At 43.9% G+C, this 54,941-nt stretch overlaps 3 protein-coding genes across 6 annotated transcripts in view; 2 read left to right on the forward strand and 1 right to left on the reverse strand.

The window, feature by feature from the left end:
* The window catches only part of prpf39 (PRP39 pre-mRNA processing factor 39 homolog (yeast)), an 8,466-nt gene extending 7,731 nt beyond the window's left edge, over positions 1-735 (reverse strand). For all 3 annotated transcript variants that reach the window (XM_010882243.4, XM_020056239.3, XM_010882242.5), the window contains exon 1: positions 606-735. In XM_010882243.4, the coding sequence (XP_010880545.1) occupies positions 606-618 (13 nt within the window). In that variant the 5' untranslated portion in view covers positions 619-735. The remainder of the gene's footprint in view (positions 1-605) is intronic.
* Positions 736-2,569: 1,834 nt separating this feature from the next.
* On the forward strand, positions 2,570-4,504 carry arf6a (ADP-ribosylation factor 6a). 2 transcript variants are annotated; one of them, XM_010882241.4, is made up of 2 exons: positions 2,570-2,858; positions 2,983-4,504. In XM_010882241.4, exon 2 carries the CDS (start codon positions 3,729-3,731, stop codon positions 4,254-4,256), a length of 528 nt encoding a protein of 175 aa, XP_010880543.1. In that variant the 5' UTR covers positions 2,570-2,858; positions 2,983-3,728; the 3' UTR covers positions 4,257-4,504. The 2 variants fall into 2 exon arrangements, with proteins under 2 accessions (XP_010880543.1, XP_010880542.1); XM_010882240.4 differs by having other exon boundaries at positions 2,570-2,818.
* Positions 4,505-22,958: 18,454 nt separating this feature from the next.
* On the forward strand, positions 22,959-34,935 carry LOC105017545 (E3 ubiquitin-protein ligase pellino homolog 2). Its single transcript, XM_010882239.2, has 7 exons — positions 22,959-23,289; positions 29,469-29,598; positions 29,800-29,901; positions 30,619-30,816; positions 31,066-31,251; positions 31,418-31,623; positions 31,837-34,935. Exons 1-7 carry the CDS (start codon positions 23,213-23,215, stop codon positions 32,234-32,236), a joined length of 1,299 nt encoding a protein of 432 aa, XP_010880541.1. The 5' UTR covers positions 22,959-23,212; the 3' UTR covers positions 32,237-34,935.
* The last annotated feature ends 20,006 nt before the right edge of the window (positions 34,936-54,941 follow it).

A 54,941-nucleotide genomic window follows, 5' to 3' on the forward strand; every position in this document is an offset into this window, starting at 1 on the left:
TCACACTAACCTGGGAGTTGTAAAAGCATGCGTACCAACTTCCTTGATTTACGCAAGCTAGCTTACGTGCTAGTAAGTTCATTATAGGCGCATGCGGGTTAACTAGTCAATGAACAACTTACTTATTAGGTAGTTAATACTTAACTATTGGGATCGTCCATCAATCAATCACGACAATAACTGTTGCGTAAAGTTGTGGCTTACTATCGAACTAGCTGCAGTGCTGCAGCAAGTCGGAAATGTGCTAGCTAACTACGCCGGCTAATGTTAACCATATTAAATCGAAGTGGCCATCTACTGTACCCATTCAGTATATACTCAAAAATAATACGTTCGTTGTTAAGGCTTTGAGTTACTATGTGTAATTGTAATCATTGGTAAAGTCGACAGTTCTATTTTAATCCAATAATTGGCTGAGTCTCAACAGCCTAGCTATTTACGACGACAGCTCTAGCAACCTTGCCTCGCGTTGGGCCTGCTACCTCGCGCTTGCTAAACTGGTCCACCATCTTCAGTTCACATTATTATTGCAAACCGAGGGTTAAGAAGTTCGCGATAAATATTTAGTTATTTATTTTTTAAATAAAGAGTTTAAGACAACTTACCAGTATGTTCCATGAAATTTTCTTCTAACAAATGTGTATTTCCGTTAGTTTAAACGTTGGTAACTAAAATGTAGCCGCGTTTCTACGCATTCTCCAGCAGCTTCGGAAGGGCAGACATAAGATGCGCATGCGTTGTGTTTTAGAAGGGGCGGGTCCACTAAGTATAGAAAAAAATAGTTCTGTTGTGTCTGCCCCTGGTGTATCGGTCTATGGCTCTTCATGTCCTTTGAGATAAGATAGTAGAAGTCAAACAATTTTGCTTTACCGGTCTATATCAATAAATGGGTTTTGTGGTATGGTATCGTTTGTATCGCAAACCAGTGGCCAAGAAAGTCTTAAACATGTTTTACATTTTAGTTTTACTCTTTTAGAACGATCTGCGATGCAAACGATGCCCATGCTAGAACTGTCTGCCTAGTGCAGCCAATGTCCTGCTAAAAAACGCGGCCTATATACCATAGGATATATATCCAGATGGATCCAGTATGCTTGGACTGGACAATTCTAGGTTTAAAGCTGAGTTAGCCAGAAACAAATTGCAGTAAACTTTAATCCGGTGTAAAACACGCCTGCAGCGTGAGCCCGGGCCAGATAATAGAGCTCTCTCATAGCAACCGAGAATCAGGCCAGCTATGTTCCCAAAAGTGGTAACAACGTACATGATACAGTATATCTGGCTACTTTCTAATAAATCTAACTGCAGCTAGATATATAGGCTATAGTCACTGATTTATGTGAAAGGTGAGCATTTTCTTTTATAGCCTACTGATAAATATGATAGTACAATATTCCTACTAGTCATTAGCTTTGGTGACAGTATTTCTATGTTATCATACGTTTATTCAGACAAAACTTTTGACCAAGTCAAACCTTTTGCACCCATTCCCATGTTAATATCTAGTGTTGCTTGTCATCCAATATGTTGGCTAGATAGAAATCCAGTATGTAATTGTATACTGTCTGGACACCTGAATGATAGAGGTAGACTTAGTAAATAAATCCAACTCTCACTGCAAATCAGGCTATTTCAAGAATGAAACCCTACTCTCATTCCTAGTATATTAATTCCCGATGATTTCCTTAACAGGTAACTTGGCTTCTCAACTCCATGATGTATAGGCCTAAATCTCAGTGGATTTGGGGTGATATATGAGGAAACAGGAAACTTTGGTTGTATTTTACAACATTTTTGGATGGATTTCAGTATGGATCGGAATGCATGAATTTTAACAAAGGCCTTCTTTTAAAGAACAAACATAGCTATAGATAAGGATTTAAGTATCAACTGACAGCAACTCAATCTAATCAAAGGTTCAGTCTGACCAACCTTAGATATCCAGCGCATACATTTCACATCAATAGTTCTGTCTATTTGTAGCCTGTGTTATGGCTGGGCTTACTCAGTAGTTGCATGGCGTTAGTATATTAGTGCTTTTGTTGCAGTATTAATGGTGCCATTTGTAAAACAATTTTCCAGGTGGATGTTTTTTTGTAAGTCTGGACATTGCAAATACTTCTCTCAACACATGGTACTGTACTGTTGGTCGTCACTAGCCTCTAGTAACAAAGTCATGGACCCCACCTATTTCTACGTTTGTTTTTATCTAAAACCTAACTCTAACATTAACCTATACTGTTACCAATCACACCTAACCCTAACCTCAAATAGTATCTGAAAGGAAAAAAATTTTACGTTGTGGCTGTGTAATACGAACTTTGGGCTTCAAAATCATTATATTCTTAGGAGCATTATTTGAATTCACTCACATCCAGTGAATAATTTCGACGTCATAGTGAGCCGCCTTATCACTGAAAGTGACGCGAGGTCCTAGATTTGTAGGCTAAAACACTGAACCAGATATTCACAACAAATGTAAAAACATAAGCTAGAGCTTTTCCTAAATAATATATACTATAACTAACCAATTTAGTGTCGACACCGAAAACGTGGAGCCACAATGAGAGCCCAAATGGCGTCCATTTCAACTATCATACGATCGGTTTGCTGTTGAGTCAGTCGGTGCGCGCATGCCAAATGGCGTAGTGCATGAGCAATCGAGAGGAAGTGGCGGGTGATCTGGGTCCGCACCTTTTCCGGTAACAGCACCGCCACCGAAGCTAGTGACGACCCTGTGACTGAACGGCTGTAGAGAGAGGGAGAGGCAAGAGCGGGGAGAATCAACCTGGGGACCAGGGGGTTGCCGCAGTTGCTGGTAGGCTGCCTAATAAATTTTTCAACGCCTCACAGTTTTTGTAAGTGTTTAATATTAAGCGCTATTTTCAGCCTAGAACAGTGTGCTTTAGACTGAAGGGTAGCCGATTAAAGTTGTGCTCTGTCTGACACCCCTCCCTTTTCTGAACCGTTCTTGTGTTACAGGGAGAGAGTAGAGAGAGGAAGAGCTGAAAGTCGGATGAATGAATGAATCATTGACCCTTTGAACATTCTAGACCTGGATGTCCGACCGGAGGTGATCTTATTTGTCTCCGGTACAATGAACTCCCGAATAAAATCGTTTTTTTGAATCTGGCAAATGGAATAAGGGCAAGTGGACAACCGGCAGACAAGGAGGAAGTCGGAACTAGCACGGGCTTTTGAAAGGGCCTAATTTAATTAGTCTATATTTAATATTCCTTACCGCTTTATAGAAAACGCTAAGGTACGCACCGGGAAAAGAAATTGGAATTTAAAGGATATCATTGCGCTAAACGTAGAATAGACCCTACGTTTTAAATCGGAGTGTTGTGGATTTGATTCATATTCCCCACCCTCTTCCGTTCACCTAGACGTCCCATTGTCAAACATTTCAATTTGCCTTTGCATCCCCCTCTGAGAGTGGTATTTTTTCCATTGTTTGGTCGCGATTCTGGCCACAAGTGTATCTGGAAAAAACTTTTGTAACTGCCTCCGTCTTAATTTTTTATATATAGTTGTGTCAACCTACAACTGATCGACTGTCACGTGGACCTGTGCTGTCAGGCAACCTGCCACAGCAGTAGAAACGAAAACCTGAAACTTTATTTTTATACAAAACATTTCTGCTCTATTCGAAATCAAAGGGAAGATACTTTATTTTTTTTTCACCACTCTTCTAAGGAAGTAGATATTTATGCCCAGCCTACAAAATGGGGAAAATGCTTTCAAAGATCTTTGGCAACAAGGAGATGAGGATATTGATGCTTGGACTTGATGCTGCTGGCAAGACCACCATCCTCTACAAACTGAAGCTAGGCCAGTCGGTCACAACAATCCCCACAGTGGGTTTCAATGTGGAGACGGTCACCTACAAAAACGTGAAGTTTAATGTTTGGGATGTCGGGGGCCAGGACAAGATCAGGCCCCTGTGGAGGCATTACTACACCGGCACCCAGGGACTCATCTTCGTGGTAGACTGCGCAGATAGGGATCGGATCGACGAGGCCCGCCAGGAGCTCCACCGGATCATCAACGACCGGGAGATGAGAGACGCCATCATCCTGATCTTCGCCAATAAGCAGGACCTGCCGGACGCCATGAAGCCACACGAGATCCAGGAGAAGCTGGGCCTGACCCGGATCAGAGATAGGAATTGGTACGTTCAGCCGTCCTGCGCTACCACCGGAGATGGACTATACGAGGGCCTGACCTGGCTCACCTCAAATTACAAGTCTTAATGTTCAGGACTTCTTATGCTCATCCTGGACTGTTCACTTTCAGTAACAAGCAAAAAAAAAAAAAGTGAAATGAACAAGAGATGGTGGGGGGAAAAAATGACAAGCTGAGAGAGTAAATGATTAACATGACCTCTCAGATGATTAATGTATACAAATGAGAAGTTTAATTATACTCCCCTCCTTGCTTTTGATAATGATAATGACTTCCCTATAACCCATATTTTCTTTATAAACAAAAATACTATTGTTTTGGCTTGCTTTTTTTTGTTTGCTGTCTCTTCTCATTCTAAAAACTCAATAGGCTACAACTTCACATAGTATTGTCAGATCTCTGATAGATGCAGAATATTTTTTCCTCTTATTACATTTTTTTTCGGGGTGGCAATTTTCAGGGTTAGGGAGTGCTATTTTTAGTCTCTCTGTTATAGATATATTAGGAAGCCTTCTTCTATTCATTTTTCATACAGTATTCTCATGACCCAACTTCCACGCAAAGAATGGGAAAGGCCAATGCCTCCTTTTGAGAATGTTGCCTGTTCATATCATCTGTGGAAAACCGGAAACCAGGGGGCTGCAGTTCTCATGGTCTTAAACTGCCACCATGGTTTTGAAAGATTTAAGAATATGTATGACGTTATGGACCTGCAAGGACCTTATGAAGAAGTACTGTTTTCACTTGATTGATTGTACTCATTGTTGCTGAGATGAGTGAGGAAGATGTATTAATACTTAATTCCTTTAAACAGTGATTGCATCCATGATGTCTGCTAGGGGAGCTATTCTAAAAAGACACTATGAGGACTCTGGACATATGGACTCTGTGACACAGATGAATACAGTTGTATTTTCGTTCTGTTTGTCAGGGTCAGAACTTGTTACCGCTGATCTCTTTAAGCCTCTATACTTCCAAGAGCTTCCATTTTTCCAGTTGAGTATTTGTAGTTCCGGCAGCCTTTTGGGGAAAACTCTGATTTGTAGGTGCCCCAACAGACACTACGGTGGAAAGCACCTTCATATGAGTCAGCACAGGGGGGGATTACCCTGTCCACTTGGGACTCGGTGAGCATAAAACGAGAGGACCTCCTGTGGGGGAAAAAAAGGGCACACTTGACTCTTTTTGACTCACTCTTGGACCCCAGCGAGCATTTGCTTTTCAACCCCCCCCCCCCCCCATACCGCCACTTCCAGGGTGCTTTTCTCTCCAGTAACTGGGGCTTCCCTGCTGGTTTAATCCCTTCACATCAGCCGTACAGTTTGTCATGCCGTTGGACGAGACCATACTTTCTGTTCATCAGTTATAGATGAGAAAATGCTTTTGTTTTGTTATTTTTGTCTATTTGCTATGCTGATGAAACAATAAAAAAAAATATATCCAGATAACTGTGAAAGTGGAGCGTTTTCAATATGAAGCCTACAACACTATCTGAGTAACGTACACGCCTGAACTATTTCAATTTCACGAAAAAGGAAGTGAAATTTGGGCGTTTTGAGAGTTTGCAGTTCACAAGTCAAGTTTTTTTTTCTCCATTCAATGTCTGTTTGGCGTGTTTCCGTTGTGCTCTTGCTGGTGTGAGTCACAGGCTCTGAATAAGTGATGCTATCTCTGGTTGCGTGGTAGTGATTGTCAGGTAGCTTAGACTTTAGTTTCCAGGCCTATTTCAACAGTTCACTACTCGCTTAGTCTATTAAAATACTGTAGTCTGTTGTATTCAACCTAAAGTGCATTTTGACATTTAGTCCCGTGTAAAAAAAAAAAAAGAATATGTATATTGTTGAATTTAAGTTTTTCATCTGTTTCTTCATACTTTTTCAAACTTGACATTGACTTGTACTTCTTAAGTTTGTTTGACTGTTAATTAGCCTCTAATAGCCACAAATTGACTGACAGTGACTGGATTAAACAGACACCTGTCTACTGTAAATAGAGGTTAGATGACTTTGTGGACTGGCTCACTCGAACAAGGCTTTGACCTCCAAAACAGTGTATTTTACCAGGCATGTTGACTTTTAAAAATGTATGGATCCACAGATTTATTTAAATAATACATTTGGTGAATGTGTCAGTCACACTGAATAAACTTTTAGTACCTCAATATAGACCCAACCTTCCATTAGGCACAGTTTTTGGAGTGTGTGAATTCACATTCTTCCCATGTAAGCTGATGAGTGCTTGCTGCATTATTGGCCATTCAGTTGGCCGATGTACAATTATGCGTTTCAGTTCACACCAATAACAACTTGCTTCGTGTTCCGGGCTGGAGAATGATGTCATCCTTTATGCTCGTGTAGGGTGTCAGCTTCACAAAAGCTCCCAGTCAACCAGCCTGGCTGCAGCTCGCCCTGGGTGGACGATGTCCTCGGGCACAGGTCTAGGATCAGTTTACTTTGATCCATTTATTTGGTCAAGTTCACCCTCGGAGAGAGAGAAAGGGATGGTGAATTATTGACGTGTGACATAACCGCCCGAAGTCAGGAGCCTCTGAAGTGAGACACGTCAGTGTAATTGTGCTTTGGGGTGTGGCCCTGGAGTTCCAGAGTCTAAAGCTGTGCTCCTCGGTTTATTCTAACGATGTGCAGGTGTTTTAACCAACTAAACTAGCAAATTGCAGTTCAGGGCGTTAAATATTTGCAGTTTGCACTGTTGTATTACCACACAGCAATCAGGCAGCTAGAACCCAGCAGTTAGTCAATGGGACTGAAGGTCAGCCCTGCTCTCTTCTCTTCCTCCTTTCTTTGTAAAATGGAGGCATGACTGCAGGGCTTCCTAGCGTGATGTTTGTCCTGTGTCAGTTGGTTTGGAGTTTTGTCCTGACTGTCGCTGTGTTTGAAGGATCGAGTTCACCGTGCCTGGGGGCAGGCTGGACAAACGACAGTTCATTTAAATGACCCGTACAAAAACAGATTGCCGTTAAAAACAGCAGTAAAAGTGCAGTAACTGCAATTAACTTGTGTTTTGGACACAGTAATTACAACACGCTGCTGTGATACTGCTGTCCTCAGACTGCATTCTTTTTTTCTTAAGGGGAAGTCCTCACCAGCTAGATGAAGACATCTACTGTCTCCTTCAAAACAAAGGTGCTTTTGCCACTGATACTGTCTGTGAACTAAATTCTAGAGAGACAAAAGTAAAATTCACTCTGCTTTTACGGTAAGTGTTATAAAAGGCAGGACACCCGTTGGTCTGGTATGCAAACAAGAGATTCTAGCGAAGACTGAGTGGAGTGCGACTTATGTCAACGTCTCAATTCACTAAAAGCGGCCTTACACTTTATTTTCGACAAAATTAAGAAGAAACTATGTGGAAACATTGAAACACTGACGACAAAGAAAAGACGCTGTTGTAGACTGAGCAGAATGTACTGTTTGATTGAGAAGCTCAGAAGCACAAGTGTCACAGGACTTTACAGCTGTCATTTCACTCAGGTGGATGGACAAAACAGATTACTATACACCCTGGGCTGTCAATCTCACCTATGAGCATATGTTAACCTCAAAGATGTGTTCAGCAAGGCTTCTGAAAATTATCATGAAAGTCATAAAGTCCTTTTTGTGTTAGTTGACATGTTGTCACTTGCCTGGTAAATGTACTTGTGGAAGCTAAATTCCATGCTATTCTAGTTCTAAAATGTTTACATCAACATTAATTCTATTGAAGTAAAAGTTATTAGGGCAATGCATATAGTGTGAAAGACCAGGAACATCCTGCTTGAGTTTTGTTGGGTGGATATAGCCCCAGTCAAACCATTGTTTGCAGCAGACTAGGGGTGAGTCGATCCATTGTGTTTGTTTTGGAGGGGTGGGCTTGTCGCAAGTTCCATGTATATTTTATACTAAGGCAAACATCTTACTAGTTGGCTCCATGACAGAAGTCCCACTTTGATGATGGATGTTGGGACCCTTCAGGCTGAGGAGCATGTTTTACACCCACAAACCTTTGCTTGAACAACACAAAACAGATATAACAACTACATGGTAAGTTGTCACTTACAGTGACAGCTTCATCTGGAGCCTACATGTGAATCGGCTACATGCACATTTAGACACGCCTAATTAGCCTGACTTACGCAGCAGCTTTTGTGAAATAACTTAATTCACACACTCCATTTCACACAGCAGCAGTTGACACAACTTTGTTAAAACAAAACCATTCATTTTTCAGGTTAACCCCTTTAGGTTGTACCCACGCTGAGTGTCCTGTTTTGGAATGACCTGGGGTCCTCAAGTCAAAGAAAAGTGTTTTCCTTGGAATGTCAAAATTAAGGAATGAAACTCCCATGTACTAAATACAATCTTGCTTCAAACAGCGCAACGAAACAAGATTATACTGCGGTTGGATTAACTCTTGTTAGTGTAGAAACCTGTCTGTACACCCACCTGTTTATGTGTTTGAAGTGGATAATGTAAATATGGACCAGGGCGTATCTCAACGGATGTGGTCTCTCTGCAAATATCTCCAAATATTCCTCTGTAGACAAAAATGATGGGGAAAAATGTCTCAGTCCTATGAATAATAATTATTTCATATGGAAATGAGTAATTGGCTTTACTAAAACCACCACAATTTCTCTACACCCTATGTCTCATTATGTGAAAAACTTTGAACAGCTTTAGAATTGCATAAATCTCTGCCAACAACTGAGGTTTGAACAGTTAGAGGTTGCATTGGTTGTGAGTTTGAGGTTTGTTATTCAGCTAATAAATGACCATATCTATATGGAGAACCTTTGACCTCTATTAAATGTGCATGATGCAATCTTCTCAACCATGCTTGAGTTTCCCTGCTTTAGATTAAATGCAGTTTTGACATTAAAAGAGTAATGCACTCACTGTGGTTAGGAGTTTCTGCTAAACTATTTAGAAGTTAATGTTAGTATCAAAATCACTGGGATGAAAGGCCTATTGTTCAGTAGCAATGAGCACATGTACCAACACTGAGTGATTCTACGTCCATATAGAGACTACTTGCCTGAAAACCCTGGGCGTATCTCAATAGTCAATATGGCTTCCTATCTTCTTTTCATTTTCCTTAGCCTTTGGCGTCAAATAGTACAGTAAAGTCACGAGAAAGGTGAAAGATTTCATTGAAGTGCATTTTCACTTGGCTGCTGACAAAGGAGTTGAGGAGATAATGCCATGTCAGTTTGAAATGCACTGTCTGCTCCACTGTGGATTCTTTACAATGCAATAGGAAAACATAAAACAAGCATTCTGTGATTTAACAGTGTCACTCAGCCTTTAGGCTGCAGCCAGCCTTTTGAAATTGTCACAGATATTCTTTCCCTTCGCCTTTGTCCACATGCTAACAATTAAGCAGGACCTTTAGGGGACAATGCATCTGGTGCCGATGTGTTGTGGGAGTGATGCGTCCTGCGGCCCTTGGAAACAGGATGTGGTGTGAACTGCCAGACCTAAATGAGAGAGGAATCGAAGGTCTGTCTGTTTTTTTTAAACAAATTCATCTATGATTTCTATCTTCCTTGGGGTCAAGGATCACATTTAATAACATGTAAAACCGAGGCTTAATCCAGTCATGTTAGTGATTAGTTCCAGGAAAGGACATATGTGTTTTTGAAGGGTCCCTAATAGAAACAAATGATGTTTTCTGTTACTGTACATGCAGTTTTATAGGAAGTGATCCCCACAGCATTCTGTTTCATACCCCATCCTGACATCTGCGGTTGTTCACATTGTAAAATACAGGAGGCTGTATAGTGCAAAAAGCATTGGACGAAACCTATGCTATAGAAAGAAGGAGCTAAAGAGGACTGTTTTGAAATGAGGCTCTTCTGAGGTCCATAGACAGATGGGCGTACAGTGATAATTATAACCCTTCAACTATGGCAAACAGACATTTTCCAATCAAACTGAGTACAACCGAAAATAAAACAATCAAAGACATTTAGGCATTACTTGATCCAGATCCAAGATATCAATCCAGTTGTGTGTTTGTCAATTAGCCAAGCGACTGCAATTATCTGAATTGGATTTAAGAAGAACATTGCCACATCAGCAGGATTATGTGGAACGGCGTAATCAGCCGACTAAGATCCCCTGCACGTACTCACATAAAAACACGTACAGTCCCACACTGACCATTGGTTGACTAGCCAGTGTTCAGGAGAGAAGGAAAATCTGCTTTTTCAGGTGGAGGATGTGTTCCAAAATTAGTATTTATGGGAGAACACCAGTTGTTTGTGATGTAAATCTTTGTGAGGTAACATCTAAAGTAAGACATTGTTGCGGGTCAGGTTAACTTTGAGTGTGATTTTGTATTTTTGCTCTCCTTGATGAAGTAATACTTTCAAAAGTGTTCTATTCAGCTGAACGTCTGATTCTCTTTTTACCTGACATTACCCTACTGGAAAAACCTGCTCTACCTGCTATATAATCATTCTGCAATGAAGATATGCAATCTTTTGTGAATCATTTTGTAACTTATTTTGTAAATTATTGATGTTTGAACTGAAAAACTGTGGAAATCAAGGAGCTAAATGAACGACTTCTTTCAACAATGCAATTGAGTTCCCAATATTCACCAAAAAGAGCAACAACATTTGCAAACTATCCATCACTTAGGAGTCTTACCTTGTCAGTCATTCAGAATTTTGTGAATAAAAGGTCCAGTTGTTGGATATAGAATGGGGGACAGAAATGGAGGCTTCTATGCCCTGTCAATAAATAATTGACTGTGTGGAACTGAGAGCTCAAAAACAAGTACATTACTAAAATGTTGTTTCCCTATGCTGTACTTTACAAACCAACACACACCTGCTGCAAACACACACTAACATAAAGACTGCACCCTTAAATAGCCTTCTACTACATCTTTCCCAACAGAAAACGTTAGCCTTCAACAAGAGCTCAAACACACCTGCTACGCACACCTGCTGGGCACAAACAAACACATCTTCCATACATTCTCTCTAATGACCTACGCGTGGAACCAGCTGCTCTTTTTGTAGTTCAGTCAACAGGTCCCAGATCAACCATCCATTGTGTTTGTCAGAAGTGGCCAAAATCCTAGCACCCTGGCACTTCAACTAATGCGCCATTTCTTGTAGAAAACTGTTACAATTTGAAAGTGTTTCGGTATCCATATACCATATGTACAATGTCTTTAATTGCAGTGGAAAAAAAATTATCAGAATAATTTACTAAATCTTAAAATGAACCAGACAATATTATTGGAACACTGTACAGTGTTTCACATTTTACACTGTACATAATATTATCAAAATGTTTAAGCTCAGTGCAGCCTGGGCATGGCTGCAAGAGAACTGGATGTGAGATTGCAACAAAGGTACGAGTCCCATTGCTGAGAGACAGATATAAGATCCTGACAGCAATTTGCCAAAACACACATGAACATGACACAATCCTTCAGGGACAATCATGTGGACAGATGAGACCAAATGATTGCTTATGCTATGTTTACAGAAAACAAAATGAAGTTTTCAAAGTAAAGAACATCTTCCTCGCAGTCAAATGCAAAGGAGATTCAGTGATGTTTTTGGGGTTGCTTTGCCATCTCTGGCACTGGGAGCCTGGAATCAAGAGAATACCACGGCATTTTGGAGTGCAATGTCAAACCCGATGTCAGACATTTGGCTCTTTGTGACTTTTATGACAAGCTATCTGATTGGCCTTTTGTTGAATTTTGGAGAGTGGCAGCATTCTCTTCTATTTATTCAGAAAGTGCCCCTTGGGAAACTTCTAGCAGGTCTGACTTCACTTATTACGTTTAGAAAAGCACTAGAACACAGGATTGGATAGTACCAAAAGTAGGCCAAACGTAGCACTAGATACGTTCCACAGAAATGGAATAAGATGCAAAAAGAGCTCATTATCATGTTTTGTCTTTTAGAGAATTTAAAGCATTCCTGAAAGATTTGCATAGCATAGCATAGCATCATCTTCCGCTTATCCGGGGCCGGGTCGCGGGGGCAGCAGTCTAAGCAGGGATGCCCAGACTTCCCTCTCCCCAGAAACTTCCTCCAGCTCTTCCGGGGGGACACCGAGGCGTTCCCAGGCCAGCCGGGAGACATAGTCCCTCCAGCGTGTCCTAGGTCTTCCCCAGGGTCTCTTCCCGGTGGGACGGGACCGGAACACCTTCCCAGGAAACAGATGCCCAAGCCACCTCAGCTGACCCCTCTCGATGTGGAGGAGCAGCGGCTCTACTCTGAGCTCCTCCCGGGTGACCGAGCTTCTCACCCTATCTCTAAGGGATCGCCCAGCCACCCTGCGGAGAAAGCTCATTTCGGCCGCCTGTATCCGGGATCTTGTCCTTTCGGTCATGACCCAAAGCTCATGACCATAGGTGAGAGTAGGAACGTAGATTGACCGGTAAATCGAGAGCTTCGCCTTGCGGCTCAGCTCTTTCTTCACCACGACAGACCGATACATCGACCGCATTACTGCAGAAGCTGCACCGATCCGTCTGTCAATCTCCCGTTCCATCCTTCCCTCACTCGTGAACAGGACCCCTAGATACTTAAACTCCTCCACTTGAGGCAGGCACTCTCCACCAACCTGAAGTGGGCAAGCCACCCTTTTCCGACTGAGGACCATGGCCTCGGATTTGGAGGTACTGATTTTCATCCCCACCGCTTCACACTCGGCTGCAAACCATCCCAGCGCATGCTGAAGGTCCTGGCTTGAAGGGGCCAACACGACAACATCATCCGCAAAGAGCAGAGACGAAATCGTGTGGTCCCCAAACCTGACACCCTCCGGCCCCTGGCTGCGCCTAGAAATTCTGTCCATAAAAATTACGAACAGAACCGGTGACAAAGGGCAGCCCTGCCGGAGTCCAACATGCACAGGGAACAAGTCTGACTTACTGCCGGCAATGCGGACCAAGCTCCTGCTTCGGTCGTACAGGTACCTGACAGCCCTTAGCAAAGGACCCAGGACCCCATATTCCCGAAGCACTCTCCACAGGATGCCGCGAGGGACACAGTCGAATGCCTTCTCCAAATCCACAAAACACATGTGGACTGGTTGGGCAAACTCCCATGAACCCTCCATCACCCTGTAGAGGGTATAGAGCTGGTCCAGTGTTCCACGGCCTGGACGAAAACCACACTGTTCCTCCTGAATCCGAGGTTCTACTATCGGCCGTATTCTCCTCTCCAGAACCCTGGCATAGACTTTCCCGGGGAGGCTGAGAAGTGTGATCCCCCTATAGTTGGAACACACCCTCCGGTCCCCCTTCTTATAAAGAGGGACCACCACCCCGGTCTGCCATCCCAGAGGCACTGTCCCCGACTGCCACGCGATGTTGCACAGGTGTGTCAGCCAAGACAGCCCCACAACATCCAGAGACTTGAGGTACTCAGGGCGGATCTCATCCACCCCCGGTGCCTTGCCACCGAGGAGTTTCTTAACCACCTCGGTGACTTCAGCCCGGGTGATGGGCGAGTCCACCTCTGAGCCCTCATCCTCTGCTTCCTCAATGGAAGACGTGACGGCGGGATTGAGGAGATCCTCGAAGTACTCCTTCCACCGCCCGACGACATCCCCAGTTGAGGTCAACAGCTGCCCACCTCTACTGTAAACAGCGTTGGTAGGGCACTGTTTCCCTCTCCTGAGGCGCCGGATGGTTTGCCAGAATCTCTTCGAGGCCAGCCGATAGTCCTTCTCCATGGCCTGGCCTCCACAACCACCCGGGCTGCAGTCCGCTTGGCCTGTCGGTACCCGTCAGCTGCCTCTGGAGTCCCACAAGCCAACCAGGCCTGATAGGACTCCTTCTTCAGCTTGACAGCATCCCTTACTTCCGGTGTCCACCACCGGGTTCGGGGATTGCCGCCTCGACAGGCACCGGAGACCTTACGGCCACAGCTCCGAGCGGCCGCTTCGACAATGGCGGTGGAGAACATGGTCCACTCGGACTCAATATCTCCAGCCTCCCTCGGGATCCAGTCAAAGCTCTGCCGGAGGTGGGAGTTAAAGATCTCTCTGACAGGAGACTCGGCCAGACGTTCCCAGCAGACCCTTACAGTACGCTTGGGCCTGCTGAGTCTGTCCAGCTTCCTCCCCCGCCATCGGATCCAACTCACAACCAGGTGGTGATCAGTTGACAGCTCCGCCCCTCTCTTCACCCGAGTGTCCAAGACATGTGGCCGCAGGTCAGATGAAACGACAACAAAGTCGATCATCGACCTGCGGCCTAGGGTGTCCTGGTGCCACGTGCACTGATGGACACCCTTATGCTTGAACATGGTGTTCGTAATGGACAAACTGTGACTAGCACAGAAGTCCAATAACTGAACACCGCTCGGGTTCAGATCAGGGGGGCCGTTCCTCCCAATCACGCCCCTCCAGGTGTCACTGTCGTTGCCCACGTGGGCGTTGAAGTCCCCCAGTAGAACGATAGAGTCCCCAGTCGGAGCACTTTCCAGCACCCCTCCCAGAGACTCCAAGAAGGTCGGGTACTCTGCACTGCCGTTCGGCCCGTAGGCACAAACAACAGTGAGAGACCTATCCCCGACCCGTAGGCGCAGGGAAACGACCCTCTCGTTCACCGGGGTAAACTCCAACACATGGCGGCAGAGCTGGGGAGCTATAAGCAAACCCACACCAGCCCGCCGCCTCTCACCATGGGCAACTCCAGAGTGGTATAGAGTCCATCCTCTCTCAAGGAGTGTGGTTCCAGAGCCCAAGCCGTGCGTAGAGGTGATCCCGACTACCTCTAGTCGGAACCTCTCAACCTCACGCACTAACTCAGGCTCCTTCCCCGCCAGCGAGGTGACATTCCACGTCCCTAGAGCTAGTTTCCGTGTCCAGGGATCGGGTTGTCTAGGCCCCCGCCTTCGACTGCCGCCCGATCCTCTCTGCACCGGCCCCTTATGGTCCCTCCTGTGGGTGGTGAGCCCACGGGAGGGCGGCCCCATGTCGCTCGTTCGGGCTGGGCCCGGCCGGGCCCCATGGGGAAAGGCCCGGCCACCAGGCGCTCGCGAACGAGCCCCAACCCCGGGCCTCGCTCCAGGGTGGGGCCCCGGCTGCGCCATGCCGGGCGACGTCACAGAACACATGATTTTTTTCTTCATTAAGGGGTTTTTGAACCGCTCTTAGTCTGACCCGTCGCCTAGGACCTGTTTGCCTTGGGAGACCCTACCAGGGGCATATAGCCCCAGACAACATAGCTCCTAGGGTCACTCGGGTACTCAAACCCCTCCACCACGTTAAGGTGGCAGTTCAAGGAGAGGTGAAAGATTTGCTTGAAAACAAATATTTATGGTTTTGATGTATTGTTGTGTGCTTGCTTGTTAAAAATGCTTTCATGGTCTTACATTCCACATTGCCTGTTTTCCTAGATGGATTGCAAATGGCTGTGATGGTCTTTGTTTTGAGTTAGAGACACATGTTTTCACCACATACATAAGTACAGTACATCAAACAAATAGGTGTTGAGTAAGAAATCCCTTGTAATGTCTTGTTTATGTTATGTGAATCATTTTGTTATGCTGTCTGTGTTTTGAAAACTGATTTTGGAGAGGTTTTTTGCAGAGTCACTTTAACCACAAGGATTTTGGATTTTGGTCTGTCAAATGTATTGGTCCCCATCCCATTGGCAACCCTTGCTTGACAATATATGGTGACATGGAAGACCACTTATTTGTATTTTACAAAAGTGTTTTTTATTTAACACATGTATACAGTATTTATTGACATGCTTTAATGATCAGAGAGATGGCCCATTTCATGTTACAGCTAGTGTAGCAAACTACCTTTCGTTTGTGAAACTGGGGTCAAAGGGTTTGTGACCGTACTGAGCTGTGGAGTGAAACTGCTGCTCTTCCTGTTGACTCTTGTTGTCCTCCCTTCATCCCCCTCTTTTTTCCCTTACTGTATGCCTTCGGTTTCTCTTTTTTTTTTGTCTGAACAGAGGTTAACTGTGTCAAAGTTGAAAATGTTGTGTGTGTCTGCATTTGTCTATAATAATAATTAATGGAATACTAACAACATAACTGTTTGTGTAAAATGACGGGGAGTGTAGAGGAGTTGTGTGTGAGATTCCACAGAGAATTTTGAGCCGTGGAGAATCTGCTTAGCCTTCTGCTGAAGGACCCCTTCTCATGAGAGAATGGCACTTCTCTAAGGCGTATGGCTTGCCATATATCTTCTGCAAAAGGATCAAGAGAGACCCAATGACATTTTGTGTAGGTAAAGCCAACAAGTGCAAAAATAATACTGCAATACTGTCAAAACGATGCAGTGTTTTATAGCCTCCTCACCCAAATAATGTAGATCTGTATATTTATTTAAACATCTATAATACATTATCAGATGAAATGTGAAGGAACACACATCATCACCTTATTTTTCTTTTCACAATGCTGAAAGTTCCTACAGCTTTAGTAGACTAGTCAGCCCTCAGACACAAGAGGCCAAATCACTTACTGCTAAATAACTTTGCTTTGTTTGCACTTGTTTCCGTGGTGACTGCCTGACACCATCTTTATATCATGAGAAAGAAAGAGGGACAAGAGGGGATGTGTTGCCCAGCCAAACTGATTGTTCCACTAAAACTCCCTGCCTATCAGTTTCTTCTCTGCAGTGAGTCTTGGTCTTACTCACTCCCCAACAATTTTTCATAAAATGAGAATGTCCTCTGAAGTACTTACTCTCCAACATTATGAGCACATGTCCTTCTAAATGCATTCTACAAAATTATTATGGTTCTTACCACACTGCTTGCTAAAAACCTAATTTATTTGCTGAAATGTACATGCTAGAGGAGAGCATACCCTTTGGCAATTGAGCTCCTAGGTTCTTGCCCCACCACAAGACGTCGCTATAGAACAAAACGAGGTAACACAACACTACCAACCCCGCTGCCAATGCTGGGTCTCTGGCAGTTAATTAGACAACGGCATCATTCAGAACCCCTTCTTTGACAATTTCTAGACTGCAAACACATTCTAAGCATTCTGATAGGTCAGAGAAACCGCCGGTTTGGGCCTGAGTAAGAACACACACAGTGCAGGTTTTAAAACGTGTCATTGGATTTGATAATCTGATACTCTTGATTAGAGACGATCCAATCGGTGAAGATAGTTTTGTACAGTTTTGCACAACACGCCTCAGACAGAAGTATAACAAACTGTAGGCCAACGGAAGAACACAGTTCAAGTTTTCCGGCAAGAGGATATGGTTACTCTAAACTATAAACGATGTCAGGTAGGTATTTTGTGAAAGAGAAAGGGAAAAAATCTGGGTGTGATTTTGGACTGTTGTTAATTCCACAATGTGCTATATGAAGTCACATTCATCACTCCCTTAGCAGCCGATAGCTGAACCACAACCAGGAAACATCTTGATCCTGCATGTTAAGTATTATCCACATCTAAAATACTCCCCCCTCTCCTGAGCCATGCCATGTGTGTGCATGTGGGTGCACACGTGTTTTAGTGTGTGTGTGTGTGTGTGTGTGTGTGTAAGAGAGCAAAAGACGAAATGTGTCACAGAAACCGGAGGTTGGAATACGACTGGTAGTTCAAAATGTAGAAGTAATTAGTGTGTGCTCTGTGCATGTGCCGCTGCGCGGTCTGTATGAATAAATGCGTTTCCAGAAACCAACTGTGCTGGCTGCTCTCGTTCTAGGACCAAGTCTGAAATCTGCATCCAGTGGCCGTCTGCATAGTGATAGCACGGAGTAATGCATTCCACACCATCACAATTATGAAGCTCACAGACAGATTTGAAATCGGCACCAAATATGGTTTCCGATCCCAGACAGTCTTTCTCCTGTGGCTGTGGTACTGGGGGCTGTCTGCTTGTTCCGCTTATTAAGATTTCAGATTCCACATGCAGATATTGGGGTAACCAGAGAAAGAAGTGTGGAACAGTGGCAATGTTTTGAGATTGTCCGATGGAAGAATCAGTTGACCTTTGTTATGTGGTGCTGGCAGCGGGCAGTGGCATGTCAGTCTCTGCTGAGTCACACTTATTACACTAAAAGGACCCCAGTTTTGTGTACTTGCAGGTTGTGTATGTAGACTGAGTTGTCTGCTTTAGAGAGAGGGGAACAGCAAAGCACAACATCCAGTCTAAAAGCCGTCTTGGTTAGATGATAGTCAAATGAATGCCAGGGCGACAGATTGGTTGCTGGGCTTGCAAACTATTCTTATTTTGCTCTCCTTGTTAGCCATCAGATTTAACACACACATTTTAGGTTTTCTTGTCCTTATTGTGAGGCCAAACTATTATTCCAATTAAAAATCTTGTTTTCCTTTACTCCTAACTCTGAGACTAACCTCAAAGAATGTTAACCCTTAACCCAAACGTAACACATACCCTTAACCCCTAATTATGACCCTACCATTAACCCTAAACATAACCCAAGTTAAAAATAGCCTTTTTTCTCCTGTGAAACTGCAAAACATCCCAACACATTTTCCGTTTTCACTGTCCTTGATGGGATTTTTGGTCTTTATAGTAAATTAAGGAGACATAAACAAACACAGACTGACACATGGAGAAAGCGAGTGACAGATCACACTAAGCCATAAACCACACTGTCAAGTGCATGCCACATCTGGTTCATCCACTTATTACTCATGTGAAAGACATGCTGTTATGGTTTTTCCTCTCTATAATCTATATAGATCTGTGTTGAAATACTATTTTACATATCTTAAATACTTTTCACATACATCTCAAAACATGTTTTGGGATAGTTTTTATTTAAAAAGACCATCAAGTCATCAAATGTCAGGAGCCTCTTCAAGTATGGTGACTGCAGCCATTCACAAACTGGAGCAGATATTGTTTACTACTGCTGTCACATGAATAGCTACAGTCAATTATGTTGTGGTTAGGTTTACATATTCAAGTAAGTTCGTAAGTCAAACTGCTTGTTATGCAAGAGGTAAACAATGTGCAAATGAGCTCATCTTTCCATAACATGGACTGGTCCACACCCAGTTCTTGTGTTAAACAAGCACATTACTACTACACATTCAAAATGTTGTTGAATAAATATGTAAACCTCAATTGTGTTTGTTGTCTTGTCGACTGGGCATAAGAGGCAGGTCATGGTTTGTGCCTGGAGTGGTCTGAAATTTTCCTTAACTCCTTTAACTTCCAGGAAGCAGTGATGTTATTCTGGGAGATTTCGTAATCTTGGTTACCCCAGAACTAAATGTTGTCACATTTTCCAATGTTTAATAATGTTTTGGGTCTATACCTTTTATAGCTCTGTTTTATCATTGCCTTTTCTATGGCAACACATTGACATATTCTGTCCATTGGTAACGATTTTATAAAACCTGACTAAATCTTCTACTGCTAAATGTACACTGTGTTGAAGCCTGAAGAAACTCATGATATCCCAGGAGAAGCCTTATCTCAGAATCCAACCGTACTCTGGTGATGCTTCAGCCTTAGAGATCGTCTTTGACCTTCTGGAGGCCAAAAAGATTCCCTTACAGGCACAGTGGCGTACAATGATCTGGCTGGATCTCTTCCAAAACCTGCAGCACAGGGATCACTTTCTGCCTGGTTATAGAGTGAGTAAATAGAACATACGGACAGATGAAGGACAGCATGAGTCATTGCAGTGACTAGACCCAATTGGAGATGTGCTGATTTGGTATTGAGCCTATGTTAACTATGTCTCAATATCTAGGTAAGCCTTCTGAGGTGTAGCCTAGTCTGAGAGCTGAGTCTTCAGTAGTCTTCATGTTGCCATGCCTCCAAAATCACATTGTTGTCATGCCTACTTTGAAGTAAGGAAGGAAGTCTGTTTTTTTCATTTGTGAAAGTAAAAGAAGTAAAAGTTCAGCTCACTGGTATTTGAAAACTTTAGGAACTCTGTAAAAAAGCACTGCCCTCTTGTGTTCAGAAGCAGTACTTTTTCTATTAAAGGGAAGTCTCGCTTTTACTCTCTTTACAGACACACTAATAACCTAATGTGTACACCTATCCTAACCATAACCTTAACTCTCCTTAAACCTCACCTCAATAATGGAGTCTGCACTTGTTGCCCACTGGTTGTAAAAGTTGCTCCAGTGAGCCAAAAAGGATCCCACAATGTGTCTAATATGTAATGTATTAGCTGATTTGTTCCCAGTGTCATCAAAACCCCTTGCTTACAATCATGGCATATAATGGGTAGGACATCATGGGGATCTGTGTCTATTTACTCAAACAAAAAAGAAAAGTTTAGTAATTATCTTGTATGTTGAAGATGGCTATGCTTAGGGTAATGGATGATAAAGTAAAATAAATGGCTACCGTTGACAGATTTATTTTTTAGGAAGGGGGCATGTTTTCCAGCTACTGGGGTAAGATGCCCCGCCAATGGAGTTAGTTGCCCCCCAGAGAATCTTATGCATAGAAGATAATGCCTAAGGGTTTTTACACCACTTACATTTTCCTTACACGTCATTTCATGCAGTTAAACTAAACTTAGCATTTAAATAAGGCAATGTTTTAAATCCTAGCAGTCTTAAATGAGATGCAGAAGTAAACGTTTTTAATTGTTGGCTGAGAAGGTGTGATGAAACTTGAAATTTCTAGTTGATTAAGACTAGTGGGAGTGTTGAAAAGAAGAATGGTGACATTTAGTGTTTTTTTGTAAGTTACATGGAAGGCCATCTTACCTCAGTGGGCTTCTTGCCCCATGTTACCCTGAGTGAGGTATGATATTCTACTTATAGATCATGCACATAGCAACAACATGACATATGACACCCATTTAGAGCAAAAAACACACACAAATAGGTGAAGTGTCTGAGAGAGAATATCTGTGTAGGTGTACAGAGGCCCATTATCAGCAACCATCAATCCTGCGTTCCAATGCCATGTTGCATTTCCTCATTTAGGTGTATCATTTTAAAAGGCTAATTGGTCATTAGAAAACCCTTTTGCAATTGTTAGCACAGCTTGAAAATATTAAAACTGTCCTTTAGAATAGTTGAGTATCTGGAGCATCGGCAGTTGTGGGTTCGATTACAGGCTAAAAGTGGCCAGAAACAAATGACTTTCTTGTGAAACTCGTCTATTCTTGCTATGAGAAATTAAGGCTATTCCATGGAAGAAATTGTACAACACTGTGTACTACTTCCTTCACAGAACAGTGCACATTTACTCTAACCAGAATAGAAAGAAGAGTGGGAGTGGGTGCACAACTGAGCAAGAGGACAAATACATTAGAGTGTCTAGTTTGAGAAACAGACACCTCACAGGTCCTCAAATGGCAGCTTTATTTAATAGTACCCGCAAAACACCAGTCTGAACGTCAACAGTGAAAAGGCGACTCTGAGATGCTGGCCTTCTAGGCAGGTTGCAAAGAAAAAGCCTGATCTCAGATTGGCCAAAAAAAAGATAATATTAAAGTGGGCAAAAGAACATAGACATGGGACAGAGGAAGATTGGAAAATGTGTTATGGACAGACACATCTAAGTTTGAGGTGTTTGGATCACAAAGAAGAACATTTGTGAGATGCAGACCAAATGAAAAGATGTTGGAGGAGTGCTTGATGCCATCTGTCAAGCATGGTGGAGGCAATGTGATGGTCTAGGGGTGCTTTGATGGTGGTAAAGTGGATCTTGAAGAACGAAGGCTATCACTCTGTTTTGCAATGCCATGCCATACCCTGTGGACGGCACTTGACTGGGGCCAACTTCCTCCTACAACAGGATAATGACCCAAAGCACAGCTCCAAACTATGCAAGAACTATTTAGGGAAGAAGCAGTCAGCTGGTATTCTGTCTGTAATGGAGTGGCCATCATAGTCACTGGATCTTAACCCTATTGAGCTGTTGTGGGAGCAGCATGACCGTATGGTATGTAATAACTGCCCATTAAGCCAATGCAGCTTGACTGTTTCCTATTTTGCTATATTTCCTATTCAAACACATTTCATGTACTGTATGTTTTCATGTAAAACAAGGACATTTCTAAGTGACCCCAAACATATGAACGATAGTGGACATATATTTACATATATTTAAATTAGAGACATGAGTGACAAGGCAATTGTACAATCTGCAGAACGTAAATAGTGAAACCCACAAACAAAATGGGTTCATACGTTTTAGTTGAATCAGAAACCAATTACATTTCCCATATCCCCTGTTTCCAAACGTACAATATGTCATTGGAAGTGGGACGTAAACCTATATGCAGGGATTTGCTTTAGGCTACCTGTAATTAAAGAATGGCAGGCTGGCTGACCCACATCGTAATGAAACCTTAACTAAAAAGAGAAGCTGACATACGGTTTAATTACGTCAGACTTTATCATGACTGGCATCTAAAAGACATTTCAGTATTTTTTTCTCTCAGAATTTTTCTCTTCTCTATCAATGAAAACAATTTGAAAACAAAAATCTGAAAAATTATATGGTGCTGACTGCCAAGGGAATAGGCTATATCCTCCAGAATTTGAAACCGCTTTTCTATTTTACATAATAGTGGCAAGCTTCTCATCAAGACCTTGTCACTTTGAATCATTTAAAGGGAGATTGTTGGTCACTGAAATATTTTGAAATAAAGCACAAAATTGTAATTCTGTATTATTCTCACAGAGTATTTCTGAACTATACGAACACCTACGGAGCATACAACACAATATGTTCTTATAGGCACGATATAGTTGTTTCTCAACGAGTTTTTATTGTCCTCCCCTACAAAATATGGTTCAGTCGACTCCCTGCCGCGAGCTGTTTTTGTACCCTCTGCTACAGAACAGATTGGTCGCGCGGGCCTTCAATTGATTCGGCAGCTAAGCTACAATTTTCCAGAAGATGCGCGCTCACGGAATCAAAAGAATAAAACGAAGAACAAAAACTTCCAAGAAACTATATCTTCTATCCAAACTTGGATAAAAAAAAATATTCAAGTAACTTCTCCGTAGTTTGAACGGTGTACAATTTCTTTTATTTAACTACTAGTACTACTATTGCTCTCAAACGTTCCCAAGACCCAGCTAGTGCCAGTCTCTCTGATGAATTCGCCGAACAAGGACGAAGATGATGTTCCGGTTAAAGACCCGGTAAAATACGGCGAGCTGGTCATATTGGGGTGAGTAACAGTAGGCTAGAGGTATACATAGTGGTTAATATCACCGTATCGAAAACTGACATAATAGTCGTAGTAGGGTCGCTTATTGGCTACTACTAACAATACTACTATGCTAACCTACATAAAGCAGCAGCCTACACTACACTAGTCTGTACGAAAAGAAACATTTGAACGACGAGATGAGTGCAGTAGACGTTGGGTTGTTTTTGTTAATGCACAAAGAAAAACGTTATCCTCTTATTTTTAACATAAATCGTAATCGCGTGTCGCACTCATCGCCACGCAGTTGTGAGAGAATTATTGCGAAGTTGCGAGAGAACGAGCGCGAAGGTAGCCTAGCAAACGTAACTTTCTTCGAGAATCGAATGGGAACTAATTGCATGCACTGGTTACATCTAATAATTCGTGTTACTTTGTGACTGTGCACGAAGGTGATTGTAAATAAGTACCCTGCTAAAATAAGTCATTCTAAGACCACACTGAAACGTAGCTTTTTTTCTTCAATGGAGATCTGAGTGGGTGTAAAATCAGCACTCGATGATGTCATACTATTCTGGAGCTGTGATGATCGCAGAAAGTGGGACACTGGACGAAACCAAACCAGCGGTTAAAACACAGGCTAATAAATGCCAACACCGTTGATGTATATTCACTTAGGGGAATTATTCAACAGATCCACACAGGCCTACTTCATCATTGACAAATGGTTTACTGCATGTAGGGTTACATCTTTTTCCCCACACATGGACAGGAAATTCGTAAGAGGGAGATAGTCAGACATTCAACATTTCCACCCTTGCTGGTCTGTTGCCCTGGAGATTAGTGGGTTAACTGTTCTTATTTCACTCACTTACATCCTGCTTCCTGCATCCAAGCCTGTGATGCACAGATCTCATGACGCCCATCTCTTCCCCCCTGCAAACTTCCTGAACTAAATCGCTGCCTATTCCCAAACAAACATCTAGCCCTGACAGTGGACCAGGTATGAATAGCTGGATACTTATTAACCGTAGAGCTTCTGATAGGCCAGGCTGGATTTGTTTTGCATGTTGCACGTGCTGCCCCAAAGCTCTCAAGACATACACAAGGAAACACAGCCTTACGGTAGGAGGAAAGGGTTGAGCCATAGTCCTTCCATGAACACTCTTGACTCTAAACATGTTAGCAGAGACCGGGGCTGAATCACAGCACTCTCCCTTCTCGCCCTCTCCTTTCAGTACTGTTTTAGTAACATGCCAAAAAAATATATGCAAGAAGGGTGCATTGCAATCCCTTTTAAAATAACTGAAATGCATAATTGATTGCTGGTCCTAGTAACGAATATGGTATTAGCGGTGTTGCAGTGCTAGGAGTTTTACAGTGTAGTGTGGTCAGATGTTCACCTAGGCCTCATGGCGGTGATATCTAAACTCTGCTGACCATCCCTGGCACTGAGTTGGGCTGCACTAGAATACTGATGAGTTGCATTCTTTCCCTCGGCAGCTGAAGGACACTGAGAGACAGTGAGAAAAACAGCGGTGCGTGACACTACAAGTTACTCTGCAGAAATTCTATTGGAGTCTCCCTGTTTCCTTTGTGGCGAGACTAGGCCTGTAATTAAACGGCAATGATTTAGTCATTACATCCAATCTTCTTCACACACACCCCAGACCCAAGGGTGTTCAATGAAAGGCTTAGCATTCTTCCCTGTTCACATCTCTGATAACTAGCTGCAGGATAACATGGAGGAGAAATGGAGAAGCACCCTCTGGTCTTGGAGCAGAAATCATGTGTAAATGTCCACCATTACAAGCCTTTATTCTGCTGTGATGGCACAATAAGCCTGGTCCATCTTATTGATCACATGCTCAGAGCAGGGGATGGGGTGTCTGTCCTGCATTGAGTCCCTTTCTGCTATCTCATTCTTTACTTTAATTTGAGAGAGCTCTGTTTGCTCTGCTGCTCTCGCCTTACACAAAAATACAGTCTGCTCTAGCCTGCTTTTCTCTGCTTAGATTGTATAGGCTATCTCCTCAAATGAAGTATATTGTGCTGTATTGGCTATAGGCTAAGCTTACATTGTTGGACATGTCTACCTCCCGACTAAAACAAATATTACTAGTTAAATATTCAAGATACAGGACTAATAATAAGAGAACAAACTAAATCATTAGGCTGTAGAAAATTCAAGTGGTTAAGTTCAAGTTTAAGCTAAAGACTGACATGCATGTAGGCAGGGAAAATCCCCCCATTTGAATCTGAAAACCCCCCCCATTTGAATCTGAAAAACTAGCCAGTCCTACTGTGTAGGTCTTCCATTAACACATTTAGACAAGTCAAAGTCAAATGTGTCTAAATTCACTATGGTAAGACAGCTCGTTCCTTATCAAACTCTCTGCGCCATCAATGCATCCCCCGGTACACACACACACACCCTCTTCCATCCAAAAGCACCGCCAGAAAGGAGTTTTGGCCTGTACTCTGCATAGGCTGTTTACAACATTATCTTCCGTCATGATTTGTCCAGTTGTAGCATTCATTTTGAGTAAAAAAAGAAAAAAGTTTGGGTGACCAATAGGGGGCGATAGCATCGTATATCACAGCATGTTATGGGTAAACAACCGCCCTAGGATACATTTTGACATAACACACACTTTATATCGCTCTCTCTTATCACCCCCCCCCCCCCCCCCCCCCCCCCCCCCCCCCCCCCCCCAAGTGCTGTCCGCTGACTCCAGAAGCAGCTCACTCAGTGGTTCTACTGGCCTCCGCTAAAATAAGCTGTGTGTCGTGGGGCAGAGGGAGTGAATATTTCATACTGTGTACAGTGGACTCAGCTACGCTGCTGAGTGGGCACGGGTAGAGAGATGGACACAACCAGTCAGCAGGGTTCTACGCTGGGGCTTTTACATGGACTATATGTGCTGTTAACTTAAAATATATATTTGTTTGTCTCTTGCTAACAACAAGTCTCAACAGCTGAAAATATACCGTACATACATTTGAATTGTTTTATCATCTTGAGAAGACAAATATTGTTTTTTGCAGTGGTCATAGACTTGTTCTATCAGAATGAAACACAGAATTTGTGGCAAAGCTTATGCTTCCCTTTCACTGCTTTTCTCCCTGAATGCCTACTCTCTCTCCCCCCTGCTCTCACTATGTTCCCCTCCTCCATCTCTGATCTTTCTTCTCTGCCTGTTCATCTTCAACCTGATGTGACTCAGGGTCATTGTGCAGGTATAAGTGAGTTCCCTTCATCTCTCTTTTCAGATCTAGTCTAACACTTGATGGGACAGATCTTGGCTTGTTTAGTTTGGCCCGATCTAACACTGGATGGGACAGATCTTGGCTTGTTTAGTTTGGCCCGATCTAACACTGGATGGGACAGATCTTGGCTTGTTTAGTTTGGCCCGATCTAACACTGGATGGGACAGATCTTGGCTTGTTTAGTTTGGCCCGATCTAACACTGGATGGGACAGATTTTGGCTTGTTTAGTTTGGCCCGATATAACACTGGATGGGACAGATCTTGGCTTGTTTAGTTTGGCCCGATATAACACTGGATGGGACAGATCTTGGCTTGTTTAGCTTGGCCCGATCTAACACTGGATGGGACAGATCTTGGCTTGTTTAGTTTGGCCCGATCTAACACTGGATGGGACAGATCTTGGCTTGCCTTGTCTGGATTAGAGCTGGAATGCTTCTGATCATCCAGGAAGAGTGGCTGCTGCTTGACAGTGAGACAAATCTTTGTTTCTGAGCAGAGAGGAAGTGCTAGGAGAAAGAGTAGGAGGAAGGGCTGTCAAAAGAAAGCGAGAGCGAGGAAAAGATTTGCAGAAGAGCGAGGGAGAGATGTGATTTGAAAGGGGCTCTCTGCCCACCGGGCGTCATCTCAACAGTGTTTAATAGGTACCATGCCCTGCCAATTAGCTGAAAGCTAAAACCAGCATGCAGCCCTCTGTGTGAACTTCTTAGCGTGACAGCGCTCCTCCGTTGCCCAGGAAGCTAGAGACTAAACTCAAAGTTTAGGTTGGAACAATCAGTGGAGATGACAGCAAGAGCCCACTACCCTAATGCTAATCTCCCCCTCTCTCGGTCTTGCATGCACACAGAAGCTCTCGCTTGCAAATACAGACAACACACACACACACATTAAGTGGCCCAAAGTGAGGTTCATTCTGACAAAACAGTTGAACCTCCCAAGTACTCAGGACAGCCTGTTCATTCAACCGTTGTTCTTCACACATTTGCTGAACACACTTGAATTGGTGTTTCAGAGTGAAGAGGGTTCACCCAGTCAGTGCTCTACTCTGAGGTCTCAAGTGGTGTGTCACTGAACTGTGCTGTAGTGGTACTTTTATGTGTTGGAGTGTTTTCAAGGATCAAATGCAGGATGTGATTGGCCAGCAGTGTCTGTTACAAGGCATGGTTCTTTCTTTTAAAGTAGTCCCACTGCAACCAGTGCCGACTGGAGAAAGGCAAAACCAGAATCCAGCCATGCGATCAGTAGAGGATTGGCGATAGCGTGTGTCTCTAGCCATCCTATGAGGCGAAGAGGCTTTGCGTGGTGTGCCGGACTTCAGCATTGTAATGAACAGACTTGCTATTGTCTTCATCACCAGTGTTCCCACAGCACTCATTGTAATGTTTACACTGGTGAACAGGCCCTCATGCGCAGGTGAGGCCAAATCAATCAAATGTATTTATAAAGCCCTTTTTACATCAGCAGATGTCACAGTGCCTTTACAAAACACCTGGCCTTTAACCCCAAGGAGAAAACAACAGTAGTGTTGAATTTCAGTGGCTAGGAAAAACTCCCTAAGATGGCCGAAATTTAGGAAGAAACGTTGAGTGGACCCAGGCTCATTGGGGTGACCAGTCCTCTTCTGGTCAGATGTCAGGTGAACATATTAAGATTATGATAATTAATAAATAGGTGTGGGCTGAGTCTAGAGTCTATTTAAACCTAGTCCAGGTTGGAAGCATGACAAGATGAACAAGGACAGGGACAACACAGGAGGGGGAGGTGTCAGCACAGTGACAGCTGAAATCGTCATGCATCTAGTACCAGCTGATCCATACCTCAGCGATTTCCTCATGTCAACCCATCAGAACAATGCTGTCTGGTAGGTAGCCCACACTGGTCATTGCTAAAGTCAACTCTTCCTCTGGCTGTTCTTTTCAGTTGGCAGGCGGCAAATAGTAGAAGAAATGGCAAAAGACCCTCAAACTCAACACTTATTAGGTTTACTCTTAACTGTCGAACTGCTGTTACCTGATCAATGCTTCTGCTAAGCGCCATATTAGGTTAGATTCAACTCTTTCATTGAACAGTACATGTACAGTACAATGACATGCAGTAGTCCATTTTGTTTGGCAGTGAATGTGAATGAAAGACAAGCTAGGTAGTGAAAGCTGATAGGGGGTTAGCTTTAGCCTAGCCCAGAGGCCTCCTCGCCTTTGTTTACAATCTCGACGACGCGTCCGGGCACTTCCTGTGTATGTCCGGCTGCACTGAGTCAATGAACTAAGAACTGTTAAGTAAATTACTGGGAAGACAGCAAGCCTCACGTTGTACACACGCCTCCATCTTGGTCCATATTTGTCTGTGCATATATACTGGAACAGAGCAGAGCAGACCGAATGACAGGAGGCAGCTATACTGCCCTCACAGACCACAAATACAACACAACGGGAGAGCCCCAGCTCAGATCAAACGGCAACAGAGTGACACCGAACCAGGACTCAATCGTCTGAAGAAGGGAAGATGAAAAACAAAACGACAGTTAGAGATTAGTTCCCCCCCCCCCCCCCCCCCCCCCCCCCCCCCCCTTATGTCGTGGGTGGCTCTTTATATGGCTACCCGAATCATCCTTCACGAGGGCAGGTGTGTGAGGGCTTCCTCCCGCTTCAAACGTCCTCCTATGGCAGCTGTGAGACACGACCCCGGCCTGTCCGTCACTTACCTCGCATCCAGACGGATCGGGGCCTGAGATTAGATTCTACTTTGTCATTGAACAAGTACAGTGCAACGAAGCATGGGCCGTGATCAGATCTTATTGTGTAACTCATTTGACCTCTTGCTTGCTCCATTGTTTCATTGTTTCCAGTTGTGTTTATGTGTTGTCTGGCATTTGTTAAGCTTTTGGCCATGTTGTCAGTGTAAATGACAGTGAACTGAACTGTGTTCTCTGTAGGTACAATGGCTCTCTGCCAAGTGGGGACCGGGGCAGGAGGAAGAGCCGCTTTGCTCTGTACCGGAGGGCCAAGGCCAACGGGGTCAAACCCAGCACTGTCCACATCCTCAACACACCACAGGACAGCAAGGTATTTCTGTGTGTGTGTGTGTGTGTGTGTGTGTGTCTGTCAGTCTGTTTGCGGGTGTCTGTTTGTGGGTATGTGTTGGTGTTTCTGTTTGGGTGTGGTGTGTTTGTGCCATGTAATTACAATGTGGCCTAGATGTCTGCTGACTCTGCTGTCACTACTGTAAATAGAACCTGTCCTGTGTGTGTGTGTGTGTGCTTGCAGGCGGTCCACAGTAGAGGGCAGCACAGCATCTCTTTCACTCTGTCCCGTAACCAGACAGTGGTGGTGGAGTACTGCCACGACAACGACACGGACATGTTCCAGGTTAACACGGTTTACTCTCTTTACTCCAACTGAAATGGTTGTGGGCTTCTACTTCCCCAATCCTAACAGTCAATCATCCAGGGGTGGGCTTCTACTTCCCCAATCCTAACAGTCAAAACATCTCTGTTGTTTTGGCCTTTGCTGTGTGTGTCCAACCTCCTACGGATGTAACATATTGCTCCATTTTGTCTCATGCTTGGATTGCTCTTGGCGCATGTGTGGTAATGAATTAAACAATTGCTCAATCAGCCAATTCCAGGCCCACATTAAATGTGTCAGAACTGCTCCTGCCGCCTCCCGCAACAGCAGGAAAACTGGAGGAATATTCAATCATGACTAAAATAGATGTCTGATGGCCAACAGGATCCCAGATACATTAAAAGCACAACTTTTTGTAGAATTTGAAAGAAATTCACTAGTGGTTTCTCACTGGCCTTTAATACAGCTTCAAAAAGAAACGGTGCCAGGATGTTATGCTGTTTTGTGTGGAAGAGACAATCTTGGCAAGTAATAAGCACAACAGGATCCTGTCAAGCTGCAGCCTGATTAACAAGCTAAATTAAATCCTCGCTCATGAATAAAACCCAAATCATGACAGAATATTGCTTATAGTCGCTAGCAAAACAAGAGCCATTCAAACGGCTTTCCAGTTGAACCCCGTTCTGAACTCAAAGATGCCTGCTAACTTTTCCCTGTCTTGTCTCCTTGCCCCTGCAGATTGGACGCTCTACAGAAAGTCCCATAGACTTTGTTGTGACGGACACGTCAGGAGAGGGTAAGGAGGGCGAGGACCCCTCGGTGGCCCCCAGCACCATCTCCCGCTTCGCCTGCCGAGTGGTGTGCGAGCGTGCCCCCCCCTACACCGCACGCATCTACGCTGCTGGCTTCGACTCCTCCAAAAACATCTTCCTCGGGGTGGGTGTTCACCAAGGGCTCAGTAGAGAGAACGCACGGAGAGCTCCCAAAGGCTAACGAGTCCCACTATGTTAGGGTCGCGTTCATTAAGCACGAACAGAACAGTGTCCTAAGGACAGGTTCAATTAGCCCCGGCTCGCTTGAATGTTTTCTCCCATTTCTCTGCCTAATGAATGCTGCCCGTCCTAGACGTGAATGACCAAGCTCCGGTTCTCTCTGTTTTGTCGTCCATTTGTCCGTCTCCTTTAGGAAAAGGCCACCAAGTGGAAAAACCCTGACGGCCACATGGATGGTCTGACCACCAACGGGGTCCTGGTGATGCATCCAGAGGGCTTCCCCGAGGACAGCCGCCAGGGCCTGTGGAGGGAGATCTCCGTCTGCGGGGACGTCTACGCCCTCCGGGAGACACGCTCCGGACCCAGTCGGGGGAAACTGGTCAGTCCCGTAGGTTACAGACACAAGGCTACCGGCCCTGGTTAAGAACCGTGACTATGTATGGTAAAAACGGTGAAAGGGGACTTGGTCTGATTTGTCCCTGGTGCTGATATGTTGTCGCGTGCCAGTAGTCTGATTCCCTCCCTGGGTACGTCCCGCCCTGCAGGCGGAGGGAGAGAGCAGCGCCCTGCGCGATGGCTCCCTGGTGGACCTGTGTGGGGCCACTCTACTGTGGCGGACCGGAGAGGGCCTGCTCCGCGCTCCCACCCTCCGCCACCTGGAGGCGCTGCGGCAGGAGCTCAACGCTGCCCGGCCACAGTGTCCTGTAGGCCTCAGTACCCTGGCCTTCCCCAGCCTCCCCCGCAGCCACAGGTCAGTAACATGCAGCTGGTTGCACCACTAGGAGGTGGTAGCAGCAGTCTACTGGAACAGCGGCTGATCATAGTTGAATGCTACGTAACAAAAATCCCTAATCAGCATTTCTATTACCCTTTTTTCCTATGCAAAGCTCCTTCCAATAACTATTGAAAATGACATTTAATGTTTGGGGGAATTGTACAGTAAAACCACCTCCTTCTCCCCCAGTCTGGAGGAACGCCAGCCCTGGGTCTACCTCGCCTGCGGACACGTGCACGGCCGCCACGACTGGGGCCAGCGCCCGGAGCGTCGGGAGGAGAGAGGGGGAGAGGGGGAAGGAGGGGTCTCCACGGTCCGCCGGGAGTGCCCCTTATGCCGGAGCGTGGGTCCCTACGTGCCCCTGTGGCTGGGCTGCGAGCCGGCCGTGTACGTGGATGCCGGAGCGCCCACGCACGCGTTGGTACCCTGTGGCCACGTGTGTTCAGAGAGGACAGCCAAGTACTGGGCGGACACCCCGTTGCCCCACGGGACCCACGCATTCCGGCCCACCTGCCCCTTCTGCTCGGCCCCTCTCAGCAACTCACCGCCGGGCTGGACGCGCCTCATCTTCCAAGGTCCCATCGACTAGCCAGGTACCCCTCGTGTCACCGCTACTACGCAACTACAACAGTGGAATCAACCGTCACTAAGCCAAGGGCCCGATAGTAACCTGAGAAATAGTGCGTATCTAACTTTTACAACGTCCTCCCGTTTACAGGCGACGTTGTGGAAACGTTTGTCCGCCTCGTACGTTTGTGTAAGTCATGTGTTGACAGAGGATCGGCACAGACGTTTAATAGTTAGATGCACGCTTCTCTCAAGGTAAGATTTGGCTCTAACAGAACCTCAATTCTAAGCAATAAAAGCAGCACTATAGCAAACGTTACACTGATAGATAAGCTAGTCTGTCCTCTAGTCAGCCGTGTCTCTGGGTCTCTTCAGACATGGCTGAATGCTGTCTGCAGCTCATTGGCTGAACCTGAGGTGTGTTCAAGTCACTGGATGCTCATGGTTACTGGTTTCCTGACAAATGTCTCTCAATCCTTATTTATAACAATTTAAACAATGAACAGATTTTAAAAAGGATTATTCCCATTTGACAAACAGGAATTAACCTGATATCAAAATGTTGTCAAGCATTCACACCATTCGGACCAATACCCATTTTACCGTCCCAGACCAATTTAGAACTCTGGTTCTAAAAGCCCGGACTTTGGGACACTCATTATCCAATATCCAGGAATGGTTTTGTGAGATTTTGTTTGTCTTTGTGTCGTTGTGGGGAGGTCTGTGAGGCATGTGCCCCCAACATTAGCGAAGCAGCAACAACATGCTATGACAACTTACAAAGACAGGATCAACAAGGGAAACACGTGTAATGTGACTCCTCCTTCCTCGGGTTAGAGGTGGGCACTTTGAAAGCTTTGGGGAGATCCGTAAACATGAGCATGTCGCAGTTGTCCAGACTTAAGAAGTCGTACAGTGTATGGCCAGCATTACTCTGTAGCAGCATAGATAAGTGACATTAAGTGGCGACCTCAGGGTGTTTTTTACCTTACAGACAGACACTGGGTCTGTGCCATGTGGCTTTATAGAGGAGAAGTCAAATGGGCGTGACCTAAGGTAACCTCAAAAGACACCTTTTTTTTTTAAATGAAAAATGCAACTATTTTATTACTATTTGGGGTGGGTGTTTTGTTTCGCCGTTCAGTGTTAAGATACAACTATTTTTCTATCTTGAGTATTGTTTTTAGCTAATGTGATTATTCGATGTAAGCGTGTATATTATCACTGTTGTTGTCCTTATTGTTGTGTGTGTTTTATGAAACTGAGATGAGATCAAATTGCCAACACTGTGTCACACACACGCACACACGTGCACACGCATTACACAACCATCAAAATTGCCCAGACAATGAATGTAGCCAAATACTAATGCTATATTAGCTATGCCTTCCCGGATGCTCCTATTGATTTGCTCTATATCACGCTACAATATATATTTTTTAATCTCAACATTATGGTATTGCTTGAAAGTATTCAATAGTTAAGACGAACACACTCAATTATACACAAACTTGTCTGTCTTGCATGAACACACAGAAACCTCTTGCACTGGTGATGGCCAAACCTTGCATTGATGCTTAATTGTACAGTGTTCAATGTTTATTATCCATAGCTGTAGATTTCTCAAGATGAAAAGTAATGCTAGTGAAATGTCTGGTCCAGTAGAGATCTACAATTTAAGCATTATTTCCTATATAGATATGTACATGCCTACTCAAGCTGCTACTCAGGTAGTTTCAAAATGCCTACCCTGGGTCGGGTTTTCCTGACTCCTACTCAGGGGCTGAAGAAAGAGAATGCGGAGTTCTTACTCTGGAGGGCGCAACATTACTAAACATTCAAATAGAAATGTATGGAGTAGAACCAAAAGTATTGTGTTATATAGAATATAGGGCATCATGTCAGCTCTGTATTACATTTAAATACACCAGATGCATAAACTGTTTCAGGTTTACAGCAGTCAAACCTTTACACTGCCACGCTGTATTTAATACTGTGTAATAGCAATGGGTTATGTTACTGAGGGGTAAATATGGAACCACTAAGATGTTGAAACTATATCAGGAAATCTTCCAAGATCCGTAACCATGAAGATTGTTTGTACATCAACCTTCCCCTTCTCTGTGTCAGGGTTAGAACAACCTAGAGCTTTCCCCCAGGACAGCACTAGACAATGAGGGCAGCAAGCTAGTTGTATGATTTTTGTATGGTTGTTAATTTTATGGACACTGAAGTTGCAACGTTACAGAACAGGATGTTATTTAGACCAGATTCTCCAATTCTGTATAGTGAGTCATGCCATCTTGGTCAAGTCAGTGTCTACCTGCCACGTTCACTTACAGACACAGTTTGTCTCAGAGCGAGTTTGGGATCTCTTTGAATATGCTTCATATACGGGTTGTAATACAGTTGCCAATTCCCTTAGGGGATATAGTCAGGTTCTAACACAAAACAGGTTTATTTTTGTACATTACTCTTACCTACCACAGTCCAAGGTGTATCCTGCAGTTTAACGTGTCAAATCAAAAATTATGATAGTTTGGCTCGTATTGTTTATTTTAAATGCCCCATGACCTCTGACGTGTAAAGGTGCTGATTAATCTCACAGCTTCCACATTCCTCTGGGGTGAGCAAGGCTCTTAACATTGTTTCTCTCACCTTTCTGTAATCCTGGTGTGCGCAGACAATCACTGTACACACATCAATAAACCTCTTTATGAACTACTGTGTCTCTTTACTGGTCGGATGGGGATAAAATGATGGGTGGGAAATGGCTGTTTTCCCATTTCCTTTCAATATAATAGTTTTTTTCCCATGGGGTGGAGCGTGCAGAGTGGAGAACCTAGATTCTAGTAAGCGAGACCACAGATCTGAAGAATCAGCTTGTCGTTTACCCTCCCCACTCGAAAAAAACCTGTTGCCCGCAGTGGAAACTTAAGAATCAATGTGGCGATTCTACCAGTTGTATTAATGAATGAAATTGATCTCAATACAAATTTCTAACAGGGTGGGATTTTTCTACATTTTTCTTTGCCAAAGTCTTTTCAGTGTGTTTCTTTTTTCGGTGTGTAATTCCAGTTGAGCAGTTGCACCCATGTACATCATGAAGTAGGCATGATTAACAGAAACATTCTAGAATGTGCTGCTATTATCCAATAGGATCTTGCTTATATCTGCCCACTCAGCCTCATTAGTCTACCATTGAAAATCACTATGAACATGTGGGCTATCTTGGTTAGGGAAATGGGTTTAGGTGTTGGTTTCACAGTCACAGATTAACCCTAGTTTTGGACAAAAAAAATCACGCTCAATTTAAAATATCCATTCAGTTTTTAAGTCCGGAACTAGGTTTAGTCTGTGTACAAATAACTGGCCCCTAGGGAATTCAGTATTAGTGAAATAGTTATCAATGACAAGAGGTATGTTAGTGTTTGACAATGGAATGTCGGCCCAGAGTGTGGTTTCCTTGTAGCCACCAGGGGGCAACCTCGGTTAGCTGAATGAGGCCCGAACGTCATCTCTATCCTAACAGGAGTTGCCCTCTCCTTGCGTCATCTCTTCAACGCATCTCACTGATGAGAATTAGTCACTCTGACTACCTTGCAAGTATGCAACCCACACTCGGATAAGACCCTACGCTGCTATTCTCCTAGTATTACCACCCAAGATAAAGACACACGTTCGTGAACAGATGAGACTTTTTTCAGTCAGCTCAGGATGTCAGGAAGACTCCCAAAGAAAACCTGCTGACTGCAGTTATTTAAAAGTTTGTTCAAAAAGTATTTCACTCTTCAACTAAAAAAGGGGGGCTGCCCCCCCCCCCCCCCCCCCCAAAAAAAAGATTATGAAGCCTATTTCATGGGTATCTTAGTGACACAGAGTCTTTAATCTCTTCCTCCAGAGAGAGGAGAAGAGAGTGAAAGCGGCAATATCTGTGAGACCCAGCGAGCTGTTCAGAGTTTGTTGGTTAGTCATTCGGTGGGTAATGATAGAAGCAGCTTGAGTTCTTCCCGCCAATATTGACAAGTTTCTTAGGCCTTAGGGTGAATTGCCACATGCAGATGTGCACAGCAACAGCCACTGAATGATTTTCAGATAAATGTACCGGCATTTGAGTTTGAAATATAAAGCTAAGACAGTAAATGTCATGAACTGGTCCTCCAGGCAAAACTCTCCAGGAGAGGTCTCTCTTTCCTTTTCAGTTTGCCCCGACTGGAAGAATTCAGTGCATGTGCATGTACTGGTGTCATTCAGCTGTGTTACTGTATGATCGTAACACACAGGTATAGTTGCATAGTAATAACATTCATTTTGTGTGTGCAGTTTGATGAGGAAATTGCCAGACTGTGCAACTGTGTGTGTGTTTGTTGGTAACTATACATTTGTCCCTGTATGTGCATTTGAACAGTGTGTGTGTGTCAGGAGAGGAGGGGTAGGGGATGGAGGCATGGCTTAGTAACAGTTTAAACTCTCTGAGGAGGGATTTGCGGGTTTTGATCCTGGTTAATTAACGTGGAGCCCTCGATGGGACTACTGGGTATTTGTGACAGTCATCTTTGAAGGGGACTGTGTGTGTGTTTTAGGGGCACGTGCGTTTGTCATTGTGTATTCGCACGCACCAGTGTGTGTTTGTTCCTCTTTGTGTTTGTGTCCCGTGGTGAATCGCTGAGTTCTATAATCATCTCCCTTCCTCTGTGGATCCCAATGGAGTGATGAACAGAGCAGCGGAGGCCGTCTCAATTGTTCACTCATTAACTCACAACGTTAAGAAACTTTAATTAAGCATGGGGCCTGCCATGTTTAATTAACTCCAAGACTTCTACTTCCTTTTTCCTTTCCTGTAGACTTCGTTTACTAAGTCAGAGAAGCCACAGAATGCGCTAATTTAGCCACACAATTTACAAATCCAATTAAAGTCAATATTAAGGCTTCACAAGCTGTCCCGTGCATAGTCTTAGCTATAATACTATCCTCTTTTGTGGCTAGAACAGCCAGTGTGTGTATGTGTAAGCCGGAGAATAATGTATTAAATAGGGTTAGCAGTTATAATAAGTTTGGTTATTGAAAGGAGTTTATTATGCCTTGTTATCCGGTTAGGGAGGTGGTGCTGTGCCAATGTATTGGTAATCCTGAGTGTTTCCCATCGCTCAGAGTGGTCTCTTACACCCGCAGTGTTCCAGGCTTTGTGTGCGTTCCATCAGACAACATCTGTGTCCTGTCCTCTATACAACTTATCTGCTTTCGAGACAGTTCAGCCCGAATCTGCAAATAGCCTGGTAAACCAACAGTTCAAACCTGTTACCTAATACATTAAGACCGGGATCAACTCCCGGCAGACAGAAATTGGTTTGATTGTCTTAAAGCCCTGCAAATGCCCTGCATTCTTTTGAGTCTCTAATATTAGGTGATGAAAATGCTTAGTAGGTCACTCTGATATCGTTTTATGGTGACTCCTGCTAAGGCAGATTTTCAATGGTTTGTATTCCCCTTTTAAGCATTTATCAGACGTTCTTATCCTAAGCGCTTCTAGTAGCCAGGCTGTATGCAGTAGCCACGGAAGACGTTACTGTAATGCTAACTGACCTACAGTGACTGGTGTCATCTAACTAGGCACAAGTGTGAGTTTTTTTCTTTTTTTACTGTAGTAGGAACTTTCATTGGAACTGGGTTTTATGGTCAGGTGAGATAAAAATAGAGTTTGTTTCCCGCAAACACCAGAGGTGGGTTTTGTGTTAAAAGAAGGATAGTAATACAGAAAATAACCTAATCCTCATTGTGAATTCCCATCGGAGATATGTGATGATGTGTGACTGTATTGCTTCCAAATGCCCTGGGAATCTTAAGACACATGGGATTGTGGTCTCTGTCAGGAACCAGGTGATTTTAGACCAAAATATGTCTGCCTCAGCTTAGAGAATGAGAGTTTTGTTGTGGGTTTTCAGCAGGATTATGGTCCATGCATTCCTCCAGATGTATGCCAAAAAATTTCATTGACCACCGAATCAATGGTATGCAATGGGCATACTAGTCCCTGACCTAAACCCTGTTGAAAACCCCTGGAATGAGCTGAATTGGACAGTCGACAAGCTACCACCAGGGACTGAAGGATCTGGAGGTATACTGGTCTCAGATTCTAACATCTCATCAAATGTTATAGAAGTGTCATTTTTTTGGGTAGGGGACGTTACACAAATTACTAAATGCAAGGTTGCCAACAATTGTGAAAACATTTTGTTGAGGAAATTATTTCTTAATTCGTTTTTTGTTTACCACAATTTAAAGTTAGATTTTGCTCAAATTTGTAGTAGATCAATCTGACAAAATTGAATCTGGAGAGCGGTATACACATCAGCCATGACATTATGACCACCTGCCTAATATTGTGTAGGTCCCCCTTTTGCCACCAAAACAGCCCTGACCCGTTGAGGCATGGACTCCACTAGACCTGAAGTTGTGCTGTGGTATCTGGGACCAAGACGTTAGCAGCAGATCCTTTAAGTCCTGTTCCTCAAACCATTCCTGAATTGTTTTTGTTTTGTGGCAGGGCGCATTATCCTGCTGAATGTGGCCAATGCCATCAGGGAATACCGTTGTCATGAAAGGGTGCACATGGTCTGCAACAACGCTCAGGTAGGTGGTACGTGTCAAAGTAACATCCACATGAATGGCAGGACCCACAGTTTCCCAGCAGAACATTGCCCAAAGCATCTCACTGCCTCCGCCGGCTTGCCTCCATCCCATAATGCATCCTGGTGTCATGTGTTCTCCAGGTAAGTGATGCACACACACCCGGACATCCATGTGATGTGAAAAGAAATGTGATTCATCAGACCAGGCCACCGTCTTCCATTACTCTGTGGGCCAGTTCTTATGCTCAAGTGGCGCTTTTGGCAGTGGACCCCCTGACTGTTCTGCAGCTATGCAGCACCATATGCAAAAACTGCGATGCACAGTGTGTTCAGACACCTTTCTATCAGTACCAGCATTAACGTAGCTTGTCTGTTGGATCGGACCACAGAGGACAGACTTCGCTCCCCACATGCATAATTGAGCCTTGACCCCCCCATGACCCCGTCACCGGTTCCCCGCTTTTCTTTCCTTGGACCACTTTTGATTGGTACTGACCACTGCGGACTGGGAACACCCCACAAGGGCTGCAGTTTTGGAGATGCTCTGACCCAGTTGTCGTCTAGCCATCACAATTTGGTCCTTGTCAAAGTCGCTCAGATCCTTACTCTTGCCCATTTGTCCTGCTTGTAACACATCAACTTTGAGGACAGAATGGTCACTTGCTGCCTAATATATCCCACCCACTGACAGGTTCCATGATAACGAGATTATCAGAGTTGTCAGTGGTCATAATGTTATGGCTGATCAGTGTATATTGAAAATAGAGTACAGATTAAGATGATGGGGCGTAGAAATGCAATAACAGGCGTCTTTTGGTCCCCACCACCACATGACAGCATGCGAACAGCGTGACCAACAACGCCCCCAGGGCCCAAACCATTATACACTGTAAATGTTGCCTAATGAATATGTTATTTTCCCTCATTAATCTTAGGATATGTGCATGAACGTGGGCTAGAAACAGCACCATTTAGGCTACTTAACTTGCCCAGGGGCCTGGATTCTCTTAATATTTTATCTCGCCTCTCTCTTAGAGTTTTCTTCCTTGGTTACAGAATAGGTCAAAGATAGCGGTGACCCAGAGTAGAAAGTTAGCCTACGGCAAGGTAAGGCTACAGCCACAGGCTCCATTAGTGTGAAAGACAGGTAAGCATCATAGACCCTTGAGTCATTTGAAAAACATTTCTCATTGCACCTTATCATAACAGCACTGGAGAGGTACAAGAGGGAATTTACAGTGGTGTGTGTGTGTGTGTGTGTGTGTGTGTGTGTGTGTGTGTGTGTGTGTGTGTTGAGGGGGGCATGAAAGTGGTGGTCTATTTAAATTCAGAGATCTTGTGAGAAAACTCACAACATAAAAGATTACCCCCCCCAACCTAAAATCACATACCGCATACCCTTGGATTACGTGTCAAGGGTTAATAACTATTCGGATCAGGATATTGGGGAGGACGAGAAAGGCGGGCGGGGGTTTTCAAGTGGTGTGTGTGTGTGTGTGTGTGTGTGTGTGTGTGTGTGAAAGAGAGAGAGACAGACAGACAGAGAGAGCAAGAGATGAGAAAGAGGGAGAAAGATGTATAGTGACGCTCTGAGACACTACAAATCCTCTGACAATCCCAAATCACTGTCCGAGCTGCCAGTCCTGATCTTTTGAGAATGGAGGGAAGAAATAGGAAAGTGTGTCCGTGCATGAGAGAAAGAGTTGATCTATTTCCTCTTCATCCAGTTTCATCACTTTCCTTTATAGGACATTTGTTCTCTACTTTTTCTCTGTGAATGGCTGAATCTCAGCACGACTCCTTTTGTCGTGGTTCGATTTCGAGTGTGTGTGTTCTTCCATCCCGCCCGCCAGATTAATGACGCCGTCGGTTACGACTCTGCCTCTTCCCCTTTCTGATAACGGCCCTACGCGGTGCCGCCTGCCTGCCGCTCGCCGCTCCTCGCGCTCAATTTCAGATAGCGCTAATGGAATCTGTCCCGCGCGATTGTAATGCGAGCAAGACTCATTTGCCACGGAGCTTGGAGCTGTCAGCTTGGCGGGCTGTGGGGGGCGAGGAGAGGAAAGGGAGAAAGCTAGGAATGGGGGGGGGGGGGGGGGTGAGACTTTGGAGGAGAGGGAAAGGGGTTAAAGAGAAGATAGAGGGGAGGAGACGACGAGAAACGGGTAGTTGGGGGAAGACGAATGCTGAGGAGAACAGCGGTGGAGAGAAGTGCGCAGGCCATCTCTTGTTGAAGTATCCTGCAGAGGGCAGTGTCTGCTTTTAGAACTCTCAACTAACCTGAGGACCACACTGAACCCAGGCAACTGCACTAGCCCACAGGGATCACAGCTGGTGTGAAAACACGTGGGTGTGAGTATGGCCTGGAGCGGTTAGTTTAGAATGAAATTGGGAATTCAATGTAGTGGTTAACATATTCACTGCTAAAGCAATCATATCCACACGTCCAGTAAAGGTTATGGCTGACAACAATATTTTTAATTTAGAAGTAATGTCTAATTGTGGTATGATTTTAACAAGCCATAGTTAAAGAATAACAAGGGGAAATGAGAGGTACATTTTGGTTACGTTTATAGTTAAGAACATACTGTTCACCCTGCAGTTAGCTCGAAATGTCACAGATGTGGCTATCCCAGTTGCTTAATGTATAGTTGAAACAGTTGGAACTTATCTTCGAAGGCAGTACATTGAAAATAGTTCACTTTATATGGTGATGTCATAGGGCAGGCTTACTCAACTCGTACTCGATGAGGTCCAGAGCCTGCTGGTTTTCTGTTCTAACTCATCACTGAGGGCACCCACCAGGTGTCCCAAGTCTAAATAAGTCCCTTGCTTGGAGGGTCAAAATGAATCAACAGAGTGGAGCTTGCTTTGAGGGCCAGAGTTGAGTTTGAGGGTCCTAGAGGTAGAGCCCCTAGGCATCAGAATAGAGCAATTTGGCAGACATCTTACCTGGGACCTGTTCAAAACCAGTTACAATAGAAAGATATGGGAGAAGTGGCATTTTATGTTTTTATAATTGTTATATTTCCTTAATATTATATAAATAACCACTGTCAAGCATATCATAATGCATACAATAACTGTGGCTTTCAGGACATTGTCAAACAAATCCATTTGAAATAGTTTTCTATAATTAATTAATTTAAGAGTACAAAATGACAATGGTATATAATGTATGAATTTGTTACTGAATCGTTCAAATGTGTATTTATACATTTTCTATTATCACAATTAAATGTGATTTTATTTATTGTGTATACACATACACATGATATGATAAAAAAAACTATTTTAGTAACAGTACACTAAACTACCTAGCTAACTGAATTTGGTACGCTAACAGTAGCATAGTAATTTGAGGGCAGAAATAGGAGAAGCTTAACTACTTTTACCCAACATCGCCATCTGCTGACTCTATGCAATAATGAAACAATATGATGAAAACCTTTGCTTGTAATAACACACATTTTGTGCAACATTCATAATTTACAGTAGCAAGCTAGCCGAGACCCTTAATTAAAAAAATGTAATACAATTGATACTGAAAGGTAACGTAAACATTCTTGTTCATAGATTAAAAAGTCACTATATTAAAATTACACTCTACTATTACTGATGCATAAAGAAAAAATCCCACCTCTTTTGTGTCGTTATTCCTTTTTTTGGAGGAAGTTGCTGCTGCACGAACTACAACCGTCATAGGTGTTTAGTGGCCTGACTTTTCCGATCTGGTCCCAGGTAAAATGGCGGACCTTTTGGGACGTCAGCCCTAAGTCACATCTGTGTTTAAGCAGGACTGTTCGTTTGGGCCAGGCGACCTGTTACAGGAGGAAGCTAAACTGTTAGTAACAGCACATTTGCTGTCTATTTCAATGGTGCCATATGACCTTGATCAGTTACCCCAGCATTGGGCCAGACTGTCAGCATAGAAGCACTTCACTGTGGACCTTTTCTCATGGCAACAAATCAGCAATCTTCCTGCAGTTATTGCAGTTTTCTCCAAATTGATGCACGAGTTTGTCAATGTTTCTATGTTTTCAAGTTCTTTGTGGCTCTGTGTAAACTGAGGGAAATATGTGCCTCTAATGTGATCATGCATCTGGCGGAGGATTAGGAAGCAAAGCCCCGTTTCTGACTTATTTTGCATGCAGTCTGTCTTCTCTTGAGATCCAGAAGTTTTCATGCCGGCCTCTGTCTATTGCGAGGCCATAAATAATCAGACTGTACAATTCATGTTTTTGTTTCATTTTGGGCTGTCACTGTGGTCAGGTAATTTGCCACTGTAGGGCATAGTGGAATTTCAATTTACCAGGTGGCATTACAAGTTCTTAGGTTGATTCTTTTCAGTGTGTCAAAGAGAGTTATTGTTTTCTCATGATTTGTTTTGGTGTGATTGTAATGTGGTCTTGGGACTCTGGGGATGGTTTGTGTCTGTGAACCAAGGCCCAAGACCAGCTGGCTTATAAGGGACTTCTCTAGGTTAATCTCTCTCTAGATGAAGGTTTTGCTGTGGAATGTATGAGAATAGCTTTCCTTAAATTAGCTTGCATTTATCTGTCAATTGTGCTGAAATGAAGATTACAAAACTATATGTTGAAACATTTCCAGAAGATATGTTTATTTTTCTCATGACTGTACTAACCAGTAATTCATAAATGGGATGAACGTTGAACTGCATGTGGAATTTTGCTAAAGAATCCTCAGACCACAAAGCAAAAAACACCAAGACATGCATGCAACGCATAATAATTATTCAAATCCAGAAAACAGCTGTTAAATTTCACAACCAGCTATTTTAATTAACCATTATTTAAGCAGGTATATCACTTGGGAACAATATCTCATTTTCAAGGATGACCTGGTCAAATGCATTTAAATGCCAGGACAGACAGTACACAGAATCTATGTGCTGTAAACAAATAGAAATGTTTATAAAAACTTACAAATAGACATGAATTGCATTAACAAAAATTGGACATGCACAGATAGAAATAGAAATACCTAAAGAAATTACACTGAAAGATTATAGTTTGCAATCGTTCATTTATCAAAACTCTGCAGAAATGAAATTTCATTGTGCCGAAAAGGCCTATCTTCAATAGTTGGAGTTGTTCCCATTGGCAGTCAAAAACGTAATTTAGCTGTCTAACTTTGATGGGTAGAAACAGCATTTCAATAGGATTGGGCTTTTAACTGGGCCATTCCATGACCCTATATTTCTTCTTATTGAGACATTCTTTGCTTGGGTGTTTTGAATCATTGTTCAGTTTCAAGATCCATACTCAGTTCAGGTTCAGCTTTTTGAAAGACAGCTTCACATTCACCTGGTACAATATGAATTAATGGTTGACTCAGTGAGGGCAAGTTGGCCATGTAATAATGTATTTCAAAGTGCTTGGAAATGGCTTGTAACCCTCCCAGACTCATTTGCATCAATAATTCTTATAGGTATTTTAATGTGACATTTTGTTACCACACTCCCATATGGTTTAGACCAAACCACACCAAATTTCGAATTGTCCGTGGAAGTGAAAAATAATAAAATTAAAATAAACAATAGTAAATTGTAGGTTAAATGTTCCTATTTATTTCTCATTATTTTGCTTGCTACCCTTGATCCCTCTTTCTTTTCATCTATACTTCTGCGTCTCTCTTTTGTTCTGTATATTTACACGGCTCTCCTTTTTTGTCTATATTTATGTTTGACTTTTTTTATATATATATGCATGTCACTTCCTTTTTGTCTAAATATCTGTATGTCACTTTCTTTTTGTCTATATATTTGCGTGTCACTTCCTTTTTGTCTATGTATCTGTAGGTCTCTTTCTTTGCCCCCCCCCCCCCCGGCTCTTTCAGATTGAGGGGTAAAGGAAAGCCTATATTTTGGCAGGGCGGCAGGGCGGGGATTACAGTGGTGCTCGTATTTAATCTGAAACAGAGTGTCTCTCAAAAACAGTCCTACAGATGAACCTGTGTGTGTGTGTGTGTGCTCTGCCCAAGCCCAGCCTCGTCCCATCCTGATGGGGTCACTGAACACTGCCGGGGCTGAATGGTCTCTGTTTAACTGGGCCCAAAACTTTGGGGTTTTCTGGTGAGCCCATTAACACCACTTTGCCCCCTGCGTGCTGTTCACACTGTACATACTGGACCCTCTTGGGGGATAGCCAGCACCACCGAACACCTCCGTGATGTGGCACGCACCGCCTCCCATCTGCAGGTCGCATCACTGTTTTAATGGGGATAACCTGACCCTAACGCGACCCTGACCCTAACGCGACCCTGACCCTAACGTGACCGTCATCCTGACGGACCGTCTTGGTCTACCTGGGCCAAACTACAGACCTGTAAAGGCTCTCCTGGTGCTGGTGAATTTGACTTTACTGTCGCGTGTACACTCGAACAGAATTACAGTCCAAACAAAGGGCTCGTATTTACACACACACGCACAAAGAAGCCGAGTGAGAGAGATGACAGAGAGAGAGAGAGAGCGAGCGAGAGAGGAATCTAGTGCATATGCTTAATCACCACTGGAGTCTCCAGGAACTCAAAAAGCCTCTGTGGATTAAAACCCTCAGAGCAGAACATTAGAGAAGTGCACAGTTCAGCTCCCACTAAAAAGGCAAATGATTATCTTTCCTCAGAGAGCAAGAGAGAGAGAGAGACCGGCTCATACCAAGGGAGAGAGACAGCATTAAAGCGAGGGAGAGAGACAGCATTAAAGCGAGGGAGAGAGACAGCATTAAAGCGAGGGAGAGAGACAGCTTGAGTGGGAGCTGTAGGAAGAGACAGCGGAAAAAGAGACCGAAAAATCGTCGTAGCAATGGTGGAAGAGACTGCGTTAGAGGAAGAGACAGAGACATTGTCAGACAGAGAGTGACAACATCAGAGGGAGAGTATGACAGAGGTTGAGGAAACCACAGAAGGATTCAGAAGATGAGGGAAAGTAAAACTAAAACGACAGTGAGCGACTGATACAGAGATAAACCGAGAGAAAGAGAGGAATAGACAGATAATGGTGAGAGAGTACGGGGGCCACAAATTGGCGAAGGAAAAGTCAGCCTCACTCTGCTTTGCATTTCATTTACATGCCTGGCCGTATCGGCCAATCGGATTGCAGAGCAGAGCCCGCGGCTTAGGAACGGGAATAAAGACTCCAAATGCCTTCACTGCTCTCATCCCTCTCTCCCATAATACCCTGCCTGCCTTTCTTTTCTCTCTCTCCCTCTCTTTCTCTCCACACTGTCATAATACCCATTCTCTAGCCATTCTCCCCTTGCTGGCGCACTGCTATAAGTAGACCCTGGCCGATGTGATAGAGGCGGCGGGGTGGGGTGGAGGGGGGTTGGGGGAGGAAGAGAGAGCTGCAAATATGACTTTAGTTGCCACCCGCCAAGTGTGAAAAGGGAAGAAGGCTGTGTGTGTGCGTGTGTGTGTCTGACTGTAAGTGTATGTATGTTATGAATGAGAGGGCAAGTGAATGAACCTGACTCCTTTCTAGAATCCTCTTACTTTTGGTCCGACTTGTACTCACCTTCAAGACTGGGTTGTTTGGAACACCACAGGGGCCTCTGTTTAGCTGAGAAACCCCTCACATTCAGCAAGATGGCAGGCTCCAAAAAAAGCAAAAAAAGGCCTACTATGGCGCTGCGGAACGTTTAAAACGGTGAGGATGCACTAAGCCAATCACCTCTAACCTCAACTTCCTTTCTTTTTTCTCTTCCTCTCCGCCTAGCGGTTCCTCCTTTTCTCCTCTTTCTCCACCTGCTCCAATTCTACAATGGGAGGTGATGATCATATCTCCCGTGGTGTGTGGAGATTCACTGCATGAGCTTTCAACTGAATGGGTGTGAAAAGGCTGGTCAGTGCAAGTGCCCAAACACGCGCCCGGTTTCTGATAGGCGAGACCCATAGCGTGGCTTCCTCTCTGAAGTCATACGGCCCATTTCCTTGCCCAGTCACACATGCAAACACACACTACATTAACTCTCTTTCTCCTTCTCTTTCCTTCATTTTCACTCTTTGCCTCTCTCTCTTCTTGTCGTGTTCGCACATAGCCTAGATACATTTGAATAATGGAGTGTAAACAAACACATTAGGCATCGTCATGGACAGCCATGGGCATTTCTAACGATTTCTACACACACACACACACACACACACACATGCGTGGCCCACAAACACACAATGAGGAAGGTGGGCTGCAGGGTGAATGTTCTGGGTTGCCAGGAAGAGCGAGGAGAGATAGAGAAAAACAGAGGAGAGATAAAGGAATAAAGAGGAATGAGTGGAGAGATAGAGGAATAACAAGGAAGAGAGATGAGTGAGGGGAATGATGTGGAAGAGGAGAGACCGGAAATAAAGAAGACAGGGCAGATAAAGAGGAAGAGAGAGGAACAAAGAGGAAAAGTTTAGAGATGGAGGAATAAAGAAGAGGCAGAGGAATAAAAGGAGAGTAGAAACATAAAACAACAGTTGTCATCCTCTGTGAATGATGCAGCGCTCCTTGTGGGCCACCTTATATATTCTGTTTGAATAAAATATTTCAGTCTGTTAGAGCTCCATCGTTGGGCCAAGCTGCGTGATTTTGTAGATCAAAAATCACGAACCCTGAACCCGAGGTTTGTCAGAATTTGGCCCGCGTTGCCCGAGAACGTGACCCATCTCCCTTGATTTCATCCTGGGGGATGCTGATTATGTGAACACCGTTGTAGATGAACAGCCCCTGCTGTCGACCTATCATTCTTCTGTTGTACACACAGCATCGTCATCATGGGAGACCAGAGGCTGCTGGCGTGCTGGATGTGTTCTTGGCGTACCATTATGAGGCACTCTTTCCCCTGGTCTCTTGATCTCCCAGTGTCCCAGTGCAGTCATTCAGGAGCATGCCCTGTACAGGGTGCCAGATTTTCCCCTCATGCAAGCGTTCCTTCATCCATTCTCCTCCACCCTGTAACTATTCCAGGTGGTTCTCAGTCAACTAACATAGTAAGAAGTCAACAGGTACAGTGGGGAGAACAAGTATTTGATACACTGCCGGATTTGCAGGTTTTCCCACTTACAAAGCATGTAGAAATCGGTAATTTTTATCATAGGTACTCTTCAACTGTGAGTGACAAAATCCAGAAAATCACATTGTATGGTTTTTAAGTAATTAATTTGCATTTTATTGCATGACATAAGTATTTGAAACATCAGAAAAGCAGAACTTAATATTTGGTACAGAAACCTTTGTTTGCAATTACAGAGATCATATGTTTCCTGTAGTTCCTGACTAATTTTGCACACACTGCAGCAGGGATTTTGGCCCACTCCTCCATACAGACCTTCTCCAGATCCTTCAGGTTTCGGGGCTGTTGCTGGGCAATACAGACTTTCAGCTCCCTCCAAAGATTTTCTATTGGGTTCAGGTCTGGAGATTGGCTAGGCCACTCCAGGTCATTGAGAAGCTTCTTACGGAGTCACTCCTTAGTTGCCCTGACTGTGTGTTTCGGGTTGTTATCATGCTGGAAGACCCAGCCACGACCCATCTTCAATGCTCTTACTGAGTGAAGGAAGTTGTTGGCCAAGATCTCGCGATACATGGCCCCATCCATCCTCCCCTCAATACGGTGCAGTCGTCCTGTCCCTTTTGCAGAAAAGCATCCCCAAAGAATGATGTTTCCACCTCCATGCTTCACGGTTGGGATGGTGTTCTTGGGGTTGTACTCCTGCAGGTCCTTCTTCTTCCTCCAAACAGGGCGAGTGGAATTTAGACCAAAAAGCCCTATTTTTGTCTCATCAGACCACATGTCCTTATCCTATTCCTCATCTGGATCATCCAGATGGTCATTGGCAAACTTCAGACGGGCCTGGACATGCGCTGGCTTGAGCAGGGGGACCTTGCGTGCGCTGCAGGATTTTAATCCATGACGGCGTAGGGTGTTACAAATGGTTTTCTTTGAGACTGTGATCCCAGCTCTCTTCAGGTCATTGACCAGGTCCTGCCGTGTAGTTCTGGGCTGATCCCTCACCTTCCTCATCATCATTGATACCCCAACAGGTGAGATCTTGCATGGAGCCCCAGACCGAGGGAGATTGACCATCATCTTGAACCATTTTCTAATAATTGCACCGACAGTTGTTGCCTTCTCACCAAGCTGCTTGCCTATTGTCCTGTAGCCCATCCCAGCCTTGTGCCGGTCTACAATTTTCTCCCTGATAAAACACAGCTCTCTGGTCTTGGCCATGGAGGAGAGGTTGGAGTCTGTTTTATTGAGTGTGTGGACAGGTGTCTTTTATACAGGTGACAAGTTCAAACAGGTGTAGTTAATACAGGTAATGAGTTGAGAACAGGAGGGCTTCTTAAAGAAAAACTAACAGGTCTGTGAGAGCCGGAATTCTTACTGGTTGGTAGGTGATCAAATACCTATGTCATGTAATAAAATGCAAATTAATTATTTAAAAATCATAATGTGATTTTCTGGATTTTTGTTTTAGATTCCTCTTCACAGTTAAAGAGTACCTATGATAGAAATTACAGACCTCTACATGCTTTGTAAGTAGGAAAACCTGCAAAATCAGCAGTGTATCAAATACTTGTTCTCCCCACCTTATATTTCCGTCATGTAATATTTTTTTCCGTTAGGGTCGAAGTGGGCCGTCTCATGGTTGATCAGACTGGCTCTTCTTGAGGACAACTGAATGACAGTGTGCCACCACTTAACAGAGATCTTACCATGAGGTCATTAGCAAAACAAACCCATTAAGGGGTGGCCAGGGACAGAATAGACCCCCACCCCCCGCACTAATTCGACTAATTCCCCTATTCCCATTCTCTCACACACCCTTCCCCCACTCCGCCAGTCTAGTCCCAGCCAACCTGAGATCCACTCAACACACCGCAATAAGAGGAAGAGAGGAATTTGACTAATCAGTGGTATAAATAGGTTTCATCCCTTCTGATGTGGATGCTGTTCTTCAACATCTCAAATAACCTTTCTAAATTAAGTTAATATACCCTTCATCTTTTCATGCAGTGCATCCTCAAAGGGCCTCTGCAATGCCATGGTTTTACTTAGATTAACAAAACGTGTGGCAACATTGCGTCAGCTATACTTTTTCACAGTGTAGCCCAGTGAAAATGTAAATGGGCGACTGTCGCCTTCTTAGGTGAAGTGTTCCACTTCCCCCAGAGACACCGCCCACAGCTACTGCGGGACAATCACTCACTATTGATGTGGAAGATGGAAGTGTTGGCAATTAATCAAGTAAAAAACTCTTCAGTTGTTAGCAGAACAGTTGATTATTTCAGGTTTAATCGTATATACCGGAACAAGTAACATGACAGAGTACCAGTACAGAGACCAACAGAGTAGTTCTTGCTGACATCACATACAAGGAATAGTTGCCGCCATGATGTCACCTAGGAAGTGCAAGATTGTACACAGACATAGATCCAGGAGACACAGGTTATCATAGAATGTTGGTTGCCCAGACAACTTGATGAAAGCTCACAAACGACAGCTGGGGCATGTTACTATTAATATTTTTGCTAACTCAGCTCAACCAATGAGGAATAGAGTCCTGTTCACCTTTGCAATGCAAGGAACAGGAGCCCCACTGCTGCTATTAAGACGTACCCCAAAAGGGATACTTCTTCCAGTGGTTTCTGCTAGGCCCAAGACCTGGTCGTCCACACACAGATGGAGACCAGGAGCCTTGTTCAGCTGACATTCCATTCATTACAATGTGCCTGGATATAGAAAAGGGAAAGACATTGACCATGGAAGACATATTGTTATTCATAGTGAATTAGGTAAACAGAGTAACAGGAACTCTGAATGACTAATCAAAGTACTGAAAAATAAATTCATTAGAAAAATAAGATGTTCACAGCCTTATACCCCCTAGGGACAATAAACTAGAAAGAAAACAAGATAGATTGTTTTTAAAGACTCCTTCCTAAGTTATTTAGGCACGTCATCACGTTAGCATACTAATCATTTCAACATCCATGATCAATGATTATACAAAATAGAAATTAGTTTAGGAGTTCAAAGGGCACTGTAATTGACGTAATTAGCTGCAGTAACTGGCATTCTTCAGAGATCTTTAGAAAGGACATCTCTGACAACTGTACAAGATAAATGGCTTGCTTCATAAAGTTTTAAACATACTGCCCCCTAAAACATTACTACAAACTGCAGACAATTATATCTATTTTAGGAGGAATTATAAATCTTGGGACTAAATCTTGGGTATTTACATATTATGTTAATTTAAATGTTGTCTAGTATTGGGCTTTTTACACTACAATACATTTCCAGAATTTTGCATAACATTTACATAACATGTTAATTCTATTTTCTATTCATACTATATAACTAGAACCTCTGGGCTAGAGGTGTGTGGTAAGGCTTGTCGCAGTGCTTTGGGTAGCTTCCTAAACTCACTGTGGTTTACCTGGTGACTACCATGACATTCTTTGTTGAACAAGTGCTGTCCCTGGTGGTAAAATTGTATCAGTGCCAATGTTTTTGCACAATCATTTCAATTTTGTTGATACTTAATGCAGGACTAGACAAGACTAAACACTCATTCCACTAATACACAATGAGCTAGACATTGTCTTTAGAACTCAGTAGGATCTTCACCTGTTTACCCCATTAAAACAATATATCTCAGAGGCATATCTGGCCAGAAATGTTGTTAATGTATGATAAACAATCATAGTGTAAATAGGCTCTATGTTGTAGTGTAAATAGGCAAAAGCCTTGGGGTGGGTTTTGAGGACACAGATGAAGTTTAGCGTAAGACTAGGTTTAATGTGTCTACAAAATAATCCCTTATTAGGGACCATTAGGGACTGATGTGTTCAGTCTTGGGAAATATTTATTACAGATTTTTTCATTTAGTTTCATTTAGCCTTATTTACCAGGAAAGTACGTACACATTATCATTTTCACCAACATTCTGGCAGCAAATAGGGCTTAGGCAGAACAACAGATTTCACCTTTTTGGTTCAGAGACTCAGTCTAGAAATTCAATCTAGCAATTTGTTTATTGGTCAGATGCTCTTGGGAATGCTTTGTGTCAAAACAGCACAAAGCATTGCCCCTTGCTGTGTATGGGGCTACATGGCCGCAGACCAGTCAGGGTGCCCAATATGACCCCTGTCCTCCGTTGTAAGTACCTACAATGGGCACGTGATCGTCGGAACTGGACCTTGGAGTAGTGGAAGAAGGTCCTCTGAGTCCCATTTTCTTTTACATCATGTGGACGGCCATATGCATGTGCTCTGTTTACTTGGGGAAGTGATGGCACCAGGATGCACTGTGGGAAGACGACAAGCTGCTGGAGGAAGTGTGATGCTCCGGGCAATGTTCTGCTGGGGGAACCCTGGGTCTGTGCATTCATGTGGACGTCAATTTAACATGTGTCACCTACCTAAACATGGTTGCAGACCAGGTACACCCCTTCATGGCAACGGTATTCCCTGGTGGAAGTGGCCTTTTTAAGCAGGATAATGTGTCCTGCCACACTGCACACATTGTTTGGGAATGGTTTGAGGAACATGTTGAAGAGTTCAAGGTGTTGACTTGGCCTCCAAATTCCCCAGATCTCAATCCGATTGATCATCTGTGGGATGTTCTGGACCAACAAGTCTGATCCACAGCGGCTCCACCTCGAAACTTACAGGACGTGAAGGATCTGCTGCTAATGTCTTGGTGCCAGAGGCCACAGAACACATAGGGGTCTTGTTGAGTCTGTGCTCCGACGGGTCGGCACTGTTTTGGTGGCACGCAAAGGACCAACAGCAAATTAGGTGTTTTCACACAGTGAAAACAAAAATGACACCAAAACTGAATAATAAGAATACATTACAAATCCATTTTGGGTTTTATAGTATATGCTATGTAGAACAGTGTAAAAAGTGTTAATAGTCATGAGTAAGCATTAGGGAAAACAAATAAATAGATGAATACTAGTTAGGTTCACAATGTTTTATGCTCCACTGGCTGCCCTTTTCACATGGCAACAGATCACAAATCTTGCTGCTGCGATTGAATGTTACAATATTTCGTCCAAGATGATTTTAAATTCTTTATGGGTCTGTATGAGCTTTCTGGATTGGTGGATACATATTTGAATACATTTTGAATATTCAGTGAGTGGTGTTGCTGTGGTGTTAACCATTGGTATTCGATGGAGAGTGAGAGGCCTTGCTGGCCTTATAAATATCCATAGATTGTCTTGAATTTCAACTAGATAACTCTGATATAATTACAGTTTTCTCGAAGTGGCCGGGATGTCACCTTTAGTGAAGTCGTTAGAGCCTAATCTCTCAAAAAAAATGTTTAGATCAAATAAAGCTTACGTTTTAAAAAGGCAGTCTTGAATACATTTGACGCTCACTTACAAAAACTCCTCACCAACCTAATAACCGACACATTTCTTCGAACGGCGTTAGTGTGCTTGTGATGGGGTTGAGAAGAGCTGTGTCAGGCATGGTGGTGGAGCGCGAAGGACAGCCCCATGTCACAGTAGCCCAACGACATGTATTTGTCTTTAACTAAGGGACAACACACCACAACAATGGTGTTGTTCTAAAAAGTCACCCAGTGTTGTTTACTGTACATTGTTGTTGTGTTTTTGTTGTTGTGTTTCCGTCTTCACTTGACCCTCTTCTCCCAGACCCTGACAGCCTGTTGGTTCCACGATGGTGACGTCACAGTGTTTTTGTTGGTTAAACTAGGCCAACGGAGGGAGCTGGTCGCTGGGTCAGAGTGTGTCCTCTCCTCCCCTCCCTGTGTGCCAAAACACGTTGCCACAATTACAATCTCACCAATGCAATCCTACTTCCTGCCAGAAAACAAACCAGATTGTTTAGGATGAAAACATGACGCAAGTGCAAACGCAGGATTAGTTTTTCTCGAACACACACACACACACACATACACACACACACTTACATACACACATACATACACACACACACATACATATACACACATACATACACACACACACACATACATACATACACACATACATACACACATACATACATACACACGTACATACACACACACACATACATACACACATACACACGTACGTACATACACACACACGTACATACATACACACACACGTACATACACACACACATGTACATACACACACACACACATACATACACACATACATACACACACACACGTACATACACACACAAACACACACACGCATACATACACACACGCATACATACACATACACACACACATACATACATACACACACGCATACATACACAAACATACACACACACACGCATACATACACACACACACACATACATACAACACATATAAGTTCATGGTTATTACTCCAGCCCTCAAGTACAATCCATACACAGAGACTTTGGGTCAATGTATGCATTCAGTATCTGATGGCAAACATTGGCATAACGCTATTATTGTACCCTTGCATTATAAATGGACTTGAGAATCCAGTCTCCGGCCTTAAAACAATAGGCCAATGAAACGTGTCCCAATTTAATACTAAAGATAACGCTTAAAGCTATGGTTGTTGTGGGGTCATGTTGACAAGCGATGCTGTGTGTCACTCATCGCTCGGTTGGGGTGTGTTAGTGTATCTCCATTGTGACGCGTGTAATCCGTATGCTCCCTAATCCACGAGCAGGTGGCCAGCCGTGTGGCGTCCGGGGGTGGGGGTGGGGGGGGCACACTCCTAGTGTCTCCCCCTGTGCGCTCGCACATACATTTACTACACACACACACACACACAGACACAGACAAACACAAACAGAGATGCCTTGAGAAAGAGACTGGAAACAAACACACACTCACATGGACAGATGTACACGCTTTTCCTAAGACAAACACGTGCCAGCATTTCTACGGCCCACCGCCCCTCCCATCTCCTTTGGTACAGCCCGCTTGGGCCCGTGTCTGCCGGACGAAACAGGTGGACCAGAAACCCGGACTGAGGACAGGAGAGGGAGGGTGAGGGAGGCATCTGTCAACAGACTATGCATCCTCTTCCTCCAGCTCCATCTGCTCCTTGTACAGCCTACAGCCATACTGGTCA

Source organism: Esox lucius, chromosome 18, assembly GCF_011004845.1.
Source record: "Esox lucius isolate fEsoLuc1 chromosome 18, fEsoLuc1.pri, whole genome shotgun sequence".
In the NCBI taxonomy this organism is placed as follows: Eukaryota; Metazoa; Chordata; class Actinopteri; order Esociformes; family Esocidae; genus Esox; species Esox lucius.

What these genes read in the sequence shown, in the direction of transcription:
- arf6a (XM_010882241.4), top strand. Translation starts at nt 3,729, where the DNA reads ATGGGGAAAATGCTTTCAAAGATCTTTGGCAACAAGGAGATGAGGATA.
- LOC105017545 (XM_010882239.2), top strand. Translation starts at nt 23,213, where the DNA reads ATGAATTCGCCGAACAAGGACGAAGATGATGTTCCGGTTAAAGACCCG. An exon ending in ACGACACGGACATGTTCCAG is followed by an intron (nt 29,902 to 30,618) that starts GTTAACACGGTT and finishes TTGCCCCTGCAG; the next exon opens with ATTGGACGCTCTACAGAAAG. An exon ending in AGCCTCCCCCGCAGCCACAG is followed by an intron (nt 31,624 to 31,836) that starts GTCAGTAACATG and finishes CTTCTCCCCCAG; the next exon opens with TCTGGAGGAACGCCAGCCCT.